At 32.1% G+C, this 69320-nt stretch overlaps 2 protein-coding genes and 2 pseudogenes across 2 annotated transcripts; all 4 read left to right on the top strand.

The window, feature by feature from the left end:
• Positions 1 to 9879: 9879 nt before the first annotated feature.
• Positions 9880 to 26176, top strand: LOC128174889 (uncharacterized). The gene is made up of 12 exons (XM_052840315.1): positions 9880 to 9883; positions 9999 to 10313; positions 11575 to 11859; positions 12690 to 12971; positions 17036 to 17332; positions 17514 to 17804; positions 17970 to 18113; positions 22457 to 22576; positions 22713 to 22823; positions 22914 to 22976; positions 23082 to 23200; positions 25970 to 26176. Exons 1-12 carry the CDS (start codon positions 9880 to 9882, stop codon positions 26141 to 26143), a joined length of 2205 nt encoding a protein of 734 aa, XP_052696275.1. The 3' UTR covers positions 26144 to 26176.
• An 11105-nt stretch (positions 26177 to 37281) lies between these two features.
• LOC128170996 (uncharacterized) lies at positions 37282 to 47644 on the top strand (annotated as a pseudogene).
• An 8893-nt stretch (positions 47645 to 56537) lies between these two features.
• LOC128170986 (uncharacterized) lies at positions 56538 to 64891 on the top strand. Its single transcript, XM_052836747.1, has 8 exons — positions 56538 to 57111; positions 59335 to 59586; positions 59834 to 59971; positions 60194 to 60596; positions 61181 to 61351; positions 61660 to 61744; positions 62024 to 62155; positions 62495 to 64891. The coding sequence occupies exons 1-8, from the start codon at positions 56628 to 56630 to the stop codon at positions 63410 to 63412; spliced, it is 2583 nt and encodes an 860-aa protein (XP_052692707.1). The 5' UTR covers positions 56538 to 56627; the 3' UTR covers positions 63413 to 64891.
• A 3563-nt stretch (positions 64892 to 68454) lies between these two features.
• LOC128174888 (uncharacterized) overlaps positions 68455 to 69320 on the top strand; it is a 9080-nt pseudogene continuing 8214 nt past the window's right edge.

Here is a 69320-nt window from a genome sequence, read left to right as displayed (position 1 = left end):
CCTATGAGTTCCTTTATATCACTGATATTTTTTTCTTTTATATATTTCGTTTTATCAGGTGGTCTGAAATACATCATTATTATATTGTACGATTGCATGGACGAATCTACACTAAAATATGCAGATTAAAATAACAATAAGTCAATACACGCATTTATAAATAGAAAATTTGACACGATGAAATTGAATGTTTGCATGAAAAAATCAATAAGAAGATTTTAAATTTATGTTCCGGTTTATTAATCGACAAAAGGTTGTCTGTGACCTAATTAAGGAAAATTGACGTGAGCTATTAGGTTATTGTTTGTTTAATATTGCACTCCTGTTTTGATTTCGTCATATTTAGAAATGATTGCAACGTACGAATATTTGCAGCAAACACACCTATATACAGAGTTTGTTAATTTATCACCAAAAACATAAAGCCAGAACGATAGTAAAGTGTTGATAAGTGCGTTAGCATGAATGCATTTCTACATTATTTGCTTCTACATTACACACTTCTTATATACATCTAAAGACAACAAGCACTTGCTAGAATACTTGTTTTAACTGGTATTTATGTTCCTACTAAGTGTACGACCACAACGTTAAATGTTTAAAAACAAGTGTCCCACTCACTAGGACTAGTTTATGTATGTAAATAGCAGTCACTTTTAGAAGAAAGATAAAGGGAAAATGCAGGGGTTTTTTTTGGTAAAACGTAGTTCTGTTACTTTACTTTCATAAATAAAACCGTCTAGAGGATAAGGTTTTCAACGAAATACATTTTATACACAATAGTTTTGACTGCTGTCTATTTTAGCATGCAATATTTGTAATATTTGTAATAATTATGTATAAAAATACACTTTAAACAGTAATTAAGCAACGTCAATACAATTTTTTTTTGTAAATTGTTAATTGTAGGCTGTTAAAACTAACATCGTTATAAATTGGTTCTTTTAGTTACTTTCCTGTTTTTAATGAATATGAATGTTTGCTATTGTATTAATATTGCATATAGGAAAAGCAGAACAGCTGTTGACTAGGACACTGAGAATATTGCTAGAAACCATATGATTGGTTCATCACCACATCTATAGGAGTTGCAATTAACAATTTTTCAGAACTTCCTGGTTTTCGTTCTACACCACACCATGCGTGTATGATATTCGTCAACAAGAAAGCCTACACCCTCTCCAACATAGATTGTGCATTATACCATGCTTTTCATTTATCTTTTCATGTATTTTGGACAATTGTGTATTATTCAAGGTAAGATAACATTATTTTAATTACAAAGATACATTGTGTGACTTAGTAAGCGCTTGATGAATGGTGTACGGTGAGCGCACTCAGAACAGGAACGACCCAGACACGCGAGCGCAATGTGGAAGGCGAATGCAAGATATATGATGTTTTTGTTATATACCGAGAGCTTTCCCTCAAAAAAGTATTTATTTAATTGTTGAAGAAATGTTATTGGTTTTTGTAATATTGTTGGAAATGAGCAAAACGCGTTATTATTTTTTTTTTTAATGTATCAGATGTTGTTCATTTTAAATACCAAATAGAACACCAATTATTAAATAACCTTTACGCGTAAACGCAATTTATCGATTATTGTTAATTAAGAACAATTAAGTGGAAACATCTATCTAAATTTAACCTCTGCGTTAAGTCAACTACAGTTGAGTTTGCAAAATGGCCGCCGTAATTTTTTTTTCTGTACGGTAGATTTCAAAAAGATTCAAACCCTATTTTCTACGATTACCAGAATTATAAAATCGTCCAATGATTCTCCAACTTTTTTCTGCCTTCGCCGATGTTATTTTTTGAGTTATTCCCCTTTGATAAACAATTATCGTCTGCACACTAACATAGCATCAAACCGAGTGAAAAAAAGATGGGAAGGCAAAAACAAGTCGTCATACAGATGTCAGTTGTTGGACTTAAAATGTCTAAAACTCGAAAGATGATCAAAATATACGGCAAAAACTACGAGGTAAAGTTTTAAAATACTAAAGACCGGAGTAATACTAAAATCGGAACTCGAACTGAAAATTTTTGAAAATGGGCACCGCTAGATGATCGAATGCCGTTGTAGAATCCCAAGAAATAACAGAAAACACGCTTTAAAAAATCAAAAAGCTTGATCTACTGCAAGATCAGAGTGTTGCATAAAACCATAATTAGACTGCTTCTTAACAGCCATTGTTCGTCATTTTACAAATCGCGGATAGTTCGTTAAAAAATAACACAAATCTATGTCCAGTTAGACCGTAAAGGAACACAATATCAGCACAATTTTGAGCATACATAACGTTCAGACATTAATATCATTAAACCATTGCAAAAGTATTGATTACACAAATACAAAGGTCAAAAAATGAAACTCGATTTTTTTGTGACCTAGGAATAGTTGTTGTTTCCATTTCAAGTAGTCTCCCTCTATTCAATAAAAAGCTTGTATATCGTTAAACCAATAAAATTCATGATTTTTTGTCCCAATGATATAATACAAAGTATTATATATGTTTGTTAAGTCATTTAAGTCATGTTGTTAGGAATAGTTGGTCCCAAAAATTCAGGTGATGACGAGACCTAAGTAAACGTCGGCCATTTTGCGAACTCAGTTATAGCCAACTACTGTATTTTCTAACTTAAATATCTAATGAATGATTATCAACATGTTGTTATCTTATTAATATTCATATGAATGTCTATCAATTATAGCATTGTATTCATTCGGCTTTAGTTAAGTACGGAAACGGAAAAATCAAATGTATACGAATTGTGAAACATTAACATGATTAAACGAGCAAATTAGCTATAACTTTTTACTTATTTTTCTTATATGGTATTGCTGGCATATCAGCGTAACGTACGCAGTTACTGAAAGCGTTTTATGCGTGTTTTGAGTATTTTTATATTACAAATATGATGTACATGTATATACTTACATCAAAATTGAATTTTCGGTGTTCTAGACAATCTTTTATCATACAGACGATACAGTATCATTGAGAGGGAAGAAAAAAACCGTAGGACTGACGACATTAAAAATTAAAATACAATAAACATCAAAATGCCCGGTCATTTGCGAAACTAGTAATTTGTGAAACTAGTATTTTTAGCAATGCAATTTTTTTAACGTTTGCATTACTAAGCAGTTGTTTATTCCAGCAGCTATATACATATGATCCGAATAGAGAGCTCTAGACGTTGCCTGGTTTGATTTTCCGATTATATATTGGGACTATAGTCTGTCCATCCCAAAATATTCATGCAGCACATTTGGACGATTTATAATGGAAAATGTTGACATCTTTTCTCCATTTGGAAGTCACTCAGAAGACCTTGCACAATTTTTCAACACTATCATTCGGGTCTGTTGAAATGCAAAACCCCATAGACTTCTTTATTTTTAGCCGTGTATTTATACCAGCTGATAAGCTAGGGAGGACGTTTTAAATACAGAATAATGCGAATGTTTAATGCTTCTAAAAGAGAATCGCTTGAACCCTGAGGTATAAATAAATATACAGCATAAAGTGAATCGAAGATATTTTGGGACAGAATATAGTGGTCAATGCATGTACTGTTAATTTTGAGGAAATATATATTTTTGAATAAATAATCTAATATTGCTCATCTTTTAAACAAAATTAAAAAGGTACATAAAGTATATCGTTTTAGCATGATTAACAAATCTTTGAGGTAAATAACATTAGATAAGATTTTCCGTTTTCCGTTCTGCTTTCCGTTCCGTTTTCCGTTCCGCGTTTTTGCAACATCCATGTATGTATACACATGAACCCCTCTAATCGAAAAGCTGGGTAAAACTACTACCCGCTTATGAGACATGCAGACCTGTGTTGTGTACGTAACTTCAGACAAAGATCAGTCATTTGTAACATGCATGTATTTTTATGACCTATTCTTCAAATCCACTTGCACTATTTTATTAGGTAAATAACAGCTTTAAGGTGGCGCAGGACACCTGCATATTGTGATGTACATGTATACTTCCTATTGAGATAAACAATAAAGTATATTAAATATTGATTAAATATTTACCCCCAAATAATGTTACCTAACATTGAAGCGCAATTGGTTAGAGCGTTTACATGTCTGTAAGAGCATTGGGGTCCAATGTGTATATTTGGTAATTTTACAATTGAAATAAATGAATTTTCATGGGGAGGGGGGGGGGGGGGGTCTGGACCCCTCACTCCCACCCCTTCTCTAAATCTGTGCACACGATGATGTTCATGTAGGCACACAGAAGCAAATCTAAAACCGGCAACCGCCTCGGGGAGGGGGCATAATTTAATTTTTAATTGTGTTTGTAATAATTATATAGACCATTATACTTTCTATGACAGAAAATGTTAATATTATTGATTAACTGAAAATTTACTGCAAACAGTTCTAACCCAAATTGCACATAAAGTGCTGCTCATGTCACGATTTGTATTATCATATGGGAAGGGATCTCATCTTTCAGTTATGAAAATTACAAATTTTAATTGTATTACCGAAGCTTGCATGTAAACTTCATTTTTAATTAAACTGGTATAAAAAAGTGTTATTTAGGGGCAAACACATGGTCCAGGTATTACTGTCTAATGACAGCATCTAGTTTATTTTTGCTCTCGTTAAACCAACATTTTACGTGATAATAATATTAACTACATGTAGAAATAGAAAGTGAGGAAGACAGAGATTTAATTAATGTTAATAAACTGATATGGAATTGCTATCTATGAATACCTAATGTAAATATAATTTGGAACCAATTCCTAGTAACAATGTTTAATATGAAATTTTGCTTTAGATATTGTGTGAACAAATAAACTTTTTTATCTTATTCCTTTTCTCATTTCTCATTTTAGGTTCTGATTTTTATCAATCAGTGAAGTTTGTAGATGGTAATTTGACATTCACATGGAAATCACAATCGAAAGATCGAAAGAGTTATTTTGTGGAAATTACTAAAAACACAACGCGGGAAGACTGGAAACGAATTAATGTTACACAATTCACTTTAACTGATGTTATATTGTATGATCAAGTTAAAATCAATGTGGGGACAAACCCTGGGTACGAAGAACTGAAATACACAGGTACACTTTTATTTTGTAATTCACATAGTGTGCATTAGTTGTCAAGGAACTGCTGATTAGTTATCTGTTTTGAAAAGTTAAAATTTTTAAATGACAAACAGACGAATGATCAGCTAGTCATGGTTGCAATAAAAAAAAAATGTGCAGTGCTTTGAAAATTAATGCAGAAAAATAGATTTCTCTTACAAATAAACCTGAAGCACAAACGAAATTTGTTGAAGACATTTTCAGTATTTTATTGTTGTTTGCCAATATTTTGTTCATATAGGGTTTTTTTCCCCGTGGTCATGTAAGTGATCAGTCTATATTCATTTGTTTACGTTAAATACAGCATCTGAAGATGTATGCTGAAATTAATCACAAAATAAAATTATTTGAATTTCTAAAGATGGTAAATTTGAATACTATTTGATTTGGAAACATCATATACTAATATTTAATGTTACGTCCTTGAACACTATTTTTTTCTTCTTTTTAAATTGCATTGCAGCAAAAATTTTTGCAATAAATAATTTATAAAAGATTAAAAATCATTTTGGTATGTTTTAATTATAAAGTTTTGTTTTTAGAAAATACTAGCAGTGTACACAAGATTGTCATATGGTTGTTTCTTTTAATCGTCACAGTTGACATCAGCTTGAGGTTAAAATTGTACAATTTCCTAACGTATTGCGAAAAATAGTGATTCATACTTTGGTTTTTATAAAAACTATCACTTAATTTTTTGGAGATTATTATCGGGAAAAATGTGTGTAACATAAGCTTAACATTTGTATACTTTTGTTAAAAAAAGACTTGAATGTGTTTACTTTGAATCAATAAAGTGGCTAATTTAACAAGAGGCCTATGGGCCACATCGCCCACCTGAACAGCAGTTCCTTGTAACATTATACATGTATTTCGTAGCATATGCTTTTTTTATTTTAAACATTGAACCTATTTTTGGGGGCCCCAGTATTGGTCCAAGGTTTATGGTTCGCTTTAACAATATAAATAGTAACGTAGGAAGGAAACTGTGTAGCGCTGCATCGGGACCGCACGTACACAGCCTTAAAAACAAAACGTAGAAGAGTTCCACATCAAGAGGAATAACTCTCATAACTTACTGTACAGAACACCATCAAGAAAGATGGCTCATGGTTCCACTACATATGAGTTTACACAATTTGAGGATCCGTGCATGGTATCTCACAAACTTTAGCATTATAGTTCTCGAGAAAAACTTTTTATAAAAAAAAACATTTTCAATATATATCTTTCTAAGTTAAACTTTGAACCCTTCTTGGGGCCCCAGTATTAGTCCAGTACCAAAGCTTTATTAATTGGAATCTACATTACTTAAGGATGCTTGCATAGTAATCACAAAAGCTGAAGCATTATAGTCCTCTAAAAAGATTTTTAAACATTTTCCGTCTACATTTCTATGTTAAACTTTGAACACCTCTTGGGGCACAAGTATTTGATCGAGGGTCATGGCTTTTATAAATCTACACAATTTGAGGATTCTTACGTATTTATCTGACAAATTGAAGCATTGAAGTTATCGAGGAGAAGATTTTTATACAGTTTCCATATACTTCTAAATGTAACTGTTAACCCATCTTAGTTCCCCAGTATTAGTCCAGGGGTCACTATAATAAAACTATCCAACCTACAGTATCTGAGGTTGTGTGCATGATAGTAAACTCACAAATTGAAGCATTGTAGTTCTCGAGAAGAAGATTTTTTAACCTGTTACCTTTATATTTCTATAAAAACTTTGACCCCCTCTTGGGGCCCCAGTATTAGTCTGGGGGTCACGATTTTACAAATAATGAATCTACATAACCCAGGGATGTATATATAGTAATTTCACAAACTATAACATTGTATTTCTTGAGAAGAACATTTTTAAACGTTTCCTTTATATTTGTTTAAAATGTTTAAATAGTAAACCCTCTTTGTGTCCCTGTATTTGTACCGGAATCGCGAATTTTTACAAATTAGAATTTACATTATTATTAATGTGTATATATGCACAGTCATATCCCAAACTGTTGCCTAATAGTTCTTTAATAGAAGATTTTAAAACAGTTTTCTATGTATGTTAAACTTTGACTTTCACTATTTTTACAATCTAGAATCTTTACTTTATATACAATCTTTTGTATATTTTTTTTTTTGGCTTTTTTGGTACAGTAGTTATTGAGAAGAAAATTGTTAAACATTTGTCCTATGTAGTTCTATGTTAATTTTGAACTCCGCCTGGAACTCCAGTTTTGGTCCGAGGGTCAGGAATTCTAAAAGTTAGAATCTACAATATACTTTGTCCCGATTTTTTTTTCCACAACTGTTCACTTGATATTTCGATAATAATAAATACCTTTGTGCTCAAACTACGTTCATCCGCTAATATGAAAAATGTCCAGATTATCTGTTTTGAAACGCCCCCTCTACCGCTTCAGGTTTCAATACAGATTCCAAAATAGAAAATCTACGGGGATTTTGCATTGCATTAGCCATTAATAAGCCCGGATGATAATGTTTAAAAATTGTGCGAGGTGTTCCGAGTACTTCCGAATGGAGAAAAGATGTAAATATTCCCCATTTTAAATCTCCGTTTTGTTTTGGTTCCTGTAAACTTTCATGAGTGAAAATGGATAATTTGACAATGAAGATATATTGGATATTTTCCATTTCATCGATTTCAATTGTACTTCTTTCACAGGTATGTGTATTTTTATTAAAAATAATCCAATAGTGATTGAAGCAAAGACAGACTGTATACATACAAAGGCCGGAACGCCCACAAAGAACTGGAGCTGACATTTTCTTTAATATCATTAGAGAGGTTGTAAATTTAAACGTGTACGGGTACGCGTACGTGTTTTAAAACTACACGTACCCGTACACGTTTTTGTAATTTATAAGTTGAGAATTCTTAACTTGTAGGATATAAATGTGTACGTAAATCGACGCTGTTTTGTGACATGAATTTATCTAGTTAATACCTAATGAATGGTAAATTTCTTATCAATTTTTATGCAAATCACGTTTAAAAATCTATGTAATGTATCACAGGAATACATTCACTCATCAATAAGATTTTATTTGTTGTCGAACTTGTAACCTCTGTTTTCCTGTTGTCTATTAATTTTTTTAAAAAATGTTAACTTTTCTTAAGCCTGAATATTCAATGCGAATACTGATATCTACCAACATAAATTTTCATTAGCGTTTAATATGTTATTGGAGCTATATTTCACGCATCTCTTCCTCCAAAACATGCAATGGCTCTGTTATCTTATCAATTTGTGATAAATAAAAATGTGCATATATAATAAATGATGTTTAATAAAATTAACACATGCAGAATTCCTACTTTTCGTTTATAACCAACATTCTCAGCTTAGTAGGAGAGGATATCCATAATAACATTAAAACATTTAAACGTACAAGTACACGTTACAACTGCTAAACAAGAAAAGTAATTGAGCTGGTACGGGTAGTTCTAACTTGTAACCTACACGTACAAGTACACGTACACGTTGGTCTGCTAAACCTCTCTAATATCAGAATAAAAATGTTTTGTGTAATAAATTCGTACATATTATAGTATTTATTTCCAAGCAGACAACACACAAATACACATAAAACATGGGTTCATTAACAAGACTTTACAATAGCCCTCGCCATGCACTGGGACACATCCGTCCTCGACCAGGGAGCCCGCGAGATAAATATCCGTGCACGCACTGTCTGCGTTAGGTCGTATGTACAATAAGTCCATAGATACCACAATATGCAACTCTATTTTAATATACAATTTTAAAATTAGCATGTGATTTTTTTTCTCATTATATTTCCTTATAAAAGACGTGATGATGCATTTGTAATACAATGAATCAATAACTCATCATGGTTAAAAAATCGAAGAAATTTCAAAGTTAAAAAAATAAGTTATATTCTTTCTGCTTTTAACAGTCTTTGAACAACTAATTTAAATAAAACATACTTTTTTTAAAATTTAGCTCCCGTGTGAAACAAGATTATCTATGGTATGGTTGTTTACAAATAAATCCACACCACGTGCGTTGATCTGCCGTTACTATCAGGCTCAGCCAAACTAGCTGCATTATTGCGCAACAAAATCACAAGATGAATTCATCACTTACATTTATTTTGGAGACTGTGCCTGGCAACAAATAAATTTACATAATAATTTTTATTTTTATCGGACACGGTATTCAAATAAAATGTATGCGATAAACTAAAATAATATTTTTTACACCTTATCGTATTCATCCGTCATTTTTTGATTAAGCAACCTTACATACTTATGCAATGTGTTATCAATAATCAGGGAAACACAGTTGGGTTTTTTGGTGCACAATTAAGTTGAATAAATAAAACAAAAGCCATGAAAACATCTCTCCTATGTAATTCTATGTTCAACTTTGAACCCCTCCTGGGGCCCCAGTTTTTGGTTCAAGGGTCACAATTTTTACAATTTAAAATCTTCACAATATATACAAGTTTTTGTGTAAATATTGGCATTTCTGTTGCAGTGGTTCTTGAGTAGAAGATTTTTAAAGCCACGCACCCTATGCTTACTCTTTCACAATTATATCCCTTTTAAAAAGGGCTTTGCCCCATATCCCCTTTCCATAAGGATGTTTTGTATCAAATTTGGTTAAATTTGGCCCAGTGGTTTTTAAGAAGAATTCTCAAAAGAAAAATGTGAAAAGGTTACAGACGGACAGAGGGACGGACGGGCAGACGACGGACAATGGGTGATCAGAAAAGCTAATTTAAACCTTCGGTTAAGGTGACCTAAAAATTGTTACCTTGTGTCTTATTGAATGCATTTCTAAATATTGCCTTTAACATACAAATTTACTTTTGCAGTCAGGAAAATCAAGGCCCAAAAAGCACAGACGGTGAATATTTCATGGACAATTGAACCGTTTCCACATGGAGGTCAATATCTAATTCATCAAACTTACAGAGGGAAAAATCTTATTTTCATTATGAGGAAAGATAACGTTAGTTATGGAGAAAATGTATCAAAGGAAAAGTTTATATACCTTAGCCAACCTAATAACTCCGTAAACATCATGTTTACGATAAGGGACATAACTCTTGATGACGCTGGATATTACAATGGTGGTGTTACTGCTGATTCTGCGTGGTCAGGTGGAGGTGTTGTACTGATTGTTACAGGTAGGCTAAATTAATTTAGCTTGAAATACTGATACATTTCAACTGATTTTTGAAATAAGTAATAAATAAACATATTATATAACAACAACTAAGTTATATAAATGATCAGTACTTTGAAATAAAAGTATATACTGCCAGGGGAAATATTTTGATACTTTGTGTAATGAAATGAACTCGTTCTCTTGTTTCCATTGATTAAATTTAGGACTATAATGAAAATGTCGACGACTATATTATGAAATATGCCTATTATATACGCACACTGTAGCAATAAGTTGACATTGAAAAAAAATGTATTCATTTGTTATTATTTAAGTTCATTGTTATGTTGATAGATTCAAAGATAAAACACATTGTCTCAATTTGGTATTCCAAGAAAGTGAGGATATGGACATGTCTTTTTTCAAAAAATGTAATTTTTTATAACTTTCTGTTAAAATTTGAACTAGTTTTTAAATTTAAAATATACCAACTGCTATGAAAACATAGAATGTTACAAAATGTTAGTAATAGTTTGTATAGAAAAGAAGACGCTCGCTTGCAACGGGCAAAAGTGTTAATCTTATCTTTTAAACATAATCTTCTGGCAAAAATATTATTGCTGCATAAGGATTGTTTTTAACTAATCATAAGAGCTATATGTGGAGATGAATTTTAATTTTGACATGTCATTGCATTTGATCTTTTTGTTTTCGAAAAAAGCAATAACTGTCCAAAAATAATAGTGGATTAGTTAAAGTCCAGAAAGAGTACGGTTGGGCTTATTGTGCTGGAACACCGCAAATTAGTAAAACATGTAGTCTGTTTAAATAACTGCTTAATAAACCACGCAAAGTAGTTGAGTGTGTGGTGCCAGTTTTAATGTTTTGGATATTTGCACTCTGTAATCGATAAAATCGGACTATCCGTGCTGGAGCTTCCGCAGGTTATCAGCTTAAAACTCCGAAACATAGTTAACATGACTAACATTGTACCACGTTTATAACAATTATTAAATTTCAAGAACATTCACATGAAAACTAACAATATATATCAAATGTAATATACATTCGGTAATTTCTAATAGTATTTCAGTAGAAAGCCCATATGCATTCTACCAGGTTAACCATAACTTCATGATAAAAACATAAAGCCTCCATTTTAATAGTAAATTTTGTATTGGAACTCTAAAGTGTCCCAAAAAGAAATCAAAGCATGTTTTCCCAAAACAAGCTTACTAACCGCTTTCTAGTACTTTCAGTTCTTTGATTTCTATTTTAAGACAGACCTTCAAAGCCGACCATAACAGGACCATTTGATGTTGAGGTTAATAAACACATAACACTGCCTTGTTCAAGCAAATCAACATCGGCCCCTGACTATTATTCTAGGCTCGTCTCTTTGTCCTACACCTGGTTTGTCAATGAAACAAAGATGGATGGAGAAACCAGAGAGACCCTGAAATTCAATGTTACTAGGGGAGACAAGTACAACAAGTACTCGTGTACAGCGACAGAAGAAGATCTGAAGTCTGAAAGGAGTGAACCAGTACAGATAACCCCTCTGTGTAAGTGTGGTAGACGTAGAAGAACATCTTCATATGATCTATGTTACTAAAACTCTTTGTAAGATAAATTAAGAATATTCCTTGAACATCAAACATGTTACAATGAAAATTAAGAGAGGAGTTGACTAAGTCTGATTGAGACGAAGCAGTTTAGCTTGATCCTTCAAAGATAAATAACAAACAAACAAGCAAATCAGAAATAAAAGTAAGACTTAATTTTAAAGAATTCTACAGAAATGGTTTCTTTTAATTTAAAAGAAGTGTATGTAACTTAAAAACTGTTAATATATTTTAGATGGCCCAAACGAAATGAGACTCGAATCACCTCAAAACATTCAATCTAATCGTACGAACAATATAAAAGAAAATGAAACAGTCGGTCCCTTCAATTGCATTGTCGATTGTAACCCGGCCTGTGAAACAACATGGAAAAATAAAATATTAAATGGTTCAACAAACATCATTTCTCGAAAAAACATTTTGGAAAAGCAGAATCTGATAAGAGATATTGTATCGTTCCACTGCGAAGTAAAATGGAGAACCAACCCTAAAATAGAAAAGAGTATTAATTTCAACGTTCTATGTAAGTAATACAATCTATATATCAGATTGATAAACTATTACTTTTAAAATCCAATTTCAATCTATTCCAATTCTACTAAATTCTTTTTTTAAGAAAAGAGTGTCATGTTATCATTAGAATAATTTGAATAAATTGAAATAAGTCTAGTGATTACATCCAATTTGTAATAGTGCTAAAAATGCTAATGTTAGTGATTTGACCTAATTCTCGACACATGCACGACATAAAAAAACCCACTGTATCATAGATTTGGATAAACCAGCCCTGTACAAAAACAACAGTCGTAATTTGGAGCCAATGTGGACTGTGAAAGAAAACAAACCTTTACATGTTGCGTGTTTCGTAGACGGGAATCCAACACCTACAGTTCGCCTGATTAAAGGTCATAGTGAGATCGCAAACAATACGAACAATTCGAAATGGACAAACTACACTGCCAAACTGTGCGAGGACACTGGTGACTATACTTGTGAAGGAAGTTCTAATTGGTTCAGTTCTCACAACCAGACAGTGAAAATAGATATAACATGTAAGTATTAAGAATAAATTTAAAAACCCTCAACAGTCTTAAATTTTGACTAACCACGAATGTTAGAAAAGTAAACAAATATGAATTATTATTTTACATCATAAACTACATAATTATCTTTATTCAAAAAAATAAAAAAATAAAAATAAATAAAAGGAAGAAATAATAATTCGTATGTAAAACATCACTAAACACATTGTTTTCTCTTATCATTAAAATATCTATAAGGTTCAAACGGGAACTTTCACATTTTAACACACACATTCTGTAATACAAATCATAAATATGACCCTTTTGAATCATAAGGTAAAAAGCTATCGAATTTAGATACGTCTTAAGCAAAGAAATATGCACATTAAATGAAAGCATATCTAAAGTTTAGGGGTTGATTTTACTTTAAACAGCTATTGTTGATTGTTAATCTAATGATAAAAGATATTACGAATTTGACTAACAAATACCGATATAAGTTATAATTGTAAAAAAAAAAAATATTTTTTTTTAAATAATAATAAATTGATATTTAAAAAAAAAGATTCACGGTTTCCTTTATGATTCCTAATAGAAAAGGGTGTGTTTATCCTAAGGACAAAAGACACTTAAGAAAGCAAACAAAAGGCCCATGGGGCCACATCGCCAACCTGAGCAACAATAGCTTTATATGAGCATACAAAGGATAGTGTGCCATATGGCCCCTCGGTAGAATACCATAAAGTATCCAAAATGTTCACTTATTTTCCTACACTTAATCTTTGATATTGTACGACTATGAAATACTATTTTTACCAAAAACAAGATCCTAAAAAACAAGATCCTATGCAAGATATAAAACTAAATTTGTGGTAGGGTTACACTGTTAAAGGTATGTGTGGCGTATTTGGAGTAAAATGTTTGACATGAGTTTCAGTAAAAATAAACATAATGCTTCTTATAGTTCGACGTTTCACAAACTTTAGGTCCGTTAAACATGTTCTTTCTTTAGTTATTTGTCTCTTTGCTACGTCTGATGAATATTAATATGAACGGCCATTTGTAACGCCACTGCGCATGAGTGCGGGAAAACCTAGTATTGAAAACACAATAAAAGAACAGTTTGTTTACAAATTAGAATCACGTTTGTTGTGTCTTAAATTCGATAATTTTTATATCAGATGATACCCGAAGCATTATTATTACATTATTCATTAATGTAGAACGATATAAATTGCTGATTATGTGTAATAAAGATGAAACACTATTTTAGCATCAACGACACGGTAACATTATTGAATACCCCTCTCCCTGAGATATGTAACACATGGGGCACGTACGAACCTGACTAGCAAACCCCTACAACTTCATAATAAAAACTTAAGTTTAATTCGGCTTTAAAAATTCATATTCCATCAATCTATATGGTATTCGATGATAACATCCCCCAATTTATATGATATTCGATGATAATATCCCCTTTGTTCCTATCATTGTCAGTCTGTCTCCTTTTTTTCTTTGTCCAATCTGTCAACCTTAACGGTATTACGGGCATACCTATCTTTCTCGTCGTCGCTGTTGTTGTTGTGTAGACTGAGCATGGTATCACGTAGCCGATTGAAGGCGGGGTTTATTCAAATGCTCTATTTATCGTGAACTAGGAAAATAGTTATAAAAATCATTTTTTAATTTCTGTATCTTTTTAACCCGATTGATATAAACTGCGTAATTTATTGTGAAGATATATCTTTATATAACATATTTAGATAAATCAATCAATCAAATATTTCTTAGCATGAAAAAATAAGCCACATATACCTTTAACTTCCATTTCCCTTTTATTTTAGTTCTGTCCTCTCACTATATAAAGCGATAAAATTATATATGAGAGCATGCAAATAAGTACATTTTCGTCTTCAACTACTAGCTAGTTATTGTATTTTATATAAAAAAAATCTTTATTTGAAAGAAGAATATTGTACCTCAATGTGCTCAAGTTAAAAACATTCAAAGGTTTAATTGGTATTCCGCATTATAAACGATTGTTGTTTACCAGGTGTGAACTCGTGTGACGTTTTATAACCTTACTAACTCACGAATAAAAATGTTGCCATGTTATATGTTAAAGAGCTATAATCAATATTATAACAAATGCATATGCGTCGGAACCAATGGGTGCCCCCACCCCCACAGACACATTTTTGCAAAGTTAGACATAGCCATACTCAAAATCCTTTTTTTTTTTTGCTTGTCAAGATTTCTGATAAGGTCTAGTCCCCCTCTCAATTAGCTTCCGACTGCAATGTATTGATAGGCATATCACTCTATTTTACTCAGATCCACTCTTTATATTCATCTTTATTCAAAATCATTCATCATATAAGGACGGGGCCTAAAAAAAGCAGTTACAGCATATCATCCTTTTGATATTCTTGTACAAGTATTTTATGTTTAGCGAGACATTTCTAGTGATCAATCAAAATTTCAGCGTCATTCGTAGAATTATAAGCAAGATACAAAGCTCACAATTCTGCTAGGTTTGCGTCAATTTTTGTTCACAAGAGTATTACATTCAACTTAAGATTGTTAAACTTGGTATTTCCTATTAAGCATTTAAAATGTAATTGAACAAAAGCATAGTGTCAGGTCTGTGAGCAAAGCTCTGTATCTTTCTTATAATTCGAAACTTGACACTCAAATATGGTTAGTAAAGATAAAATTGTAAACAATTAAAACAAAGGAGACATGCACTAAAATAAAGAAAGAGCACCATTTATTTTTCATAATATATATATACCTATATATTTCTAGCATCGGAAACAATCTCCGTTTAGACTGAAATGCCGAGCATCTAAAGAAAACACGTTGTATTCATCAATCATTACGTAGATATCGTTCCGAATAACTAGTAGAATGTATAGTATTTATAATACAATAAATATGTTGTTAGTGCATCAGATTTGGCTCATTTTGCGTAGGTAAACAATCAGATGTCTGATTAACCGAAGTCTATATTTGATTCGATACGTAAAAATTCCAAAATACAGGCGACAGTCCATCTCAAGTTAAAAAGCATAATGAAAATGAAACGAAAATCAAAACTCTTAAAGCACTGTCACAAGTGAAAATGTAACGCATTGAAAGAATTAACCTTAATTTACTTCATGAAATCGGCAAATATATATTTTGCATGTTTCAAGTATCCCTTCGCACGCAAAACAAGCCAATTCATCTTTATCAGTTTCACCTGTTTGTCATGCGTCAACTTTCAAACATGGCTGTTTTAAACAAAGCACTTTCGTTTTCGATATAGAATACCGGACACGAAGTTATAAACTGAATGACTGTAATTATCTCTTTCTATTCAAATTTGAAACAGATATAGCCCATTATTTTTGCAATTTATATTTTCCTTTCCATAAGGATTATTTATGCTATATTACGTTGAATTTGACTCATTAGTTTTTGAGTAGAAGATTTTTTTAAATGAACTCCTATCTTTTTCTACAGTTTTGAGGTTTTCTCCGTTTTTATTAAAGAGCGGTCTTTTATGTCTGCAATTTATAATCACATAGGGATGTTTTGTGCCAAATTTGGTTTAAATTGCCCAAGTGATTTTAGAGAAGAAGTTTAAAATTTGAAAAGTTCACAGACGGACGGACTGATAGACAGACAGACAGACGGACGACGGACAAAACTCACTTGAGCTTTCAGCTCAGATAAGCTAAAGTAAATTTCACATTTTTGGCACAATGTTTTTCAGTAATCTTTGATTGGTAAACTCCCTTTTCTCTACAGCAAACAAATTCTGCCACTGACTTTCTTCACAAAACTTTTTTTTTTTAATATGCCTCATGCTCGTGGATCCAATGTACATATAGCTACATTTTCATTAAATGTGTTCGGTATATCAAGCAAACTGCCTCTATGTCCGTCTTTTTTTTTATCTCTGGCATTTTGTGATTTAATGCCTTTTTTGGAAAATGCATTTTGAGTTTGGAATCTTCCAGTACATGAAGTTATTGAATTCAATATGACATTTTATGCTTACGTTTTTAACGATTGCTTAAACTAAAGTATATTCATTTTTAAAGGTAAACTGCGCATTGATAAAAGTGTTCCACTTCAAACCAACTATAGTTCGACGAGTGGGAACAATGTCAAAGTAGCATTTGCAATTCCAGTTATTGCAAACCCCCCACCGCAGGCTTCGGATATCACATGGATGGGACCTACTGATCACCCACTCACATCGACTGTCTCCCAGCGAAATGTTGTATATAAACACTGGATCAACACTTTTGTACCAATAAATAACCATTCTAATTTTGGACATTATGTAATGAAATACAAGAACGAAATCATTCACAACATTACTATAAATGCACAAGGTATATCAGATTGTCTATAAATGAAAGAACAAACATGAATACAGGACGGATGTCGTTTAAACTAATCATGTAAATTTTATTTCAATGATCCTTCGTTTTACATGATTGTGAATTATTTACAAAACAAATCTTAACACAGAACAGTATCTAAAATCATTATTCTGGGTTCTATTATCTATAGACAGACCTCAACAGCCTTTAAACTTCATGGCTTATTCATACGCCAGCGGTTACGTAAATTTGACGTGGACATCGGGATTCAATGGGGGCTCGGAACAGTTCTTTATCTTACGAATGAGTGATGACACTGGATGGAAAATTATTGCAAACTTAACAGATCCCGGGAGAGAAGAAACGGTGCATTTTGAACATGGCCCTTTAACTCCCGGTCAAGTAATTGTGTACCGCCTGGAGAGTTGTAATGTAATCAACTGTTCTATACAATCTGTTGAGATGAAAGTTAATGTCAAAGGTACGATATACTTTATTGTCTGACTTTTAGGAACACATAGACACATTGAAATACATGAAATAAAGATATTTTAATAACTGTATTAAGCATGATATAAAGGGCCAGTCAATTACCCAATCTTTTATATAATACAATTGCACAGTCAGTGTTTTGGTTTTTTTAAAGACATCTCAAAGGCGTCATTGACTGGTAAAAGTGAAGTGTTCTACACAGCAATTGGGGTTTCAGCGGGAGTCTCCATCCTTATTGTAATTTTGGTTGTTGTCTTGGTGATTTTTTTCCGAAGAAGAAATGAGAAGAAAAACATCCGTAAGTATATATATAGGTAATATAGATGTAACTATCAAACTGGAAGGTATTTGAAATTGAAATTAATTACGTTTCGTTTCACAGGATGAATGATCACATTTAAGTTATCCTTAAAGATAGCTTAAAATTGCTTAAAGGTAGCTTAAAAACGATCTTTAAGCCACTTTTAAGCTATATGTGTTGCTTAAAGATGGCTTAAAGAAAGCGTAAAGATGGCTTAAAGGCAGCTTAAAGACTATCTTTAAGCCACCTTTAAGCCACCTTTAAGAAAGGAGTCTTCTCGTTATCAAACATACTTCTTACAATAAGAAATTCATGACATTTTGACACAGTCAAACGAATCGTAATAGCAAATGATTCTATCAGTTTAATCAAATGTGACTTTTTTGTTTTCGCATAAAGGTCAGGTCAAGGTCATTCCTTTTCCTCAACGTAAAGGATGATAAAAATAAGTGTAGCTCTTTGTAGTTCTGTGAACATTTGTTTTCAAGATTCTTCTATTCAATAAAATGATAGAATATCAGAATGTCTATCAGCTTATACTAAAATATTTGGAATAAATATTTATACTAAAATTGATATTGTTTAGCCCGCATTTCCTCTAATTTTCTGAAATTTTGAAGAAATTTTGATTTTTTTTTTATGCTTTCAATAATAAAATATTTCTGATTTTTATGTATTATGAAGATTTTGTAATAAGATATAAATTGACAGAAAAGCTTATATATTGACTATTTAATAAGAGAGAAAAACTGATTTTAGTGATTTGTTCACAAAAATCAATGTATAGAATGGGCGCTTTAAAAGCTTATAAAAATGTAATTTGATACGCAAATCATATTTTAAAAACATATTCTGAAACCCAAGTATCATATCATATATTAGTTCACATTAGTAAATAAAAATCAAACATTAATGTTATTATTAAAAAAAAAATGCTAAAACAGACTCATTAATCTGCAGCAATTCTGAATTGCGAAACATGTGATATTTTCCCACGCCAATATTAGGCCAAAAATATAGTCCTTGTTAGATTCTAATCATTTATAACTTTTTCTATGCCAAATTGTATGATAGTAAAAAAGAAATAAAAATATACTATTCTAATTTCCTTTTAATCTTGATTTAATGAAAAATTATTCAAATTTACGTTTGACAAGTCGGAAACCAGAAAAGACCCTTCCTTAAGGACAACTTATAGGTCCTTAATGTCCAAACTTCTTTAAGCTATCTTCAAGCTACCTTTAAGCCACCTTTAAAACCATCAAAAAAATCGTTTAATACAATATTGTGCTTAATTTACCAACAAAATATATGAACTATATCAAAATGATAGAAAAGGTATTAAAAAAGGTTTTTGTTCTAGAAAATAAAATGAAAAAAAAAAATTATCAAAATGCCCGGGACGAGGATTGAACCCGGGATCTTTCGTTTACCAGCATCACCTCACTTCCTCAGCGCCACGGCAACTTATATATTTTATATGGTTTTTATATTCTATATATCAGTGGATATTGAATCAATGTATTCAATGTGTATTTTTTACTTGAAAAGATATTGACTTCCATTCAAATTGTAACAATCATTTATATCTGATTAATAAATTACATGCATGCATATATTTAAAACGGAATACGGAACTTAGTCTTCAGTGAAAAAAAATATTATACCTCAATTGAAACCGTTAGGCTTACTTAGTAAATAAATTTAAACCGAGAAGATAAACATTAATCTAATTCATAGCTAAAAGAAATGCAAGGAAGAAGATGAAATCATGTCTTTTATTAAATGCATTAAAACTATTAGAGTATTTAATATGTATTATTTAGTTCTACGCAATTTTCCCGGTTTTCATGATCACGTGCCGTTCCAGTATGTTAAAATATTTAATTATATACATGATTTTTAGACTATCAATTCTATAACAAACAATGTTACCTATTTCGGGTGACATATTTATTGCATGTGGCAATTGCAAATGATGTATACATATACTTGGACATACAATTGTATGATGTATGTGACATATTTACTCTTATACATATATTTAAACAATTCACCCCTATTTATGATCACCGGTACAGTAATTAATTAGCCTCTATATTTTACTCTTACATACATGGATCTTTAGAAAATAATACTTTGAAAATGAATTACAAATGTAAATAAAATTGTATTCACTAGACTTATCGTATATAGGTACATACTAAGATTTCAACGCCTTTAGAAACCCTAACTACCACCTGGGCAAACGACACACCTGTTGTGTATATCTTGTATATTCTGTGTTAGTTCCAGGGGTTCTCTTAAGTTGGACAAAAAATAGACTCTAATTAAATATACACAAACGTGCACCTGGGCACACGACACAACTGTTGTGTATATCTTGTATATTCTGTGTTAGTTCCAGGGGTTTTCTTAAGTTGGACAAACAATAGACTCTAATTAGATATACACAAACGAGCAAGACTAGACAAACAAAGCAGACTACTATCCTGCCTGATATAACAAAGGAATTTGAGGGTCTTTTCATCTTTAACATGTATCTAGCAGATCTAGAATTAGACATAGAAATAATTAAAATTGAAAAAAATACAACCTTAAACCGATTATTAAATTAAATCATGCATTTTTGGTTCATTATCTTTATTTTGTCTAATAACCGGATGAACTAAGAGAGAGAGAGAGAGTGAGAGAGAGAGAGAGAGAGAGAGAGAGAGATTCACCGAATAATTTATAATAGGAAACAAACATACTTAAATATAATAATTTCGTGGACAAATTAAGATACAGAGATTGTGCTCACCCCTACAATAATTTTCAATAATTTTGAAATCAGAAAATAATATTATAATTTTTTTTATAACGGCAATCTGTGTCCATTGGAACGTTGTTGATGATAGCGATCTATTTTTAATGGAGCGACAATTAAAACCGCCTGGAACACCCCCCCCCCTTTCTTGGAAATTATATCATCACTCGGATCACCCCTCTCATCCTTATAAAAAATATGTTGCATTTAATATATGTTTTTATTGTTCAGTTTGATCAATATTGACTTAAAGGGAACTTAAATATGGTTTAAAGACAACTTAAAGGGAACTTAAATGTCACTTAAAGATGCTTAAAGGTGGCTTAAATATGGCTTAAAGGTGATTGAAGAAGTTTGGACATTAAGGACCTATAAGCTCAGCTCAGCTTAAAGGTGACTTAAAGGTGGCTAAAAGAATATATATCCTTTAAGCCACCTTTACGCCACCTTTAAGCCACCATTAAGGACTTGCTTAAAGATTGTTTTTCGCCCTGTCTTTAGTTCAGTGAACTAGGGAATCTAATAACAAAGTATAAAACCCATTTCACTTCATTTATCCATGCAGTTTATCCGTAAATGTGAGAACATCCCGAAACGGTAAACTCTTTTTTAAAAAAAAGGTCATAAAACAACTCTATAAAATATGAAATATTTCTACAAGATTCCTTTTCATAACAAACATTATTTTGACAGGTAATAGGTTGAATGTATGCAACTAGAAACACATCTTTTATTAGCGAGGACGAACTCAAACTGTTGTATGTTATCCCAGGTCTATTTTTAGACTACTTATCAGTCGAAAAGTATGTGGGCTCCACGATTAAAAATATATATACATCTAACTGTGTAATTCTTGTTGTAAACAAGTGAAGTAATGTAATTTGCGATTATATCGTGTATATCAATTTAGGATCAATTGCAGATATTAACAAAGAATAGAAAATAAAAGTCTTAGTTTATTTTTTTATAATTTAATGTGAACAGATTTTCAGTCAAAAAGTTAAACAATTACGATTAACTTAAGTAAATTCATAGCTCGGTTATCTTGCAGAACTTCTCAAAAATACATTTTAAATGACTGTTGGGAAAAGTCGATCGTAAAATGAATTTTACTCAAGTCACTTTATTCAACTTTTATATAACATCACTTGCGATATAGTGAAAGTTAAAAATAATTTTGCAATATTTTATTGCAGACTATACGATTGATGAATGCATGTATCAATACAAACTACTTCGCGATTAATTATAAACATTAACAATTAAAAGAACAACAAAAACGTATGTGTTAAATATTTTACACTGGTCCATAAGCTGGACAATTGTTGTAGTCATTTACATGTACCCTTCCGTCAGTCTTTAATTGAAATGTATTAGTTTTTATTATCATACCTACATGTATATGACGCTATACCAGTATCATCATTCAATGGAGTATTATTTTTTTGACTATTAATGGTCATTTTATTTTACTTTTTCAAAATCATTTCATTCAAATGCAAATCTACTTAATAACGTATCAATATGATAGTGAACAATGAAATCACACAAGATGGGGCAGAAATGTATGCAGTTGTTGATAAAAGTAAAACATCAAACAATAAGATGAAAGATAAAACAGGGACAAGTGGTGCGACGAAAGATGACTATGGTATGTTTTATATAGCTTGTCGATTATTGTTTTATGCATATGTTTTTCATCATTACTTATTTTCAGTCTCTCCATTCCCTCTTTCTCTTTGTGTCTCCTTCTTTGTACAAAATTATATATATTCATCGATTCCTAGGCTCTAATAGAAATTCAACGAGTGGAATGTACGCAGCTGTTGATAAAAGCCTTCCAAAAGAAAACAAATTGGAAGCTACAATATCTACAACGTATAGCACGGACAAAAAAGGTACACTAAGTCGATTAATGTTATTTATCTTCTTTCTGTCTCTTTCAAATATTTATTTGATTTGGATATATTGTGTTCTATTCACTATAGAAGACGAATCACATCATGGTACAGAAACGTATGCCGTTGTTGACAAGAATATCACGAAAAAAGGTATATTATATGTATATTCATTTATTATTAAAAGAATATTTTAGAATGTTCTATAAGGGCATATGAAAAACGCTACTAATTGAAATGTATAAATCATTTTGTAAGGTGGAGAATCAACAACAAAGACCAAACTGATTAAAACGAAGAAAAGTAAAGAGAAAAACAGAGGGACGAAGGGATCGTTAGAAGAGAAAAACGCATCACCTGTAGGCTCCCGTAAAACAGTAAGGCTTTTTAATATTGTTTATTAGTAAATAGGTAAATTTTAGCAAATGCTAAAGGTTCAGTTTGTAGATGACAATAATCTGAATCAGTTTGATTTGATATCCAGCCTTGTCAAACATGAAAACAAATTGTGAAGGCTTTATCTTTACTCATCAACGACATATTTCTTTATTTGATAATGATGGAGCTTAATAAGTTAAAATTATAATAAGAAACATTTTTCACAATATATGATCGCTCATCATTATATGTAATGATAAAAGATTCAATTGAACTTATTATATTACTAAATTGTGGGGGTGTTTTTTTTTTTTAAATAAAATGCTTTCATTGATTATTAATGATATAATTTAGTGAGTCTAACAAGCAATATACTAATAACGGGTTAATCAGTAACGATAAACATAATATAGGTTTTAACTTTTTTTCGTTGTTGCTGTTAGTTTTGTAAATGCACCTTAATGGTTTAAGGGAATCAAATCAAAGAACTGATTTGAAAGATTTCCAATGACGATGATATGCATATCACTTGTTTAATATAAACTGATTGTATTTGCTATGAATTCGTTGCAAAGCAAATGAAAAAAAAATAAAAAAAATAAAACGAATTTCAATCACAGAGCGTTGCTTCAAATTTGAAATAGTCGCGCTAGTAATGGAGAACAAAGTAAAAGCAAAATATGTGGTTAATGTATTGAATAAAAATAACATTTTTGGATAGTGCATGGAGAGGCTCTTGAACACCTTTTTGTAAGATATCTGTGTTAAATAACCATAATTTGATTTCATGATTGTGACTAATTTATTGTCCTTTTCTACACAAAAGACTCTGGACCTTTGCTACTTAGTAGGAAAGTGGAGGTTTATGTTCGTCATACATATACGAGGGTTGTCCAAAAAGTTCACAATCAAGTTGTTGTCAATTTAAATGATTATATCTCTGTTATAAAATTTCAAATCAAACTAAGTGGTTTTTAATGTTTTCCATATAAATAAAACAAAAGTTTAATGCATCAAAGGGACGCGGAAAGTACGCATGGCCAAGCGTACAAGTTGTCAAAACTTTGTAATGGAGGTTTTAGATATTCATATTTACAATTTTTATAAAACATTTAAAGCGTCATAATCTTCTATTATGGTGCAGTCTGTATGATGAACGTTATTTTCATACGTCGTATGAAGTTATTCTAAAAGTAGCAGAGGAATTCTTAAAGATAATATGGCAAGAACATGTCTTTAAAAACGCCTAAAGGAACGACGTCATTTGACGGCACGGAAAAGTGCCTTATCATAAAATTGTATCAACTGAAGTAAAACACCGATAGAAACAAAATAAACGATTAAAGAAACAGAAAAACCATCAAAATAGTTTAGTTTACTTCTCTGTAATGGCACAGGTCATATTTTGATTTGTTATACTTTCATGTTAAATACTGAAATCTGATTGGTTAAGACGCAGTTAATAATATTTACTATTACCCTCAGCGTTAGCAACGCACTTGGCAACGGGTAACATTAAAAAATGTTACATGCGCGAAAATTATGCGCGTACGGTTCGCTGTAGAATTCACGTTATTCCTATATAAAAGCAGTAACATTTTCTTAAAAATTTTAAAAAAGACATTCAGTATAACAAAATAAATAGTGCCTGTTTGGGAGGATAACAGTTGAAATTGACACCCCTCGAAAACCATTGTCAACCTCCGCTTCGCGTCGGTTGACAATGGTTTTCTCGGGGTGTCAATTTCAACTGTTACCCTCCCAAACAGGCACTATTTATATATGAGTATGCGATTGTACTCTCCGACCAATGGGTAATGCAGCATATTATCCGGTAAACCCAGTACTACGACGTTATAGCAAACGTCAGACTAAGCCGTGCAGTATGTAAAGGCAATGTATGTAGAATGATAACTCCAATATAAAAATGTATATTGCTCTGATTTTTATACATATACTTATCATACTCTATATTGAAACATTGTAATGACATCGTGGTAACGGCGCCGTAATTTGGAATAAAATTATATGTGTCCACGAACTTTTTTGACATCCCTCGTTAATTTGTTTTTGTTTTGTTTTTGTTTTTGTTTTTGTTTTTTTGCTTTGTTTTGTTTTGTTTTTTGTATTTTGGTGGGGGGGGGGGGGGGGAGGGGGGGGGCTGTATCGTTCAATATGCTGTTTTTTGTGAGGTTTATAATAATGTGTGTTTCTTTATTGTGTATGACTTAATGGAAAAGTTTTCTGTTAAACGAATAAAAAATATATACGATTGAATATTTCATAATATTTTCATTTCTCTCTTAAAACAATATCATACTATAAAAGTTAAAAAAGTACGGGTATCACGATAAAAGATAAAAAAAAATAACTTTAACACGGAAACAATGTGCCTTGAAATATTAGTGTCAATTAACTTATTTATGGAATCATTAACGTTAACGCATCCCACAGTTACAATTATCTTGAATAATTGATTAATGTTTAAAAGCCAAACATTCTACCAGTATAGTATATTATTTAATGTGACTATTTAAACATTTCATCAATGAAAATAACTGCTAATAAAAATAACATGTCGGTGAAACATAAATAATATTGATTAAAAAAAAGTTTAAAAACAATCACAAGGATAGTCAATTATTTTTTACGTGATGGAGTCAACGGTTTTCTTTTCAGATGAGACGTTTCAATGTAATTGATTTATATAATATACAGTTCTGACAAAAGTTACACAATGTGTGTCACAGTTTGATTTATTTTTGTAGAATGACGAGGGATTAATCTACATTGACGTAGATTTTACGAACAAACCCGAAAGCTCAGACACGAACCAGAAGCCCGTAATACACGGCGAGGAAGATCGGACAGAGTATACGTTCGTAGATTTCTCAAAGAAAGCGCCACCTACACCGGAAACACATGACAAAGAGGGGAAGTAGGATATGGAAAGAAAGATGTTTTTTTTTTAATTTTAGCAGTAGAAAAAAAGAACCGTTATTTAAATATTTTTTAAATAAAAGTACAATTTGGTTTTTGTTGTATAATAATGGTATCTCAAAAGGTGCGTTAAACTTAACAGAATGGATACTGGGAGACTCTTTCTAAATCTTCTAATCTTTTCTAATCTTTCTTACGAATTTTATGCTTGAGAAGGCGTCGTATTATTACCAGGTATAAACAAATAAAATAAATACCTGCTATCAATATTGGCTCTTTTACTCGTCGAATTAATGCTTTAATTTTCTGTTTACTCTAGTTATATAGTTCATAACTTCACTACCTATATATTCCGTATTCCGTTTGTGTTTTATCGATTTTATAATGTTTTTGCCAAGATGAAAAAATAGATCAGTCATTTTAGACCTTTCTTTTTCTAATTGCATTCTCTTTATCAATGATAAAAAAGCAAATGTAAAACAATATAACTTGCAACTCTCATGTTGTCATAAATTGATAATTAACAACTTGAATAACTAATACAATTGCGATTTTTTTTGTGGTATTGACTATAACAACTCTCTGATGGGAACAATTCAACTAAGACATTGTACTGTAACATAGTTGATTCGTCATAGATCACAACATCTTTTTAAAATCAATTTGATATTAGGGTTTGAGAATAATGCCGAACAATATAATAAGCATGTGTATGCATCAAACTTAAATTCTTAAAAGATGCCGACCATGTCTGGGCGCACTTTTTTGTGATGCAAAATAAACATATTGTATTTTAATATTGAATGGCAAATATTTTTGGAACATAAGACACTTTCTTCAGAATTTTATTTAATATGATTATTTGTTTGGTATGTTTTTAATTTGTTATTTGGGGTTTTGCTATTTTTTTTTCATTTTTTTTATTTGTTGCTACAAACTATTTGATACCGCAAGGTTTTTTTTATTGCATTTCAAACATTCTTTTTCATGAGACTTTATTTCATTGTATTTTATTATTTTTTATTACTTCTAAAATAAAAAAAATGTGAATATGTTAAAACTTTTAAAAAAAATAGAGATCAAGTGTGAAAATAAACATTTGTTCTTGTATTTTTATAATTTATTTTTACTATTCATTATTTAGTATTCTTAGTTATGTTTGTAAAAGTTTCTTTGAAGTGTTTAATAACATCAATAATAATTTAAATAGCTTTTTATATAGTTGAGTATATTGCTGTACATACTTACAGATTTAAATATTATTACATATAATATGTAGATGCATGTATATTTAGGTCGTAGCATTATTATTTACTATAAATAACGTAGATTTTGTGAAACCATCACTGCTGAAAGAAAGCTAAACCGTAAAGTAACTGTCATAAAGTTCCTGTAAGAGTATGCTTAAATAAAATATTGTTTTTTTTATTATTTATTTTCAGCAGCTGTAAAAAAAGAAACCTGAATCAGTTGATAATATTGTTTGGGTTTTCATTCATTGTTGAATTTGGAATGTCCAGCAATCAATTTGTATTGCCAAACTTAAGCTTTGCATCATTTTTTTACCCATATATCTTTATGATCGTTCAATTTGTTATCATATACATGAATTATATTTTCCATTTAAGTTTGTCCTTGTTTATTCATTATAACAGCAAGATTTGTATGCTTTAGAAGTTTGCGCTGAATTTGTTTATACTTTAACGACCAGACCCACCCCACCCGAGAGCAGACCCCATGCAGGGGTGTTACGGAAACATATGGGTAATTTAGCATCTTATTTTGACTATTATTTTAAAAATTGTGAAATCAAATAATTATTTTGAATAAGATCACAAACATACCAAGTGAAGGCTAAACATTCAAGTTTAATCAAAACCGCTGCTAGAATCCTATGTTTTTCCTTATTAAAAAGTTATTCATCCTGTTCTCGTAAAACCTTCCCAACTTTTATAAAGTTTGCACGGAAACGGCAAATTGCATCAAAACAACACACAACATGGGATTCTAATAGCACTTTTCAATTTACGCATTTATCAACCAACGATACATATACAATTTCAAGTTCAATATATACAGGGTAGTGTTGTTCTAGTCGGAATTTTATATCGTAAACAACGACAGAGGAAAGCCTCATAAAAGCAAATTTACATATCTTTTAGCGAATGATTAATTAAACTAACATCTCCCCAAGTATGCTTATGTTCAGTTCTTTATAAATCAGACCACAACATTTCATTAGAGTTCTTAGATTAGTTATATTTCTAATATGTTTACAATGCTTCCCGATCATATTCACACGACATTCAACTTTTAGTATTGACGTCATCAATGTGTAAATCTAGGTAATACAAACTAATTTCTGGGGAAAAATGTCTTCAGTATTTTTTTATTTGTTTTTGTCTACGATTCGTTGCTCAAATATTTGAATATGTACATAATAACTAAGATTTGTGATTTCACGGAATTACATGTAACTCAGATTCCATATGATTCCTGAACACCCCCGCGCATCTGAACTCTAGATCTACTTTCGTGATTTACTCGGAATTTACTTGGAGTCTGTTTTTTGATAATCTGTGTCCACTCGGGGTCTACTTTGGGTTTACTCGAGATTTGCTTTTGGGGTCCACTTTACACACTGAAGCATAATGGAGACCCATCATCTATATTACCATCCTTCCACATGTAATTATCGGCCCTTGTATATTTAAAATACATTTCAAACGTATGCTTTAAGGATTAACTTTTGATTGGGGTTTACTTTGTGTTCACTTTAGGTTTACGCTATGTTTTCTTTGCATTTCTTCTAGTAAACCCGGGGTAAACCCCAAGAACAACCCGAAAGTAAACCCAGGGTTTAGTTGGGATCTGCTTTCTGTTAGGTTGGGTCTTATCGGTACTGTATGTAAATTTATTCTTTCTAATCAACAATGCCATCATTTTATTAACAATTTAATAAATAAAACTATATCATGGGAAAATAAATATGTCTTGTTTTTATTAACAATTACACTTACTACTCCAGCTCGATTTTTTTTATTTTTATACCCGCACTTTCTAAAGAAAGTTCGGGTATATTGTTGTTTGCCTGTTCCGTCCGTCCGTCCGTCTGTCACGTTTTACTTTCTCAAACTGCTCTTACATCTTATAAACAAGCAAATTTAACTCTTGTAGTTTGATTTGGGATGTCATGTTGTTTTGTAAAAAGGTTTCAAAATTTCTCTGGTAATCCTGGGGGTCAAATAATGGGTAAAAAATGAGGTTTTTTTCACATAGAACCTTCTTCCGCGAACTCCTCCTACATTTTCAACTGTAGACAAATCATCTCTTGGAATATGTTTTAGGTTATCCTATAGATGCGCAATAAGGTTTCGGAATTTTCAATTTTGTCACTGGGGTCATTTAATGGCTGAAAAATGACGTGTTTTTAAAAACTGGTTTCAAAAACGTCATTTTTTGCAGTAGCCAAATGATCTTCTAGAATATGATCAGGGGTGTCATATTGAAGTGTGATCAGGTTCCACAATTTTTTCTTATTAAGGAGACCAGATGGCAACAAAAAATTACGTTTTTTTTTTGCAAAACAAGTATGGTTGCCGGAACTCTTCTTACAACTTTTAGAGTAGCTACGTCATATCTTGGGATATAATTGGGGCTGTCCTATAGATGTGCAATAAGGTTTTAGAAATTTTAATTTTATCCAGGGATTCAAAAAGTAGTAGAAAATTGACGTTTATCACTCAAAAAAAAAACATAGATCCCAGGACTCCTCCTATGATTTAATGGATAGACACATCATATCTTGGGGTATGATAGGGACTGTTCTATAGATGTGCTGTAAGGTTTTGAAAATTTAAATTTCGTCCAAGGAGTCAAACAGTAGCAGAAAATTGACGTTCATCACTCAAAAAGAAAAAATAGATCCTAGAACTCCTTTTATGATAAAATGGATAGACACATCATATCTTGGGATATGATAGGGACTGTTCTATAGATGTTCATTACGGTTTTGAAAAATTAAATTTAACCCTGAGTCCCATCACCTACATACCGTTTGATGCCCTTTAAGGATCAAGAAAATATTTGGTTAAGAGGTGGGGATCTCAACCGTTTTCGAGATATTCGTGCACTTTCTGTTCGAGGTGGGTCACGACCACCCCTGGGGCCCATAACCTACATACAGTTTGATGCCCCTTGACACAAGAAACATCTATATGGTTTAAGGGTGGGGATCTCAACTGTTTTGAAGATATTAAGGGACTTGCTGTTCAAGGGGGGTCAGGACCACCGACATCAGAAACAAGAATATATATAGTTTAGGGGTCAGAATTATTACAGTTTATGAGATATGTTGTAATTTCCAATTCCTGGGGGGTGGTGATGACCCCTGGGGTCAGATCAAATAAACACTATATATTGCCAGTAACAGTAAATATATGATTATGAAAACTCTATATTATTATCTTTGTCCGTTTTTAAGTTATCATTTACAATAGAGTTATTATTCTTCCTACAGCCCCCCCCCCCCCCAAAAAAAAGTGGTTGTCTATCCCAAAATGAGAAAAATCTAACCAGGGTGCACAACTAGATATGCAGGCCAATCGTATACTAGAATTTTGTACCATTCTGTTTAGCTATCTCTGAGAAACACGTTAAAAAGAAGATGAAGTATAATAATAGATGTAATAAGAACCGTACAAAAACAATAAGTCTCAAAATGTCATTCGAGAGACTTTAGAATAAAGATTCAATAGAGATAGGATCATCAAACATCAATAATTTAAAGATAGTTGACAATTTCTGATTATATGGGGGTCAGGATGTCCTCTTAGGGTCATACCTTATATGCCATTATGATCTGATGTGCCATGATCTAAGGAGGAATAATATCTTTGGATTAAGGTGGGGATCTCAATGGTTTTTATGATATTTGATAATTTCAGGAAGAGCACTTGGGATCATGACCCACAGTGTACATACCATCTGAAGTGCTTGAACAAAGAAACAATAATATATGTTCATGATATATGATTCAATTTTAGAACCCAGATATAGATCAATAATATATGTTTTGTAATGCTTCCTATGTATATATGTATATGTATATGTATTAGTTTGTGTTTTGGTCTTCAATTCATGTTCATGACTGTAGAATGGCTTAGTCTTACTTTAAATTACTTTAAAAAAAAAATGTCAAATATATGACTTGGAACCCCCACCCCAAACAAACTCAAATATAAACTGTTGACCGCCACCCCCCCCCCCCTCCTTTTTTATTGTCGAATGATCTTTTTCAATAAAAATATAAATTGGGTCTAAAAAGTTTTATAAACTTGTAAAAATTGTTTTTCTAAAAAACATTCCATTACACCTTGCATAATTGACAAATGATCTATTGATATATGATCAGAGGTCATATTTCTACCTTGGGACCAATAACTAATATTCTTTGACATGTTAAAATTAATAACAATAAATGATTCAAATTGTAAATGTTTATACTCCACATTCACCCCCCCAACCCACACCAATGAAACCTGATTCTAAAGATTCAGTCTTCTGACATTCTTATATGTGTACAGTAGCAAATTTTAAATCATTTCTTGATTGCTTTTTATCTTCCAATCCACACTTACATTTTGGAAATTGATTAATTCAATTTTTGAAAGTTGATTTTAATCAACTCTCCTATGCAGTTACTCTGGCAAACCGAAAGTGAAACAGTGTTTGGACCTAAGCACAAATCATCGCCGCTGAAAAGACTTAGTTTTTGAAAATAAAAAAAATCGATGTAACGTATGATGAAGCATAGTTTTTTAAGGAAACGTATCTATAAACACTATGAAAATAGTAAGATTTTATATAATACGAACAATTTAGATATTTTTGTAGTCTCATGTGTTACTACGCCAGATTTTAATAAAGTCTCGTTCAACCAGTCGTTCGGCTGTCTCTGTAAATCTCCTACAAGCAGAGAGGTGTCTTGCTTGTCGGAGACTAACAGAGACAGTCGAGCGTCTAGGTGAACGAGAGTAGAGTTCGATATCAATAGTGCTGGTCCATACGATTTTTAGGATTTTTTCGATTACTAATACATAGTTTGAATTCTATTTTTTAATATTACACAACATGATTCATACGGGGTTTCTCGATAGTCATGTCGGAAGAGTCTTAAAAATCATATAATAAAAAAGTGCGTAATTCAAATACAGACAAGAAACTAATTGCCATGCAAGATAAGTTGATTTTAAAATAAATGAAAATCGATAAAATAAACTCCCCTCAGTACTTTTATGAGATTTAGAAACAAAATGTTATATGCAGATGTATTTGCCTATTTGGGGCAATTGTAAAGTCTCCTTAACAAAGCAGTAACCCATAAGTATCACTACACTACATATGAAAAAGATAAAATACTTCATCATTTCTAGTTTAAGAATGTCAGGGTATCTCCAAGGGGGCATAACTTATTTACAACTTGATGCGCAATGACAAAAACAGCAAGAATATATGGTTTAGGGATGAGGATCTAAGAAGTTAACAAAATATACAGTGTATCATCATTTTCTATTTCATAAGGGGGGTGTTAAAGACAACACCTGGGGGCATGTACTTTACAGCATTTGATGCATCATAATGACATTAGAAGATATTTTGTATTTTCTTGTTTCATGGGGTCAGAACAGCCCCATAAGGTCATGGCCTACATTGTATTTGATACATTATAATACATTAAGAAAGAAATACTCCTTCCTTTCTTCCTAATATAACTCATTGGGGGGGGGGGTCTGGACACCTCACTCCCACCCCTTTTCTAAATCTGTTCACACGATGATGTACAGCAAACAGTTCAATCCCCTATTGCACATAAAGTGCGGCTCATGTGTATAATGGGATGGGATCTCATCCTTCCCTTATGAAAATTATATTTTTTTAAATGTATACCGGAGCTTGAATGTGGCCTTCATTTATAATTTAACTGGTACAAAACAATATTAGTTAGGGGCGAACACTTGGTGCGGGTATTACTGTCTAATGACAGCATCTAGTTTTTAAAGCTTGTTTTTTGCCCATTTCAGTTAACACAAGTCGCACAGGTGACCAACTGTAATTGATTTTCGTGAAAAAGCTGTGTTTTATAATATCAGAATACATTGCCGACTCTTCATTAACAGCGCTGTCTTCATATGCTGAAAGGAAATTTGATTTAAACAAAAAACAAAAAACACTAAACTTTCGACTTAGCAAATTATCTCCCCAATAACATATCTTCAATCTTGTGTCGATGTTTTGTTTGCACTTGAAGCTTCAAGTACTTAGTACCTATATAGAAACCCTATAAATAACCTATAAAAATTATACGACGACATATATAGTACGTCAGCTAATCACTTCTAAGTACTTTTAGCTCATGGCGTCTTGAATGTTCTTGATGTGCATTTGTTTTAGAAATGTTTTAGTTAGTGTTTCAGAATGACTGCATTTTCATCTTTAAGATGCATTTTAACAAGGAAATAGTGAGGTCACCTTAAAAGCCCAAACAATTATGATAAAAATAAGCACTTAATCTCTTTGCATGTTTTTGTCATAAATGTGTTTGCTACTAAGTGTCTACAAAAAGATTGCCAAACTAACGTTAGTTATTTTGTCGGAGTCCAAACATAACGACAAATTCTAAAATTGGTATATTTTCCATAAATGTTTCATAAATGTTACTTTAATATTTACATTTCCAAATATATTTCGGAAATGATAAAAGTGTAATGTTTATAGACTAGGAAAATACAGGTATATGAAACATCATCAAAAATCAGTCCAAAAAAAATCATGTAAGTAATGTTACCGTCGTCAGAAGTTTAGATAGTAAAGATATAAGGAATTAATAGCGAGCGCAGCGAGGCGGCGCGAAGGGCCGCTCGCGTAGCGAGCTCCATAGACAACGTGTACGAACGGAGGAAATTCGAGTTGAAATCTGCACATTGTTCAAAGAAAATTTTATGAGGCCACGTGAAAACGTTTTACTATCCCAGTGATCCTTTGCGGTGCATAGCAACATGGTGGAACAGAAAGTGTTTCTACGGAAAATTCTTACCTCTACATCGCATACATCATTTTCATTTACCAATAAAAAAAATCCTTCTAAAAACATTACAGTAAACAACACATAAGCGTACGTAAAAAAACCTGAAATATTGCTGACATATGACGTCATTTCCTTCTCCGAATTTGTCCGACAATTTACGAAAACTGTCGAGCGCAAAAGAATGTTAACAATGACGTCACAAAGATCTCGCGTTTTAATTTCCCGCGATACATTTAGAGGTGGATCAAGCATATGTACTGGATCATGTAGGAAGTACTCAGTATCAGTGTTAACGGTGACTCTTTGGCTGATTAGTTTTGTTTTGATGACTTTTTTTTTTGCTTAGTAAATACACATGCAAGTTCCATGCTAAATTTATTGTCATATTGATCCTATCATATATGCATACGTTAGGTAGGTGACAAAAAATTATTAAGAAAGAAAAGTCTAATCATTATTAGATCTGCGTGCAGCCACGTCATTTTGTAATGAATAGATAAATGAAAAGAATTAAACTGTTAAAATATCTACCGGTACATGTATTTGTTATATAGTTGCATATGTGGTCAAATAATATTGGATATCACACACTAAGAAAGGGGTGAGGGCACATGTCTACAACGCTTATATAGCGTACAAAAATTAAAAAGATTTAAAGCAAAATTAATGTCATTGAGGAAAATAATTAAAACACGGGTTACAACAAGGAACAAAATGAGAAATAACAAACAAAATTTATTTTTACTGATTTTAATGATCATAATTAAAGGACATATCGCATGTTTTTTAATTTTCGGAATTTTTTAAATAAAATCATTCTATACTCATTAAAAATGAAGTTTGTTAACGTTTTCATAAAATATTCTGCCTAATTCGTGAGTTTGAAAGCGATGAAATTCAAATGTCGCGATATGCATATTTTCTCTCTCGATCTACCCGCCATGATGTGTGACGTCATATGCGACCTCGAGCGAGAAGGTGCTGTTAGCCATCTTTGTAATTGGATTAGAGTTAAACGACAATTAAACTAATTATCACCTATTAAATTGCCCATAACGGGACATGATGGTGTTATGTGCCTCCTGCGGGTGATTTAGCCACCGAAAATGGGGATTTGGACTGTTGTTTTTTTAAGTTTCCCTTACGAAAGTATGCGGAAATCATGTGACAAATAGGGGTCTATCTGTCGACGAGAGGATTTATAAATAAACATTCAATTCATATGTTATTAATTATATGGTACATTTTTGTAATCATAGTTTCATAAATAAATCGTATTCATTTCTCAAAGAGAAAAAATAGAAGTTTATGCACAGGGGCCTGTGTACAAAACGCAAGTTCATCGGAGAAAAATAACGAGAGGGGACGCCATTTTGGATACCGCCTCGCTTCATTAACTGTTTTCTTTTTCTTATTGTTAAACTATACGTTCATGTATGCATCGGTTTTGTAAACATGATTTCTTCATTCATACATGTTGCTCACCTCTGCAGAAATCATAATTTTAGTACGGTAGGTGAGATTTATGTGAGTTTTATTTTTTGGGGGAGAAGTCATGGATCGAGTTGTCGATACTGATTGTTCACGCGAGAAATAGACAACGTTTGTTGATATACATTTATACGTAAATGGATAAACAAAAATACGGAGATGGGATCTTACATAAATAAACAATAATTAAGGAAAACGTTCTTGCCTGCTTTTATAATCAAGTGTCATATAGAGTTAACAACCTTAGAAAATTGTGATCAGTTAACCTGCCGAAGAAACAAACTTCTTGTGCACCACAGTTTTACAATGATGAACATTTTGAGTAGTTAGGAACGCGAAAAAACAAGACTGTTGTAGATTTTAATAAATAACAAATTTATTTGAGCTACACTCCTTACTAAGTTGTGTTTTACAATGTTTACACGTCGATCAATTTGATCGTCATTGCCGACTTCATCGTCGCTTTTTCGGCAATATCATCGTTTTTTATCCGTACTAGTGGCTCAAACATGTACGACTGAATAATAAGATTCTTTTAATTTAGTCAGCATGTAAAAAAACGACATACATGGTGAATGAATGTCAAAATTTCAAGAAGATAATGCTAATCCTACAATTTGTTTACAATCAGCTGTTCGAAGAAGGTCGCATGTGACGTCACTGTACCACGTGACACGCTATCTAATTAACGAGTTTTTAAACGATCGGGGCTATAATTTAAATTGATATTATGGCTAATTACCGCTTTTATACCGTTAACAAACTGTTAGGAGTAATTATTAGATACACAAGGAAGCCAAAAAATGTAAAATGTCGTATACTTTAGAAACATGCGATATGTCCTTTAAAAGGTAAAGAAAAGATAAGACATAATTTTATCTACATAAAAAAAAACGGCGTTGTGTTTATCAAAATATTTTAATACAATGTAAGTCTGTATAACATTTTATTAATGATCAGTGGTAGTTTGTTTAAGTGTATAAGACTAGGAAGGGGCCATTGGAATAAAAGTTTGATAATTTCGGGTTCCTTGCCAAAGTTTTTTGGTTAGGGCAAGTCCACGGGTTGCATTTAACAATGATGACAGATGTGTGGTTCCTTCTGCGCTCGCCCCAACGGTCACACCGTAAAACATATTATATTTACCAAAACAAAACCAACAAAACAAACAAACAACTCAAAACGCGATCATGGATGCTGCCATACATGGCGCAAAGCTCTGATTAAGACACGTTTCTCAAAAAAAAAAAGATTTAATGCTGTTTATATAGATTGGCCATAGCAGCTGCATAATAGAATTTTAATTTGTCGAATATTCTATATTTAGACATTTTTTTTAAAATCTTTGATTTCCGTACATATTTTCTTTCTTCTTTTTTTTATTTTGGGGGGGGGGGGGGGTTGTTTGTTTTTTTGTTTTTTTTTTGGAGGGGGGCTGTTCCTTGAAAATTATCCTGGAAGCAATATTGACTTAGGATTGGGTTAAACCAAAAAACGGCCCTTTAATATTTCAGTTTCTCGCCTCCAATCACACGTTTGTCTGATAAGAGCGTCTTGATCAAGAAAAACTTCCTTATCTCTATAAAGATGTTTTGATGAGTTTGTGTCACAATTTTTTCGATATCAATGATGTTGAAAACAATGATAATGCTATTTATCTTCTTGATTATTTCTTTTGGACTACAAATTCAAGGTGAGGTACTAGTATCCTATTTGTATTTTAATATCTACTATGATAACATAATTATCATTATTATTAATATAAATACAGTACCCGCAATAGTTTGCATCATACATTAAATGCATGAATAAGGAAGATATGAAATTTTATTCCTCGGGGAAAATGAGCACCACTTAAGGGAAAAATTATTTTTCGGAGGGGGGGGGGGGTGGAACTTCATATCTCCCTCACAATTAATGATTCTTGTCGTTTTAAAACTATTGTAAAACAATAACGTAGACGTATTAAATATTTACCAGATCCTTTCTATGTTAGATTTCTGATTTAAAAGGGGTTTAAAACGATTTTCTTTAAAAAAAAATATTTGATTAAATTGTTTGCTCATCATAAGGATTTTTCGTACGAATGGATTGAAAGTTCACATGGCTTTTGAAGGAGTTGAATATGATTTAAAATATGACAAAGACAGTAAAAAAAATTTTTTTATTTGGATTGACGAGAACCAATCAGATATTTGGAAAAGAAAATTTGTTTTCATCATTTTGACGGAAATACGGAAGTAACAAAAATGCCCTCAAATGAGAATCACCGTTACCTTTTTTTTGTTTTTATTTACACACAACTGCAGTATATAAATAAAAAACTATTAAAAGAAGTCCGGATGAAACCGCTTTCACCAGCAAAGCCAGCAGCGTCAAACTTTATAATTAACAGGATAAGTTATTATAGATTTTGTTATTTACAGCATTTCAATTTTCAAATTAATAATCCACACTTTTCCATCTAGTTCATTCAAACTGCTGTGATTTAAATCTTAAAATATCATTAATATCTTTTATGTTAGGCTGTCTTTACATATCTAATGCACATCTAGTTCCGCATGCGGTATTTAGCGTCAGTATACTACTTATATGTCTAGATAGAGCAAGCACTTCTCTGCAAAAGCTCATTCACATCCGGTTGGATCAAACTGACATCTTCTTGAGCTGCAGTATATACAATAGATAAATATTGTTAACGATAAAAACTTATAATAATATATTGCGTACAGTGTAGTTACCTACCAGTATAATAAACAATTAATCGATAAACACGAACCTTTAATGATATCATTATTTCTAGGTGAAATTGTTTTACTTAATTTTCGCTTTCATCATTTGAAGCTATATATGTCGTTTATAACGCCGTTTTGGTTTGTTGGAAAACGTTGTCAGTGTGAGGATCTTCATAACTTAAAAACTTCCAAATGCATTCAAAAGCATTGCATATACTTTCTAATTAATTCACTAATTACTGACCGACCCGGTCAGTAAATGTCCTAGCTTTAAAGATTTATGAATAGCTAATCAAGTGTCCAAAGATTATTCCGCATGTAAATAAAACGTCGACGCGAGAGCGTGGTCGGTGTAGACAATAGAACCAACACTTGGTATATTAATGTTTCGAGTCGACGCCCCCCCCCCCCCCCCCCTCCTCCGAAAATGATATTCGGAGGTCTGTTCGTTTCGATTTTTGTTTCGTATCAGGTATTAATGAAAATATTATATATACGACTTTTAATAATAGCTATTCTTTCATAACAAGGAATACCTGTTTAAACGTCAAAAAGGTACTGCACTTTTTCCTGTGTTGGTTTTGTTTTTTTATTCACTCCTCGCTGTTCATCTTAAATACTTTTCCAGCGGTCATGCGAAGATTTATACCTTAATCGTTTATAAATATTCATAAGAACATTTTTATCTCTCCTAATTATAAAATAAGCAGAATATGCAATTAATAAAAATGTATAACCTTGCACATTATTCAAAGTATTTTTTTAAATACAGATTATTACACTGAGAAAGAAAGACAATGTTTCCAGCAAATAAAAAAACATCTTTATAAACGGCATGTCAAGCTTTAAAAATCAATCAAAATACAAATGTAACCACGAAGTAATATAACGCATTTCAATTCAATGAAAAATAAACAAGTAAGATAAGAATTAATTACAGTTTTAGAATATTCTATCAAATAAAAGAAATAGTGTATGATAAACAGTCAATTACTCTCAACAAAGAAAGTTTTAAAAGAATTTCATACGTATTATTTATAATCGGATTCTTATTGTAAGAGCACAAGCAAACTTTTATAGGATTTAGAAATTATTTAAAAGGACGTGTTAACTGTGTAACTTTAAAAGACAGTACATGCAAATGGCAGACCTGTTACTAAGCACACCACATCAAAAACAACAGTCATGATTATACATCACTGGCGTAATTTGCATGCAAGGTCTCATAAAATAGACAAATCAGGAGAAGTTTTAGACATTTAAAATACAGAACAGAACACTGTAACATTCACAATGCGTGTAGATTTTAGTTAAAAACTGTAAACATCTTCATTATAGTTTCAGGTAAACCAACATTGAAAAATGTAAAGTCATCGTTTATGAATGGTGATGTAACATTTACCTGGACTGTATCAACAACTGAAACATCACCACTATTTCGTATTCAATATAATAACGGTTGGATTGAAATTAACGATACAAGATACACTGTAAAAGATGTCTTCTTGTATGAATATATCACTATTGATGTGACGGAGCGTCTTTCCCATGAGTACGACAGGTGGACCTATAGAGGCAAAACTATATTCATTTAAATAAATATGATTTATACTATAAAAGTTAAATCAAAACATATAAATATAAATGTGCGCATTCAAGGAATTAAATAAAATAACTGTTGCTTCATCTTTATTCAAAAAATTCATATTTTATTTATTTATTTATTTATTTATTTATTTACTTATCAATTTATTTATTTATTTATTTATTAATAAATTATTTTTTTATAGTTTGCAAAGTCCAAACGCAATATGGTAGTACAGTTACAATGGAATGGCCAAATTTAATCAAAGCGTCTGGATTATACATTTATCACACAATATGGGAAACGCGAGCTATCATCCAGATAGAAAAAAGTGAAGTTAAATATGAAGAAAAGGAAAATATATCAAAGTATGCCGTCCACGGAGATTTAAATACTTCCACATGTATTAATGTTGAAATTATGAACATAACGCTTGACGATGCTGGATTCTACTCTGTTGGAACAACAGACGACGAATCCTCGTTGGATAGAGGGTTTTTTCTTGTTGTAACAGGTAGGTATTCCAATGTTACCAGTATGAAAAGGTTGATTCAAATACAGTTATTGCAGTTGTTGATGTAAATACGAACGCTCAAGGGGTATACTATTTAGCAATACTAGTGGCATGCATTAGCTTGTATCATTTTTAATAGTTCTTTGAATGTAATGAAATAGAGTAACAAATTGATTATTATTACTTAATAGTTGAGTAACTGACTTACTACAAAAAATATATCGGGTTGATTATTATCATTGACTTTCAGATTTGTCAACCCGAGACATAGTGACGTCAAGTCAAAGAGCAACTACTCTAATTTAAACCTATTTTAAAGGGCAACTACTCAAACTATTTGAAGAATTTAGGGAACGCAGTCTCTATTAAATATTATGAAATCTTGAGATCAGTAGGCGAAGACTCGGCCATATTGCCAAATAATTATCCTCACCAGACGGACATAGAAATAAATCCGGCAGTCACATATCATGCTTTTCACCAATGAAAGTGTGTCATTTTAGTCCGAGGGAAACAAATAATATTTTCCAAATTGCCTACATTTTCAGGCTTCTTTTTTTAAGTGTATTTTGTGTGTGGGGAGGAGGGGGGGGGGGGGTGGCAGACTCATCCAAAAAACTTTTCGAAACCCTGGAAATTCAAATCAGATTTAGGGCAAGTAATTTGAATACCTTTAACATCATATTCACTGCCTTTTTCCTTTTTTTTTTTTAATTCAATCTCTTACATGTGCCAAAAAAGTGTGTTTGTGTGTGTGTGTGTGTGGGGGGGGGGGGGTACATGTTTATTCAATTTTTTTTTGTAACCTCCCCCCTCCCTATGCTACGTGTCTGATTTCAAAAGCAGAAAATTTGTTTTTAATAGCAAAAATAACAGTTCTATACACAGGGCGGATGCACTCTTATTATTCTATGCTAAAACTAAAATGATATGTATATTAAGTTTATATGTATAAGTAATACAGTAATGTAAATACTTTCTTTGACGCCCTTTATTGAGCTCAGAATTGAAATTTCAAAAATGTTAATCATCTGGTGGCTGCCTTAGTGTTATCATGATATTTGCATTTTAGAAAAATCTACAAAGAGGTATCGAAATTTGAATGTTGTTTTACATTGCATCTTAATTGCAGCGAAGCCTGTAAGCCCAAAGATAAAAAGAAAAATACGAGTTCATGTAAAAAACTACGTGGAGCTGATGTGTTCCAGTCAATCCACCTCAGCCCCTGACTACTACTCCAAGCTCGTCACCTTGTCCTATACCTGGTTTGTCAACGGAACAAAGATGGGTAGAGAAGCCAGAGAGACCCTGGGATTACATGTAACTAGAGATCTCAAGTACAACAGATACTCGTGTTCGGCGACAGAAGAAGGTCTTGAGTCGGATAGGAGTGATCAAGTACAGATCAACCATTTATGTAAATATTTTAATGTCTTTTTAGAATCAGTCAATGAAGCACACAATGAAGTTAGATATTAACACATAATTAGAGTAGATACTGTAGTTATCATAAAGAGTTGTGTTAAATTAAAACACTAATATAATATAGATTGAATAATGCAAATTTTAAAAATAACAAATAGCTATTACATATAAGTTTAAATGATTGAAAAATACTGTACATAATTCATTTTTTGTGCAGCTAAATGAAAAAGAGTCATACTTTGATCGCTGTATGACAAAAGTGTCTGGCGCACCAAATTTTATAAAGGCGTCTCTATTCTACAGAAACTTGCAGATATCAATACTTAAAACGACAATAGAGCTCATTTTGCGCAAATACCTAAAAATGACAATTTTCCCGTAACTTAATTAAATTTTCTCTCAAAGATGAAATTATCTTGCAAAATTTACATTTTGTAATATCTCAAAATTCTCAATGTATATCTAAAATTGATAAGTTTAGACGGTCAATGCAGTAACTATTTATAGCCCAGCCTTTTGTTCAATAAGACATGAATATCGATTGTAAACATTTCAGCGTGCCTTTCAGCAAAAGAGTTTTAAAAAAACCAAGAGTTTTGACAAAATTGGCTAGAGATGGTCTAGAGCAGATGAATACAAAACAAAAGTTAGAACAATATTTTGTAATAGACAAAACACAAGTTTGAAATATATATATATATATATATATATATATATATATATATATATATATATATATATATATATATATATATATATATATATATATATATATATATATATATATATATATATATATATATATTGTAAGAGACCTAACAAAAGTTTGAACTTTTGTAAGAGATAACAAATAATAACTTTAATTGAATATTTTAACATATATGCCATTTATACGCCAAATACTTCCATGTCCTTTCGTCGTCAGGTGCCTTATTCAGAATAAGTTACACCAAGTGTAGATATTTCTTAACATTTAGTGTAAAGACACTTTATTTGTCATGTGCATGACCCTGTGCATTAATGATTTACAGTACCTGTGTATTTTTGTGATCGGCTTCGGCCGATCACTATTGTGTCCATATGAGGCATCCTGCAAATGCTTCCACGTGCGCACACATTCTGCTTGCATAAGTAGTTCTTATAAAAACTTGAAGTTTGGTTTAGTAGTTATATAACAATTTACTCAGTTTTATTTAAATTCATTTACCTTAAGATATTGCAAACATACATTAAATACAGTTCGACCTTTTAATTCAAGAATGCACATTTTGTCTCACGCGTAAGAATTTCGATCGAAAGATTCATTCAGTAACGCAGTTGACCTCGATGAACTGACCTCAATCATAAGAAGATGCTCCATGAACTGACCTCGATCTATTGATGTTGCATAATAGTAGCTAGGAAGACGGCTTGATTAATAAACAAGGTAACGTTATAATGCGACCTCAACATCAATTTATGATGGCATTCAATGTTTTTCAGTCGCATTAAATTATTTTAATACAACTCTTTCTTTGTATTGTATACGTGTTAATGCTCTTTGAAGAGCCTTACTCAGTATTCTGAAGAAGAAGATGAGACATTAACATTTAATAATTACGTTAAAGATATAAACTAGACAAGGAGTTTACGAACGGATTTTCTCGAATTTATTTCGAAATTAAATTTGTTGACGGTTTATAATGATGAAACTTTGGTGTACAGATTCAAAATATTCTATATTTTGTAAAAAATACAGTACTTTTTTTTAATTATTTAACATCAAACTGATCATGTTTATTGCTTCTAGCTATCAATATCATTATTGCCGATCATTCCTTTAAAAGGGATACTTGTTATAAAATTACCCCAAGTCACTCGAGAACTGCTGCCATTAAAAAAAAACGATTTTAAATTACATTTTAAAAGGTCCATTTGATATAAATTTTAAATAATGCGACAAATTGAATACACCATTGCGAGATTATTGTTGCAGTAAAAAAAAATCGAAATCTCAGTCCATGGATCTTTTATTCTTTAATTGAACTGTGTATATAAAAAAGAAATTACCAAAAATGAAAAAAAAAATAGCTGCAATGCCTATTTAACATGTTTATCTCTCAAGAGTACAAATTAAGTATTCACAATTAATTTCCAAGATTTATTTCGAAAACTGAAACATTTATGTTATTATGGGACTTTTCTCCAATAGTTTATTTCGAAATGACTGTATCATCGTTTGTGATTCATAGTGTTTTATCGTAAGTTTATAATTATTCTAATAGTAAACAATTCTGTAAAAATTGCCATTTCTGTCAAAGATTTACTATGTCTTCAGACGGACCTCAGACGCCTCTGAACCTCACTGTGAACTCTGACCAGAAAGGTAACGTAGACATGACCTGGGTGTCAGGGTTTAATGAAGGTCTGGACCAGTTCTTCGTCATATTTAGGAAAAATGGTCAAGAATGGGAATATGTTGGAAACTTATCAGATCTTGGAGAAGGAAGTGCAATGTATTTTGAGGCCAGAACTTTGACCCCAGGTCAAAATACATATTTTCGCTTGGAAACTTGTAATATGTTTGTTTGTACCACATAATATGTTGAGCCGGATGCAAACCTCAAAGGTCTGCTATATTTCTTTTTGAAATGTATTGGAGGTGTATAGTTAGAATATTTTTTTAAAGAATGAAAGAACGGTTAAACATTATATTTACAACAGAAAAACAAAGCAGATTTTTAAAGATGTTTAAATCAAAAATAAGAAAAATTGTTTAATCATGTATGCTATGTTTCTAATTGTTTTAATTGTTATTTGGAATAATCCTGAAATAAAAGTTGAAGACCAGTTCATAATGTCTTCTGATTATAAGGTTTATTGTCTAATATTATTGATTTTTCAAAGGATCAACCACAGAGTCAACTTTTCGGATCAATAATGTTATATACGCAATAATTGGTGTGTCCGTCGCAGTCTTTATCATTATTGTGATTTTGGTGCTGGTTTTGGTGTTGTATTTCCAAAGAAAACAAAGAACTGGCTCAAAAAATGAAAGCTTTGAATGTAAATATTCTTCATATATAAAATAATTTACTGCTCAATAGTGTGATTAATATTGATTTAAAGTGGTATTGAACGTGAGCAATTGAAATTGTCGTTTAAGACATTAACATTTTCGAAAATGATGAAATTTAATCTAAGGCAAAAATGTGTACTGTTTTAGGTAAGCAACGGCAAGAAGAAACAAGGAACACAGCTGCCAATACAGATGATTGCTGCCAAGATAGAAACGGTATTGTTTTTCAAAGTTGCATTTTCGCTATGGGGTTTTCCTCTATTTCTCTAATGATTTTCTATTTCTTTATGCAAACAATGATAAACTACAGAGTTATTTTTTAAACAGCAAAAGAAAATCAGAACTGCGCTCCAGAAGTATACATCTTTGTTAAGAAGAATTTCATGAGAGAAACAAATGAACTGGAACACAATGTTACACAAAATAACCAAGGTATATATAAGTGTCTTTATATAAAAAAGTGGTAACATTCTGCATAAGGCCAAACAAATATTCCTGTTTCCTGTCACCTGACCAAAAAATCAGGGTAGGTAGGTAGGAAAAAAAATTATTTTCAAAAATATTTTATTTTTTAAAACTTAGAGCATGCGTGTAATAATGAGATAGAAGTATATTCATAGTGTATGGTATGTTAATGATGACTTAAAATTCCCAAAGGTGTTTGTATTATTGATGTATGTAATGTATAGAAAACAACAGGCAAAGAAAAAAATAAATTAATTTTTTGTTTAATTATAAATAAAAACTAATATTATTTGCAAAATTTAATCCACATGTGTATGAATGTATTTATTCTTTTCTGGATGAATATTTCTGTATTGTATTAGCTTAATGCCAATATTAATTAAATCAGTCTCTGTACTTCCGTGTATTTGGGGTATTAGTCCAACACTTTGACCCACTTACTACCGTACGTTATGTAGAGGACCTGTTTGATTCACAAGACAATGAAGAAAACGGTTTTGTGATAATTTTTTGACATATATTGCAGAGTTATTAACTAATAAAAGGCTATTAACTAACTGTTATATCAGGATTTAAAGTAATAATCATTGTTTTTGTAATTTCCAATGCACAGTATGATGTTGCATCACCCGTATTTATAACCCCTGAAGTTAAGATAGTTACAAGTTATTAACCACAAGATTAATTTATGCTATAAAAATGTCTGTAGATTATATTGTTATTATTCTTTTGCCACTGAGGTTAATTGATACGATTGTGAACTCAGAAGACTGGGCACCTTCACTTCTCTTTCTGAGGAAATTCTGGCAAAGTTACCGATCACCACACAATGATCACAAAAAAACTTTTATGGTCGGAGGGTAAAATATGGGGTCGGTCGGGCGACAGGAAACATGAATATTTTTGTTGGCATAATCATCAACTGCAAGTAAAATATCTTCTACAACTAGTTCACTTATTTTAATTCTATGTAATTAAACTTACTATGCATTGACCCATTTCGGTTAATGATTCACACTATAGTCTCAGAAATCTACATGTATGTCATCTAACAAAACAATTACGTTTTTCGTTTAATTTAGGTCATCTTGAAGGTATATCAAGAGAAGAAGTTCTTGGCACAATGACAAAAGAACCTGCAGAAAGGATTAGTGAGGGGATGCGCTTGGAAAATTCGCCATTAGAAGAAATAAAACTGGGAACTGAAAACACCGATCCATCAAGAAAAAGGGTAAGATAGAGGTTTCTAAATTTAATGTTAAAAATTGTTGGTATATAAAAACTAGACACAATAAATCTATTATAATAGTGGAATTTGTTAAAAGATATATGATTTAGCAAACACTTGATGTTTTCTCTACCAATTGTTTTCCATGCATGCGTTCTTTACATTTTAAAAGTGATGTTTTTATACGAAATAACAAACAAAATATCTCATTATTCCAGGCGTTTTTGAGAAGGAAGTGAAAACTCATTAAAATGTTTTAAAGACGTGCATACACCACGTGTAATGTCCTTCATTCTTTTTTTCTTGTATGCGTTTTATTTCACTTTAATGCAGCCATACACTTAATTATTTCTTTGTCGTTTTTAGGTGGCAATTGTCAAAACAAATTATGATTTGCATAGAAAACTAAAGTTATCTTAAGTTTGAAATCCAAGAAAGTAAATGGCTAGGACCAATTTAGGATATATTATCCTTCTTTAGATAAAAAGCTCTGTATAAACATGTAGGAAGTTATTTGAATTTTAATTCTTAATTATGTTTTTCCATATAATTTTTTAATATTTTACATCTTTATTTGACACTTAATGTCACATTTAAAAGTTTATTGAAGGTCTTATGGTTTATTAATTGGCCTCTTTTTAATAAAAAACAAACAGTTATTTATGTCAAACATTTAATTTATTTGTTAGAATGACGAAGGATTGATTTATATTGACGTGGATTTTTCGAGGAAGTCCGACAACTTAGACAGAAATCAAAAGCTCGTCATTCACGGACAGGAAGATCGAACAGAGTACACGTTCGTGGATTTATCCAAGAGAGCGCCACCTATGCAAGAAACACGTGACGACGCGGAGATGCAGGAAGAAAGTTAATGCTACACATTCAAGCTCTTACCTGTGTTTTGTGTTTGGTGTTCGCTAGATATCTGGGGTTTTTTTTTACTTAATCATTACTAATATCTATATGTATATCATTATTTTGTCTATTTAAATTTTTATTGATTGTTTATTAAAGTAATACTCAATTTACTTTGATAAGTATTGATTGTGTATTTATTAGTTTTTTTTTTTTTGGTTTTTTCCATTTTTTTTTTCAGTAAACAGGTTTGAATGTATTGCTTTCAAATTTAGAACCAAATGCTCAAATATTGTTACATTTACTATATAAGATATAACATAACTTATAGGTAATTAAATATCATTACGCGGAGTTAAAAAGAAATAGATCAGGAAAAGTAATCACCATTTAATTCCTTTTTACAAAAAGTAAATTTTCTGCAATTTTAATGTTTATATTTTTAGTGCAGTATTGCTTTTTTACGCTTGGTTATAAAGTATTTGTTGATTTTGGGTGTGACCGGTCAGCAGAGGATGCTCACTCCTCCTAGGCGCCTGATCCTACCTCTATCTTTTAAGATTTATAAACATTTTATTGATATATTAAGCATACATATGTCTTCCATTTTTCTAATCGAAACATAAATCATCCGTAAGCTTAGTATCAAATGTATGTTGTTTGTTTTTTTCTTCCTTCAAATATAGATCAGCGATTGTTGAATTTGCTAACCTTCCTGGCCAATCGATAACAGAGCCAATTTCATTTACACATTTGCAATCGCATTTCAAAAGAGTATGCAACCATGAATTATAGTTTTAAAGCATAAAACAAATACACATATTATATCATGCACATATTATTTCATTTTTACTACAAAGAGTTGTAAATCTTGTCATTGTCCATGTTGTTAGTTGACTTAATGTGTCGTTTCTTTTTCCATTGTATCAATAGACGAGTACAAATGCTTATGACCACTGCTCGCTGCCTGATCGTAGCAATTTATAGTTTCTTGATCCTCAACCTGAACTCGATCCTGGTTCGATGGATCTGTTTGTCGTCCCTCCACGCGACACACAGCAACAGTCACACCCAGTAACGATACACCAAGCACTACAGACAGGCCAATAGAGATAAGAACACGCAACTATGTGTTCTGAAATCATGTGAAAACATAAATCTTAATACAATAGCTAGTGGATATCGTGCGAGTATATACAATGACTAGGTATCTAATGCGAATGTACGTAAATGAGAATATTGGCATAAATGTTAAAATTAAGCATTAAACTTACTTTCAGATGCGGGTTTCTCCAAATTTATCACAGAAATCTAAAACAAAGGCTAACAGATTAAATGTTCAAACATTTTTATTAGTTTAATTTAGGGGTAGGAGGGGATAGTGTATGCCTTCTCCCTCATCACTTTTTGAGTATATGGTGATTTTTGTTAGAAGACGTCCACCATAATTTACAGAATACTCCCTGTGCTATTCCAAGGCGTACCAAGGGACGGGACTCATAAACATATTTGTTTTGTCTCGACGTCATTGGATGAATAGCGTCACGTGATTGCCTTATAACATTCTTTACACGGCAAGCGTCAAAATTTATAGGGCAACATGGTGGACGTAACGTTATTTAAGCTGATTTTTTACACAAATGTTCAACCATACCTTTGATTTTTAAGCCCCAAAATATTTGGAGTAACCCCCCCCCCCCTTTGCCCGTGATGTAATATTATGATCCTACAATATGGTATCCAGGTTTGCACAGACGACTGACGAAAAAGGTAAAAAATTAGAGAATTAAGCTATGAATTTTAATATGATGTATTATCTATGGTTTGTTTACATCTCAAACTTTAGGTCCTCGACAAAACAAAACACTTTTTAGGTGTGTTACTGACTGTGAAAAGAAAATTGTGGGATTGGTAAAGTCCATAGAAGACCCCACACATTTCTGTACACAGTCAGTAACAAACCTAATAAGTAATAGTCTGTAAGGGACGTTCCATTGCTGTATGACGATATTTTTTACACTGATAGCCTGATCATCAAGGTCAAGCCATGAAACATGTTAGCGCATGGTGAAGGGTTTTCAATCACGGAGTATTTTCACAACAACTGTGTTCTCAAATCTTATCACTGCCCCGTTGTATATGTTCGTCATATCATGGATATCTCGTCTGTTCTCATCTAAAAAAAATGGTACTTAAAAATGTATACATCTGAAAAGGGGTACTTTGAAGTAAAATGTACAAAATATAATAATTTATGACAAAAATAAAACTTTAAAAAATAGTTTAATCATGCGCACATAAAAAAGTGATTGGACGACCAGGGCGAGAAAGTAGAATAACACCACCTATCCCGTCTGAAAATTCTTATTTTATTATAAATGAGAAATTTAGAGCATTAGAAATTAAATTTAACAAGATTATCACCGGGAGCTCACTCACTATACTGGAAAAATAACCAACTAAATCCACGCACAGGATTGTATCTGGCGTTTTCTTAAACAATACGTTAATGTCAAGCTTGACAGTTTCTGTTCTTAGCCCAGTCGCCATTCCTACACAAATGTCCCTGTATCAGAACACTGGGTCCCACAGTCGTAGCTGTAGTTTGAGAAAGGACCAGTGACCTCCGATAGAATGGCTGTCCCGCTGTCTTTCACCTTGCTAAGCCGTACCCTGAATTCGGGTTACCATTTACAAAGCACGATATACCCAATGTTGTTCCTTCAGGTATATCTGCCTGTATACGTCTTTCTCTATTGATGTAATCACCTGGAAAATCGATATCTAAAATTCATATTAATGCCTAAGGCATTTTTTTAATTTCACTTGTAAATCTTCTTTTGCAAGCTTTTTGAATTCTCAAAAATAGATTTTTTTGTAAAAAAAAAAAAGGGTTTTTATGACAATCTTGATGTTTGTTCTCATTTTCTTCAAAGCTTGGAGTCTTGTAATATTGTAAAAAACCAAAATATGTTAAATATGTAAAATATAACACTTTTTAATATTTAATAGAAAGCCCCTCTTCTCATAAATGGACACGCCCATGTCCCCTTCTTGGTCTCTTCAAGCATCACTCGCTTAACCACGTGCTAAGTTAGACCTAACCATTAGGCATATAGCAGAATAGATGGTTCAGCCCCCCCACCACTTTTTTTCGCAGGAAATATAATTGTTCCGTAATGCGTTATAAACGTTTGAAAGATTGAGAAGTTGGAGTCGAAGGTATACAAGCCCCCCCCCCCCCCCCATCCCTTCCCCCACGGATTAGGAATTTCGTTATTTTCGAAAAAAAAATTGGTAGGAGACATGTTTTTTTTTTATTGGAACTATAGGTATAGCCCCCCCCCCCCCCCCCCCCCCCCGGATTGGGATTTTCATGATTTTGGGGAGTAGGTTTTTTTATCTCAATATTTCTGAGGAGCGGTGTAGCCCCCCCCCCCCCCACTTTCAATTTACATCCGACGCCAGTGTTACGCATGGCAACTGAATGACATATAGTCATATGATATCGATATATTTCACCATTATACTGTTCATTAACATTTAATACAACCATTACGGACATAAACTCACAAAATGGAGTGGTGGACACAACCTCGCTATGAACTGTCTCCTTAAAGTCTTTTACAGTGCATGTGATGGTTTTATTCCTTGTGACTTAATATATAACACAATCTATTGAAACGTAGTTGGAAAATTTCGAAATGTGTCAAACTTATTAAGGTTTTCCGCTCTCAGCGGAAAACCTTACTATTATTCTGAAAATTTTTTCAAATTTCTTATTATTTTTTTTTTCTTCTAGACGCCAACTTTGATCCTTAATATCTCGCTCGTTTGTTTACTGATTGTTTTGAAAGTTTCAGGACTGATAACATGCCGCGTGATGTTGTCGTTGCATATTTTAGTTGAGGAAAATCCCTATCCGGTTTTGAGTTATTCCCCTTTAAGTAAAATTTAACGACTTCTTTTGTCCAGGGGGTTTAGCTTTAACGATGACTGGCAGAGTCTCAAAGATGGGCTGGTTTGGAAGCTAATACATTGAATTTGTGCGAGATATATTTTATTTATTATTTAAATGCAAATAAAAGGGAAGGTATAGATGTTGAAACAAAGGTAAGAAAAAAAATCAAAAAAATTCGCGTATTTACCGTGATAGTTTTCTACCTGATAAAAATTTGTTATAACATGTATTTTAAAAGTTCTTGGTCTTACCCAGACCTTTCATTCGGTATACCGAAAAAGGGGCTGGCCCTTATAATTAGGGAGTTTGAGGCGTCCAAAGTTTCTTATCAATAACTTAAAAAGGAATAAGCATTTCTAATGCATTATTTAAGCAAAGTTGTAAAGAAATTAATTTTGAATCCTTCTATAGTATTTAATTTAATGTTTTCGTAATTTATAGTCAGTATTTGCAGAAACAATTGTTGTCAGTTCGGTCCATTTGTGTGGGGGTGCGCACGTTTATGAGGTTATGAAAGGGCTTCTTGTAATGCACTAACTGATACATGTAGCGCGCAAAAATAATTCCACATAAAATTCCCAAATGTTTTATACATATGTACATTTTCATTTCATATAGATAAACCTCTTTGACCTTATTTTTGTTGTTTGTTTCATAACTGTGCCCCTGTCTATATTTAGATGCATTACGAGACTCAGGTAACCGATCGATAGGACGCTAGCTGTATTCAGGCCGTCGCCTAGACGACAGTGCATGTGCTTGTAGAGCTGGACGTACACGATTAACGCCCCACTGTGTTACTGTAACAGAGACATTTTGAATTGTTTCAGTACTGGGAGATGTGTTAATAAAATGGTTCCAATGTATGGTAATTAAACTTAACTTTTCTACAATACGTATACACGGCCGTCATATAAAGCACAATGTGTATTACTGTCATGACAAATGTACGCTGGCAATTTAAACGAACGCGGGATTGCTCCCGATAGAACATACTGATTTGCGATGGATATAATATAATTATCATCGTGGAGATGATTTTAAAAAGTGAGCTTAATATTCGTATACGATAATATTTGAATCCAAAGCCGCTAGTTTTAAGTTACGGTTATTAGGGATATTAATTATGACTTGCCCCGCGTTTCAGGTTTTTTACTTGCAAAACGTCTACAAACGAAAATACCAAACAACCTTCAGCAGCAACTTATAAATTATTTATTCCATACACAATTCTAAAGAGGTAATTAAATAAATTTTATAAATGCTTTATACTTGTATTCGCTATCTTCCATGGAAATAAGTGGCATGGAAAAAATGTTGTTCAATGTTCATCAAATACGCTGTAGCCTTAGCAATCGAAAATAATTAACAAACTGTATATTGATAGATTGACATATCAACAAACATTCAGACCCGCAATGTGTTTTCTTACCAGATCTATAAAACGTAGACTCAGTGACTGAATTCTTTACCGTTTTCCGTCTGGGTTATTTTGAATCACGTGTGTACGTGTGTACGTTATGTGTAGCCATATAGATGAACACTTTAAGTGTTTAATTTTTAAAAGAAATTGTGTACATGCAGAGCAATGCAATGCTAGGACAATAAAATTCCAGCAATGTATCTGGTGAGGCCGGTCAGACTGATACTGGTTCTGCTTGTTCTACAAATAGCGAATGTAAGACGAAGTATTTGGGTGTTATATTTTATACAAATCTTAAAAGCTTGCATTACTCAACAAAGTATTTTATTGGAATTATTCTTAGTTACCTTAGCTGCATATATGTACCGCTCGGTCTGTATCCCGGAAAAATTGACTACCATCCGACATTTTTCATACAAGGTCTACAGACTTGCAGCTACATGTAACATTACCTTTAAAAATACATTTTAGAATTTGCCGCTGTTTATAAATTCATTAAAAAGACGCGCAGAATCAAGTGGTAATATGTCGTTTGATATGGGATTTATGACGTCTATTTATATTGTTTTCCTTAAAATTATTTCTTTATTTCAAGCTTGTGGGTGGAATGAAATCAGTTTCACATGTTATATGACATAAAGATGTCCTCTCCCCACTTTTTCTCGAAGCAACTATTTTTATAAAATTTACATAAAAAAAATTGAATTATCATGGAGTTGCCCCCCCCCCCCCCCCCCTTTTGGTAGCATGTAAAAAAAATGCTATGAAAATCATGAAATTATGAGTGAAATTTTGAAAAATTCAAAAAAAAAAAATTGGTTTTTTTTCTTGTCAAGATTTGTTGGATGAGTTTGCCCCCCCCCCCCCCCCCCCACACTTTCAAAAACGATGCTACGCGCTTGGAAATTACTCATTTCTTTATTCCCCTCTTTAATAAACAAAACAAACTAACAAACATAACCGATCCAGATAAATATAATTACATGTATCAAAAATAAACTTAAAAAACAAACTACACATTCATCCTTCACCCACAATATTGCCCCAACGATATTTCTCATCGTTGTAGACCCGTGTAACAATCTGTTAAGTAGGTGCTTGCACGAAAAAGAACCCCTTGCTGATCTACATTTTCATTAACGCATACAAAGAAAAAATATATTTTGATTTATTTATGAATTTCTTTTGATGTAAAAAAAAAAAAAGAGAAGAAATTGGTTCTCAGTCTCTCTTTATGCCTGTTTGTTAGCGGTTAATCCATTTGTTCATTTTGAATATCCTTTTGTAATTTAAAAAATGCGATGTAAATTTTTTTCATGCAATATTTCGGATAAAGCAATGAAGAGTTGTTTCTTGAAATTTTATAAAACCATAAAATTGTAAAATGCTAACATTGAAAATTGTGCCCGATTTCTTTCTTTTTTTTAAGGTAAAACTTTATTGATTTAAAAAATGATTCTTTGAGACAAACAAATTGACATAATCAATAAGAGTTTGACAATCTCTAACTGCAGGTCTGTAGCTTTTAGTCAGAAAAAGAATCGGATGGACGACCTAGGACACAGATCGTCCATCCGAATTTCTTGAAAATTGCCATTATTTTCGTACGCGGACGCAATACTCACCGAGACTAAATGGTTCGTATCTTAAGTTTTAACTGCTTTGAAAGGTAATATTGGTTTTCTGATAATTATGAACATGAATAATTAAATAAAAATGGTTAAAAGTACAGTAAAATTTCCGGCATCGGTCTTCTCCGTGCGCGGATCTAGAAGGGGAAGGGTTCCAGACCCCCCCCCCAGCGAAATTTCTTTCAATTACGTGTACATTATAAACTTACCAAATATGCTTCGGACATCCCTTGGCAAACTCAAATAACCGTCTGACTTTTCAGCCCCCACCCCGGAAAAATTTTCTGATCCGCGCATGTTCCACCTCCTCGAAATACAAAATTATTCTTCAAAACCCCTTGTAAAATTTCCAGGATCTCCGCATGCTAGTAAAAATGCTAGTAAAAATGCTAGTAAAACGTTTGCCAATGGTCTTTTTACCTTCGTACCGGGCATAACCACAGTCCCACTCTTTGAATAAAATGCGGCGAATCAAACTAGGGACAACGTGTTAAGATCTGTATTTGCTCATAAACATGTAGTATCATCGTGCAAAATACACTGTTCAATTATAATTTTTTTTTTACTTTACTTTTGTAAAATTCAACACCTGTTTCGAAATTTTTTCTCACAGTTTATTTCTTACATAGTTACTTTTTTTATTTAGTGATTGACACTTTTCAGACTTTATATGTGATTTCAAAAAGACAGAGTGTCATGTCTCAAGGACTGTTAACCTCTTAAAACAACATTGTGCAATTATCAGATTTTCATTTCTTGGACATCAAAGACTCATTGAGTTTATTTAATTATTTTATATCTGTGAACCTTTCACTCAGCTTACTTATATCATTACCTGTCAATTGCAATTTATACTCATTGTTAAGATTCTTATAAATAGTTATGTACAATTGTCAATGCGCAGTCTGGAATACGGCGGCCAGCCCCGGCCACGTCCTACTCTCCCAGAGTCTTGAGTCCGGAGGCCACTTCTGGCCATATCCGACTTGTTTGTAACATGTCTGTCTGTTAAATTGTTGCCATCGTTGAGTCTCGTCCAATAATGTGGAATCCTGCATCAATTGCCTGTTTATTTTTCTGAAACTGTATACTGGTGGATCTTCGGGAATATGGCAAACCTACCCTTCGTTTTAGCTTACGGCCCACAGCGCGCCCCAACCATTTACCTTATACACTTTACGCCAACATTCCCTCACCCGGTTCGTACTGCACACGACCGATGCAGATCCAGACGAATTCTCTATCACCGTAAAATCTACGCGGTCACAGAAATATAATACTTTGTTTCTCAGTGTTTACACATCTAATATTGTACTATGGTCAGCTATCAATTTTTTGTAATACGTCACAAGTATGACGCAGCTACGACGGAAAACCTAATCGTTGCTTGCAACGAGCTCCTCTCTAGTTTATCTTTTATTATTTTAAAGCTGCTTGGTCCGATTTTTTTTTGTTATTACAATATAAATATTTTTCCATACAAACAATTTATCTTAGAAAGTTATGGAATTTCTCCTATTTACATGAACAGAATCAGTCTCCTTTCAAAGTTAGAAATATTCAAAGTAAATAAAAACGATTTCTTTTTGGGCAAACGAAAAAACAAACCAAAGTGCATTACGGGAATTTTTAGAAAAGGAAACCGTTTGGTTTCGTCCCCCGATTGATTGGGGTTATTCAAACCGCATGCTATGCATGGATTGTAAAGAAAGCAAACTTCAGAAATATTAGCGAACAAAACGTACACATGTTTATTTGTAATTTGTCTGATTATTTCGACCTTTATTTAATGCGATTTCAAAGTCGCATACAACCATACCCGTCTCGTCGTCAGGGGTAAAATTTTACCTGAGGCAAAATAACGGAATACCCTTTTATGTATTTTGTTTGTTAGCAATTTTTGTACGTATTTTTCTTCATTGAAATTTGGCTTAACGTAGCTATAGATAGCGATCACGTGACAAAGCATGTGAATTCTAAAAAAAGAACTTCTCGGTCCATTTAATCCGGAAATGCAGTAATCAATATGGCGGACTGTCAACATTTGCCGCTAAAAGTCAAAGGGAAATTTTGTAGTAGAGGTAAATATAAAAAAGCATCGCGTATGAAACAATTTAATAGCGTTCATAAGAACGACAACGATAATATCCCCACTAACATTGAACATTCATATGCAAACGACTCGGCGCCATATTCCCAGGCAGACGACACATCTGTCAATCTTGACGATTTCGATGTACTGGAAAACGTATGTGTTCAAAGTGTGGACGGTATTCAGTGGAATGATGGCCGAAGGGTTGTGGAACTTAAGCACCTTGCCGATCAGCTTGTATGTGTACACTGTAACAATCGGCTGCATTTGTCGAATATTGAAAGTGAAAAGCGTTACGGGCTCGGTAGCTTGCTATACATCAAATGTGATAGCACTACTTGTGGATTTACTAACACAGTTTCCACGGGAAAAAGAAACAGTAAAGGTGCCTTTGATATCAATTCAAAAGTTACACTTGGTAAGTTTAATTTGACATGATTGCTCTCTCTCTCTCTCTCTCTCTCTCTCTCTCTCTCTCTCTCTCTCTCTTATTATTATACTCTGTCCCGAGTTTTTGCCACCACAACTTTTTGCTTGATATTTCGATAATCATGAATATCTTTATGCTCAAACTATGTTCATCCATTTATATGAAAAATGTCCAGATTATCTGTTTTGAAATGCCACCTCTACCGCCTCAGGTTTCAATACACATCCCAAATTGGAAAGTCTACAGCAGTACGGGGATTTTGCATTGCATTAGCCATTAACAAGCCCTAATGATAATGTTGAAAAATCGCCCAAGGTATCCCTAGTACTTCCGAATGGAGAAAAGATGTAAACTTTTCCCATTATAAATTTCCGTAAGAAATTTATTTTTGTTCCTGTGAAGTTTTATGAGTGAAAATGATAATTGTTCAATGAAGATATATTGGATTTATTCCTTTTTATCAATTTCAACTGTATTTCTTTCACATGTATGTGCATTTTTATTAAAAATCATTAAAGCTGTGATGGAAACAATAGCTTGGGACAGACTATAGTAGTGTGTGTATATACCAGGTATTACCAGTTGTATATATATATATATATATATTCTAGACTTTGACCCGTGCCTGCACGGGTGGACATTGCATATGATATCGGACATTTACGAAATAGATACATCAACACACCATATTGTTGACATTAACATAACCAAGCCTACAATAATGCTAATTATTTCACTACACTGCTTAGTTAGAATAATTTAACTGTGTCTCGGGACAGGCCTAGTTAAATGCATCTCATTTACCCATAATGAGCAAAAAATTGCAGATATATGTGTGTGTGTGTGTGTGTGTGTGTGTGTGCACATACAAAAACTTTTTAAATCAGTCAATTTTTAGCAATTATAAATGCTATCTTAAACAGCTATGCGAGTCATTTGTTATTTTTGATGTTTTATGCTGTCCCGCTGTAATTCTTTTTTTAATTTTGAGCCTTGAAGTTAGTTGGATTGAAATATTAAGTTCTTTAAAGTTAAAGGTTCTTCGATCCTCAGGCTCAAAATATATATTTTTCATTACAAATATCGTATGAATCCTTCAAACTTCATAAATGAAATAAAATTAAAAATGTTTTATGGTAACCTTGCAATTTATGAAGTTATTGCAATTTTGGCCACAATGGTAAAATGGAATAAATAACATATATATACAAGTTGAGATCAAATTAGGAAAAAAAAATTTGTATCGGTGCAGCAGTGGTTTGAACCCCTGGGTAGTAGGTCTCTGTGGAGCCACTAAGCCAAGCAGTTCGTTGTATGGCTTTGCATAACATTTAAAGGGACCTAGACACAATTCTAGATCAAAATTTTGTTTTTGATTTTTTATGTATAAAATGGTTTACATGCTCATTTTGAATGATTGGCCAAAATTTGAATGTTCATAGTCAAGTTATAAGAGAGATACAGAGATAAGAATTCGCTGTTATATTTGCAACATTTGATTGAAACTTATACCAATAAAACAAATAAGTAAACAATAACAAGACTCAAGTTTTGTTTACAAAACAAAGAATTTCAAACTCTACATTTTGCTTATAACTCAATATTTGACTTTCAAATTTTGACAAAGCATTAAAAATACCCAAATTAACCATTCTAAACATTAAAATTAGAAAACCAAAATATAATTTTTTTTAGTTCAAATTGTGTCTAAGTCCCTTTAGCATTATTTTTAAAGCATTAAAAATACCCAAATTAACCATTCTAAACATTAAAATTAGAAAACCAACATATAATTTTTTTAGTTCAAATTGTGTCTAAGTCCCTTTAAACTTCAATACTAAGTAAATGTGAAAATATGAAAGGCAGATTTATGACAGGAATAAAAAAAAAATCTGGATAGTTTAGAGTTATCAAACATTGTTGAGGATCTGAGATTGTTAAGGTAACATTTTCTTAACATATTTATGTGATATGTCATTGGGTTAACAAGTATCTGACTGTCTAAATATCAAACTCAGCTGTAGCTCTGTGTTTTGAGCACTGGTACAGTCAGTACACCAGAGGCACTTCAAGTTTCCAATGGAGAATTGACTTTTCACATGCATACTAAATCACATGAACATACAGTGCTCATGTAAAAAGTTCATGTATTGTTTTATTATTTTTTTTTACTGATATATATCTTATAATTGTATTATTTTATATCTTCAGCTATGATACATTCTGGTATGGGACCAACTCATGTCATCAATTTTCTCAGTACCTGTAACATTCCACCAATTGATACCACCACATTAAAGAAAAAAGAAAAAGAGATCTCAGCATCAATTGTAAAACAGGCCAAAGAGTCTTGTCGTAGAGCTAGAGAGGAAGAAATGGATGCTATATCAGACCAATTGGAGTGCAGTTTTGATGCTGGATGGCAGACCAGAGGATCTGGCTGTCAGTACAATAGTAGCACTGGTATGAACATTACTGCCTGTCATTGATTGTTATAAAGCTAGATTTATTTAGTGTAGAAAGCATACAATTATTATGGAGATTAAAATACATCATGCCCTAAATACATAAGTGATAAATTCAAAATTATAAAAATGACAATATTATATACATGTAGGGTAGACATTTTATTGAATATCTTTAATAAATTAATAGGTGTGGACTCCAGTAAGCATTTGTTAGTTAAAATTTTTGTCTTATAAATCAACAGGCCATGCCAGTATTATAGGTGCTCAAAGTGGAAAGGTCCTTGAGTTTGATGTGAGGTCAAAGACATGTAGAGTTTGTCAGTATCATTTTGATAGAAATGAAACAGTACCAAATCACAACTGCACCAGTAATTGGTCAGGTTTGTATGTCTTGAAATTGTTTATATGTTAATGTAGTGTAAGTATATATGCTAGCAAAGAGCTACTATAAATGATATTTTTAATGTAAATACTGGTAAGTGTCACTAAGTCAAGACCAACATTAAAGAAAAGAAAATGAATGATTTTCTTGAGGTAAAGTCATAGCACTTTTAATTTATCAGTATTAACATAATAAATATGAATTAATTTTTGTGTTTTAGGTTCTAGTAAGGCCATGGAGCCAGATATGGCTTCAGCAATGCTATATCGGATGAAGGAAGATGGATGTGAGGTTCAGACCATACATGCTGATAATGATTCCACCACTGCCGCTCGACTAAGAAATGACTTTCCATCCCTTCAAAAAAAGCAGGACAAGAATCATCTGAAAAAGAACTTGACAAAACAGCTGTATAAACTAGCCAAAGATCACAAGCAACTGAAACCAACTGGTACAATTTCATATGTGACCAGATGCTTTATGTACGCAATCTCCTCAAAACATAATTCTGAAGAAGAGCTGACATCAAAATTGGAGAGGGTTGTCCCTCACATGTTTGGAGACCACAGTCTTTGTGCAGAGGCTGCATGGTGTACATATCAGAAAAATCCAAAGACATTCAGGTACTTTTAAAATTTCATATCATTAGAACAGACAATAAATTGGTTTATTTGATGCTAAAAGAATAGGACTTACATGTATTTAAACAATTATATGCATTCTTTGGTGATTCATGATGATATAAATGTAGACAACATTACAGAAAAAATAGATAAATGCACAACTTGCATCAGCTGATGGTGATAAAAAAAATTCTGCAATGATAGCTACCTTCATAGCCTGCATGAATCATCAGTCACATTGACTTTGTAGAGAAAAACATACTGGTACTCAGTGGATAAAAATATATGTTTGTACTTGTATGATAAGAAGTCTTTAAACCATCAATGAAGCTAGACCAGGGTATGGTATGGTTTCACAGGTTAGATATTTTTGTAAACAGGAATGACCCAAGTACATGTACTGGTGTGAACCACATTTCAGAGACTTGTTTAGATTTATGTAGTTTTGACAAACTTATGTCTTTGCTGAAATCACTGTAAACACAGTGTGTAGATTTAGTGCATCTTAATCATAAGAGGATTATAGTGGAAATTTCTGATCTATGGTATACCTTGGTTTATGATTCTTTCTTTACTTATTTCAGATTCAAGCACCTTCCAAAAGGCCAACCATTGTCAGGTGATCAGCTAAGAGCAGCACTGGATAACATAACGGAGAATTTCAAAGGCATGGCCTCTCAGCTGCAAAAGCTTGGATCCACACAAAGCAATGAAAACTTTAACAACATTGTGGCAAGCAAGGCCCCAAAGAATAGGTATGATGTAATCATGTTGTTTTGTGAAATGGAATTTCCATTAGGTAATGTAGCTAAATTTTATACTGAAGATACGAGTACATGTATTTATTTTCATAAAATAATAAATTTTGACAACCACGTTATTATGTAAACCTGTTATACTCAGCCCAAGGTTCCAGTTTCTGTCACGTTCAATGTAAAATTGAGATAAATGAGAGGAAAAAGAAATGTTATCATTTTTTGACCAAGTAGAACTTGACAAAAGCAGGGTGTGTAAGGTGTTTAAGTATAAATGTGTAAATGATTTAATTTTCTTTACAATTAAGGTCATATGGCAGCACAGCATCCCTAGTCACTAGAGTCTCAGCAGCAGTCTTACAGAAGAATGTTGGATACACATACATTGAAGAGGTACTTGTTTATTTAAAGATATTGTAACTATGTAGTTTCTCTTGCTCTCCTTGGTCAAAACTGGCTCAAACCTCACAACTGCAAAAGAATGTTCTTGGGTAATATATATGTGCAGTTTGTGACCTGAGCTTTTTTTTCTAAAATCATAAATTATGGTCAAAGCTCAACCTTTATAGGTCTTTGACCCTTTTCTTTCTTTACCAAAAGTTGAGTACCATATCAACAATTTAGAGTTGCAGATATGTGTCTGTTTGGTACTGTAACTATTTTTTGTTCCAGGTAAACAAAGACATCCTCTTGTCTCCAGGAGAGGTTTCTAAGAAGCATGGAATTAGCATGGATAAGAAGAAGTTGTGGCATAAAAAAAAGCATGCATCAGTTTCCTTCAAAAGGAGACGCCTGTTATTGAAGGTATTGTTTTATACATTATACTTTTATAACAAAATGATATGTTCACCATTCGTTTCAATGGCAGAGCTACATATTTTGCATAACTAATCACAAAATTAACCAATTTCAATGGAAGAACCAGTTGGTCAAGATCAGTATGTGTGCTCTGTGCAGTAGATAAACTGAACCTTAGTCTTCATGCTTTGTTAGCTTGAACAGAATCTGTATGATTTTTTTTTTATTGTTAGTATAATTTTCTATATTTAGGCTACAAATGAGTTTCAAAAGGGTAGGTACAATGCAGCACACATTGTCAAACTTGTTTTACTAAATTTTTTATATTTCTATTTTTCTTGAAAGAAAAGACAACACTGGAGGGAGTCAGCAAATTATGTCAAAGAAGGGAAAACTTACGAACAAGGCATTTCATCAGCAGATGTAAACCCATGTGATATAGAAGCTTTACCAGGAAAGCGCAACTTCACTGGTGACGAAAATATGGTCGTCTTTGACTTGGAAACAACAGGACTGTCCCGCAACAGTGACATAATCCAATTAGCAGCTTTTGATGGGAAAGAAGAGTTGAATATTTACATTTCCCCATCCCAGGAAATAACGAAGAAAGCAAGTGAAATTACAGGACTGAAATATGATTTTGAATCTGGATGCATGTTTTCTGGGGGACAGAAAGTAGAATGCATTGATATTAGACTTGCTCTCCTTAAACTTATAGATTATGTTAGCAAGCGAGAAAAGCCAATTCTTGTAGGCCACAATGTATTGTCCTTTGACATTCCAATTCTAAGCAAGAAACTTCAAGAGCATGGTCTTCTTCAAGAATTTTTGCGGCATGTCAGTGGTTGTTTGGACACACTCAGGCTAGCACGTAAGTTATTCAGTAAGGAAACTGTGGGCAACTACAAACAGCAGACACTGGTACAAGTTCTCCTAGGAAAATCCTATCAAGCACATGATGCTCTTGCAGATGTTAAAAATCTTTACGAACTTTTTGTATCCAAGTTCACATTCAAAGAAACAGATGCTTTTCCTTTCAATTTCCATGTCCTTCAGAAGTCATTCGTACCACTTGTTGAAAGGAAGCTTATTTCGAGTGCAAATTCAAGAAAACTGGCAAATTCTGGTCTAGGACTTGGACACCTTAGTTTAGCGTACCAACGAGACAACCAAGAGGGGGTTAAGTTTATTTTGTCAGAACATGGTTTCAATGCAAAAACATCGAAAGGCATCAATTTGTACTTTGAGAAACAGGAAGAATAAGCATTGTTAAAAAGGACAGTGTCATAAAAGTGCATTTCTTGTCTATCTTTAAAGTATGTATATAATTGTAATATTTTGTAAACATCAATATTGTATTGATGAAGTATGCAACATAGCTATACTATTACAAGTAATACTGCAGTTCTTTATTTACCGGTACATTGAATTTCTAAATTAATATTAAATGAATTGGTTTTTTTTTTATGTGCACATTGTTTAACATGTTTAAAGTCAGGGACATACATGCAATCATACTTTTTACATTGTAACTTTACCTTGCTTTATTTTCTCATCGTGTTGGGTGTTTTCATGTCAGAAATACTCAATGTCTCAGGTTGTGACATAATTGTACCTTTTGTAGTTATGTCGTATAGGACAAATATTGTCATATGTCTAAGGTAAGGAACATGATTATATGTAATAATCATTATGTGTATTTGAAACTGTATTTGATTTTTAAATCATCTGTTTACCTTATCAAAGTGTATTCATGTCAAATTTGTTTGATCGACATACATGTACATGTTCATTCTTCTTGGCAAACGTGTGAATATTGTTTCATTTTATTAATGTGGCCATGAAATACTGTGTGAGGAAATGTATTGGTCAAAATATATTTATTATAATATGAAATAAAAACTATATTGAGCAGATAATTTTTAACAAACAAATAAGTGTCAATTTGTGTGTGTCAAGTTTGTTAATTTATTTTGAATTTTAAAAAGGTGTGTGTGTGGGTGGGGGGGGGGGGGCATCTGCTGCCTTTATTTGCTCTCAATGTGGCCATGAATTTTTTAGTGAGAAATAGTATTGTTGGAATAATTCTCATTATAATAAAAAATAAATGTTTTTTTTGAGCAGATAATTTTTTTTACAACCAAATAATTAGCGTCGATTTGTGTGTTTGTTAAGTTTGTCACTTATTTATTTTTAAAGAAGGGGGGGGGGGGGGTGTTAATGACCATCTGCTGCCCCTATGTTTTTTTTTTAACTCTCAATGTGGCCATGGATTTTTTTTTCAGTGAGAAATAGTATTGGTCAAATAATTATCATTATAATAAAAAAAAAATTATAATTAACAGATAATTTTTACAACTAAATTAGTGTCAATTTGTGTGCATCAAGTTTTTCAAATTTTTAAAGGGGGGGGGGGTGTTGTTAATGACCATCTGCTGCCTTTATTTGCCCTCAATGTGGCCATGATTTTTTTAGTGAGAAATGGTATTGGTCAAATAATTCTTATTATAATAAAAAATAAAAATTCTATTGAACAGATAATTTTTTACAACCAAATAAAAGTCGATTTGTGTGTGTCAAGTTTGTCAATTTTTTGGAATTTTAAGACTTATTTGAGCTTGGTTTTTAAATTCTAATAATGCTGAAGTAATTAACTGTTCATATAAGTTTAAGCTAAGAACCTAGATGACAAATCTCATTTGATTTTGAATGCATGTTGCAAAATAAATTTTTTATTTGTCATTTTATACATTTCTTTATGATTTATAGAGTGCAAAGAAAGGGGGGTAACTCATCACATCACAGCTCAGTAACGAACCCTCAATGCCATGCTCATATTTTCACATATTGCTCAGTACACACTAATATATGAAATATGTAAATTTTAAAAAAATCTATTGGATAGTTTTTTTGGGGTCAGGTGTCCTTGGCTACCTTAATTGACTAGAAAAAACTACTGCAATGTCTATTATTATACATATACTAAGCACAACCATCGTTTAAAAGCGTGCATAAAATTTGACATAAAATCGGACCAAGCAGCCTAAATATCCTGAGTTAAACTTTTATTATTCAAATGATCTTAAACATAACATGTATATAACATATTGTATAGTATTGTATTAATAGTTGTATTGTATATTATATTGCATTATTGCTTAATTACGTATATTTTGTTCTTAAATTCAAGGATTTTGAATTTAAAATTTAGTTTATGCATTCTATTTTGAAATTTAAAAAAATACTGTTAAACATATATATCTCTAATCCTATACTTTTTCTTCCCTCTGTCTGTCTGTATTTATTTGTCTGCCTCATTCGTTCGTCTTACAAAACAGCATATTGGTACAGTTGTATAATCATTTACTTTTAATTGACAAACATATATTTACGATGGACTACGAGAATCACCCCTGTCCAGATGAAGACTCGTCTGTCTTGCCACCAGGACATTAATACGCAGAGTCAGACGGAGTTAATTTCCTGACTTCTAACGCCGTCTCTGTTGATCCAGGAAGTCCACAGTATAGAGCATACATGTACTTCGATGTCCTCCAGACAACGTGATGAATTTCTTTCAACAATATCTTCTGAACATAAGTGTTATTATTGTTTTCCATTTTATGGTAAAAATGAAGGTCGTCCTTTCTGTATATTTTGTTGGTAGCTTCACATTTATGGTTTTGCCAGCTTCAATTTCGTACTTCAAGACTGACAGACAAATAAATACATTTACATTTTTAATTATGTTTCCTCATATGAAACTATAGAGTATCAAAAGCAATTCTGTTTAAAATTGTTTATGACGTGACAATGATTACTGCACGCGTTTATCGTTTGACGATTGCATTATGATTGTGAACATTAAAATCTTGCTTATTTTGATAATTCTGATCGGGGTTCCTTTCTCAAACGTAAATATAAGTTAATGTTTTTTTAACTTTAGCTGTTTATTGCTGAAATGAACAAGTATATGGAGAGTATTTTAAAAGCTATTTCTACTAGCAACATATTTTTTTTTTAATTTTAAAAGTAATGTTATTAAAATATTAAATATGATCCGAGAAAGTTCAGGGTTGTTTTGATTTGTTTTAAGGACAAAAATGGTTTGAAAAAAGGAAATGTAAATCAATTTTTATCATATATGCATTACTCTTACAAAACTATACGTCAAGTTTCATATAAGTTCTGCCCACTGAATACAAAAACAAATCCTGAAAATTAAGTTGGGACAGAATCGCTGACATTCACAAGCAAAGATAGCGATTTAGTTTTTAAAAGAATGCAAACCTTCGTATGTATGTTACAATTTAACCTTTAGTCAAAAAACATTATCCATAGAGGGTTATACATTAGTATATTCAGTATGTAAGCGCTATTCACCTGACTTATGGGTTATTCCTTCCATCGTTGCTCACAAAGATCTCGTAATCATTCTGAGAGGTGTTTGCCCACAACAAGGCTATGTCTCCATTCCAAAACCTGGTTGTTTTCAAAAAATATATTGTGTTTTTTAACATAATCGATATCAGTCTAATCATCAAAAACATTTGGATAGACGTAAAGCTGTTTTAAAGCACCTTGCTCAGTGGCTATACGCGTTAGACCAGTAAACCAAAGGTTGCTTGTTCAAGCCCTGGGAAATAGTAACTGACACCAAGGACAACAGACCTGATATATCCAGTAAATAGGCATATACAGTACCTGCAACGTTATTTTTTACAAGATAAACGATAGGATAGGATTCACGCATGATAGGATAGCATTAATGCACGATAGAACAGTATACACGCACGATATGATAGGATTGATACACGATAGGAAAGGATAAACGATGTTCATGATAAACGTATGATCGCTTTAAACGATATTTACGAACAAACTGATAATGGCAGAATTTGAGAGAGAACATGTACAAATAAAGATTTACGTGGAATTTCTTTTTAGTAGCGATTGCCGAGTTGTTAATCATCGCTGCATCATTTATAGAATGTATAAAAATGACCAGTTAATTTTTTTTCAACTAAAATTATGAGCTTTAATGATCAATAAATTTTCTGTATTCATATGTTAAAATTCTTTTCATTACCGAACACCCTAGCCGATCGCCGCGAATATTTCAGCACGATATTAAATCACTCGGAAAATAGCGGATTTAATTATATAAATCCAACTCTTTATAAAGTAAATATAAAATCTATCATAACTACATTTCTTTCTGTTTCAGAAAATGATGCATTAAAAACGAATTATAACAGACAAGTTATAAATAAATATTTACGCAGATACACTTTCCGCGTACAATTTGTAAACATTGTTTCATTAATATCACACACCCTAGCTGATTACCGAGAACATTTCAGCCTGAAATCAAATATCACACGGAAAATAACGGGTTCAAAATACAACTTGGGTTTTAATTAAATATAAATTATATCATAAATAGTTTTGTTTCTGTAAAATATCATGCAACAAAATTATATTGCATAAAAGTTAATGTTTACGCAGGTTTACGCAGGTATACACTCAGCGTACGATTTAATATATTCGATATACAGGTAAATATGTTACCTTGTTCCTAAGAACTTCGTTTTTCATTTTCAATGTTAACAGATATAATTTGCATATAATATTGTTTAATTTTGATCTAAAAAATTTAAAAATTAGTATCCTGACGGAATGTACGATAGGATTTTACAATTCTTGTTTGATAAATATTCGGGGCACCGAACGAGTTGCAACTTAGTAATTAATTTACTTGACTAAATGAAAAGTCACGAAACGATTAACACGATAGGATAAACGGAAGAATTGTTGAAATTAAACGATAAACCTGATAGGATTAACGCACAATAGGATAGGATTAACGCACGATAGAACAGTATACACGCACGATAGGATAGAATTAACGCATGATAGAACAGTATACACGCACGATACGATAGGATTGATACACGATACGATAGGATAGGAATGTAAACAATAACGTTGCGGGTACTGTAGTATGTCATCAACCGTGACGTGATTTCACTAAGATGAAATTTAAAAATCCTGGAGGTGTTTTATCTTAGCTTATATACCAATGGTATATCTAAATATGATGGATTGAATAAACAATTTTAAAAATGTGTGTAAACAGTGTAATGTATTCTTCTTCTTTTATTCGAACTCATATATCAGTAAAAGTAGATGATATCAATGCCACTTCCGGTTTAACTAGACATTTCGAACACGGGGGAAGTTGACAAACTTTAATCATTAAGAATCATGCTCTCTGAAAATGAGTTTTAAGTGTTTACTGCAAAATGATAGGTCATAGTGCTGGTACGAAAAAGGAATCTTAACATGTCCAATGTCAAGCACTGCTTTAAGTTTAAAGCATCTCAAAGGAGTTTTGTTTAATGGTCATTGAGTATAGTAACCCGAACGATTTGATTACTGAGAGAATACTTTAATTACTGATACAAGTACCCTACAAAATCTTATTAGCTTCAAACCAAGTATTGCAGCTAACACAGGATGAAACCCTGCCACTAAGTTTACCGAATGTTAAGTAAATAGTCTGGAAATGTGACTGAAAGCCATTACTATGCTATTTTCCCTGAAATCAAAAATATCAATCATGTATAATTCCTAGGAAAATTTTTTAACTTTTTTTTCAAAATCCATTTCTAAAAACAATGTTAAAATCTATCATCATGACTAAGTAATTTTATGATTATTATGAGACTGAGTAATATTCACATTATCCATGAGAAAAAAATCCTCGTTCATATAATGTTGTTCTAAATATTTTCAAACTTGTTGAAGTGAGAAGTTCCTTCCTGGTGAAGGTCGGAGCACAAGATCATTATGTTAACACACTGCGATAATGTAAGATAAGATAAGATATTCTTTATTTCCTCCAAATTAATGGAGAGTATTACATAATCAAATTATAAACTCAAGTGAAAATAGAACAGAAACAAAACATATTTATATATGTACATATTTTGGTAGACATTTATAAATTACGACAGTCTATTGCAAAGAAACCTCTGTTTTTATACAACATAAATGCAACGATTAACAATCTGTTTCCATTTTGTATACGATATATTTTCAAAACTTGTATCATTGACACATCCCATAAGGGATAAAAACTGTAATTCTGGATCTTGATTTTCAAACA

The sequence above is a fragment of the Crassostrea angulata genome, chromosome 2, assembly GCF_025612915.1.
Source record: "Crassostrea angulata isolate pt1a10 chromosome 2, ASM2561291v2, whole genome shotgun sequence".
Classification (NCBI taxonomy): domain Eukaryota; kingdom Metazoa; phylum Mollusca; class Bivalvia; order Ostreida; family Ostreidae; genus Magallana; species Magallana angulata.
This window is presented reverse-complemented; position numbering and strand designations above follow the sequence as displayed.

Bases quoted from the DNA above. Each gene is read 5' to 3' on its own strand.
- LOC128174889 (XM_052840315.1), top strand. The intron at 22,577-22,712 runs GTATGTTTTATA...ATCGATTCCTAG, and splicing joins TGCGACGAAAGATGACTATG to GCTCTAATAGAAATTCAACG. The intron at 22,824-22,913 runs GTACACTAAGTC...TATTCACTATAG, and splicing joins GTATAGCACGGACAAAAAAG to AAGACGAATCACATCATGGT.
- LOC128170986 (XM_052836747.1), top strand. From the start codon at position 56,628: ATGGCGGACTGTCAACATTTGCCGCTAAAAGTCAAAGGGAAATTTTGT. The intron at 59,972-60,193 runs GTTTGTATGTCT...TTTGTGTTTTAG, and splicing joins CTGCACCAGTAATTGGTCAG to GTTCTAGTAAGGCCATGGAG. The intron at 61,352-61,659 runs GTATGATGTAAT...TTTACAATTAAG, and splicing joins AGCAAGGCCCCAAAGAATAG to GTCATATGGCAGCACAGCAT.